At 44.0% G+C, this 72089-nt stretch overlaps 1 protein-coding gene across 1 annotated transcript; it reads right to left on the bottom strand.

The window, feature by feature from the left end:
- Nucleotides 1-29135: 29135 nt before the first annotated feature.
- Nucleotides 29136-56780, bottom strand: ASB4 (ankyrin repeat and SOCS box containing 4). Its single transcript, XM_088442196.1, has 5 exons — nt 56512-56780; nt 36550-36849; nt 34652-35142; nt 32175-32288; nt 29136-30176 (listed from the first exon to the last, which is right to left on the bottom strand). Exons 1-5 carry the CDS (start codon nt 56699-56701, stop codon nt 29988-29990), a joined length of 1284 nt encoding a protein of 427 aa, XP_088298322.1. The 5' UTR covers nt 56702-56780; the 3' UTR covers nt 29136-29987.
- Between the last annotated feature and the right edge of the window lie 15309 nt (nt 56781-72089).

Raw genomic sequence — 72089 nt, 5'->3', positions numbered from 1 at the left:
ATTCATTATGTCTACAAGGGTAGATCCAAAAGCCCTGACCATGGATAACAGAGAAATGTAAGTTCAAATTGCATTTATTTTTCCACATAGTCTCCAATTACTGCATTACACTTCTCCAATCGATGCTCCAACCTCTTCATTACGTTCAGCAAAAAGTCCGGTGATTGATCCTCAAACCAGTCCTGTACAGCAGTCATGTCATCGTCATCAGATGCAAAAGTCTTCCCACTAATCTGTTCTTTGAGCTTGAGTGTGAATGTCAGTGGACAAAATCTTCTTCATTTGCAGATTTTTAATGACGGCTCAAATTTCAGTTTTCTACATTTTTCAACTTTTAGTGATATTGTTCCGTTTATTATTCATAGGGCGCATTTCAATTCAGTGCGATGCTGAAAATCCTCGGGAGGGAGCGGGGCTATTCAATTCAGCGCGCTGTTAAGTTGGAGAATGCCGGTTCCCGTGACAACCTGGGTGTTTAGTTGCGAGAACCGTCAATCTCCTACTAAAGTGCAGGCAGCGAGGTTGTTAGCGCCACACTAAGCCGACAAATAGCCGCGTGGCCCGGCACTTTTGTCGGATTTCTCCTTGGGTGCGTGAAGAAATCCTTTAGTTGGACCAAACATCGCGCTGAATTGAATAGCTACGGTAGCCCAGTCCCAGGGCTATTCATCATGGCGCTGAATTGAAGTGCAGCCAGTATTTGCAGAAATAAAAGAAGAATTGTGTTGTAATTTCCCACAGTATTCTACTGAGACCTCTAGTACATACATACAGGCAATCAAAGCGGGGCGACATCTACTACTACGTCAGGATATGGACTTTTGGATCCACCCATGTACATTCATAATGTTGGCATGGTCCTGGTGTTGCATTGCAGCATGTTGACACTGATGAAATGTTGACATATTTAGAATGTCAACAAAACATCCCTGGTGGTGTAGTGGTGACCTGGTACAGCTGGTGTGGCAGCTCCAGCGGTGTCTTCCAGGTCCGGCGGTGACATCCTCATCACTTCCGGCAGTTAGTATACCTAACCCTTTCCCTCCCCCTAGTGCTTAACCCTAACCTCCCCTCCCACAGCCTATACCTAACCCTCCCCCAAGTGCCTAACCCTAACCTCCCCTCCAGTAGCCTAACCCTAACTCTCCCCCTAGTGCCTAACCCTAACCTTCCCCTAGTGCCTACCCTAACCTCCCCTCCCGTAGCCTATCACTAACCCTCCTCCTAGTGCCTAACCTCAACCTCCCCTCCCATAGCCTAACTAACCCTCCTCCTAGTGCCTAACCCTAACCTCCCCTCCTGTAGCCTATCACTAACCCTCCTCCTAGTGCCTAACCCTAACCTCCCCTCCTGTAGCCTATCACTAACCCTCCTCCTAGTGCCTAATCCTAACCTCCCCTCCCGTAGCCTATTACTAACCCTCCCCCTAGTGCCTAACCCTAACCTCCCCCCCGTAGCCTATCACTAACCCTCCTCCTAGTGCCTAATCCTAACCTCCCCTCCCTTAGCCTATCACTAACCCTCCTCCTAGTGCCTAACCCCTCCTCCCCTCCCATAGCCTATCACTAACCCTCCTCCTAGTGCCTAACCCTAACCTCCTCTCCTGTAGCCTATCACTAACCCTCCTCCTAGTGCCTAATCCTAACCTCCCCTCCCGTAGCCTATCACTAACCCTCCCCCTAGTGCCTAACCCTAACCTCCCCTCCCGTAGCCTATCACTAACCCTCCTCCTAGTGCCTAATCCTAACCTCCCCTCCTGTAGCCTATCACTAACCCTCCCCCTAGTGCCTAACCCTTACCTCCCCTCCCGTAGCCTATCACTAACCCTCCTCCTAGTGCCTAATCCTAACCTCCCCTCCCGTAGCCTATCACTAACCCTCCTCCTAGTGCCTAACCCCTCCTCCCCTCCCATAGCCTATCACTAACCCTCCTCCTAGTGCCTAACTCTAACCTCCTCTCCCGTAGCCTATCACTAACCCTCCTCCTAGTGCTTAACCTCAACCTCCCCTCCCATAGCCTATCACTAACCCTCCTCCTAGTGCCTAACCCTAACCTCCCCTCCCGTAGCCTATCACTAACCCTCCTCCTAGTACCTAACCCTAACCTTACCTCCCGTAGCCTATAACTAACCCTCCTCCTAGTGCCTAATCCTAACCTCCCCTCCCGTAGCCTATCACTAACCCTCCCCCTAGTGCCTAACCCTAACCTCCCCCCGTAGCCTATCACTAACCCTCCTCCTAGTGCCTAATCCTAACCTCCCCTCCCGTAGCCTATCACTAACCCTCCTCCTAATGCCTAACCCCTCCTCCCCTCCCATAGCCTATCACTAACCCTCCTCCTAGTGCCTAACCCTAACCTCCTCTCCCGTAGCCTATCACTAACCCTCCTCCTAGTGCCTAATCCTAACCTCCCCTCCAGTAGCCTATCACTAACCCTCCCCCTAGTGCCTAACCCTAACCTCCCCTCCCGTAGCCTATCACTAACCCTCCTCCTAGTGCCTAATGCTAACCTCCCCTCCCTTAGCCTATCACTAACCCTCCTCCTAGTGCCTAACCCCTCCTCCCCTCCCATAGCCTATCACTAACCCTCCTCCTAGTGCCTAACCCTAACCTCCTCTCCCGTAGCCTATCACTAACCCTCCTCCTAGTGCCTAACCCTAACCTCCCCTCCCATAGCCTATCACTAACCCTCCCCCTAGTGCCTAAACCTAATCTCCCCTCCCGTAGCCTAACCCTAACCTCCCCTCCCTTAGCCTAACCCTCCCCCTATTGCTTAACCCTAACCTCCCCTCTCATAGCCTATCACTAACCCTCCACTGCCGGTTTGTGCAACAAGTCGAAATTACACATATCAACATTGTAAACATTCCAAGATTGTGAACATGTTGACATGTTCAATGTTGACATTTCAACTATAGGCATGTGCAGAAGCCCGCACACGGGCCGCCACTTTGGCACTTCCCCCTCCACCAGGTCATGGACAACCTCACCCTCCCTCCCTCTGGGACATACACTACTCACCTAGACTCACCTGGCCATTCAGGGGAGTAGTCTATGTCCCGTGGGAGGGGGGAAGGGTTAGTCCATGAGCCTGTAGAGGGGGAAGTGCTGAAGCAACACCACCTGTGCCGGCTTCTGCGCACACCTATTGTGTCAACATTGTGGTGTCGACATAAGCGTTATAATTTGTATCCCCCCAGTCCTGACCATCATCCATTTCTCCTGCAGCTCCACTCCTCATGCTGCTACTGGAATGCTCATCTTAATATGTCTGCTGGGCACGGCCATCTTGGTTCTCCCCATGTGACTTCCTAGTCCTATCCCTGCACAGCACTCAAGCTCACATGACAATTGCAGTCTTTGGGCTGTCACAGCGGTCTATTTAAACTTAAGCTCCTGAGTACAGCACAGTGCCAGAGCAACGTCTTCCTTTTGGGATAGTGCCTGGTCCCCAGAATTTAGTAATTCCTGTGCATTTCCTGTTCCCTGTTGCTCTAATCCAGTGTTGGACTTCTATACCTGCCAGCCTTTGTTTTGCTCAGCCTCTGCAAGCATTGGTTCACCTGCCAGCCTTACCTGTGCACAGTTTCAGCAAGAAACAGGTCATCTGCCAGCCTCACCTGTGTCCTATGCAGAGGGCTTCTGCAAACCTCTCAGCTCCAGGAATGTGTCTATGGCATCTAGTGCTTATCTGGACTTTCACTCAGTCAATCTGGCTATTCCCCAAAGGCTTTTACCATGGCAGGTTGGGAATGTTCCGGAGTTACAAGGGTCAATTCCAGTGCTGTGGTGGGTTGTGGTTTCCGATCCACTTGGCTGGTTCAGTCAGGGGTCCAGGTTATTGTACTGTAGCTTTGTTGTCTGCCCTGAGTTCTGGGATCTGATTCCAGTTCCAGGCTTGTCCGCCGTAGTGTAAGTTCCAGGGCGGTCCAGCTTCCGTGGTTGCTCATTGTGAATTTCCCATTCCTAATACTGGTTCTGAGTTCCAGGTATGATACTATGCAGCCCTGAGTCTCTACAGCAGTGATCATCTGAGTTCCCAGTAGTTGGCTCCAGCATTGAGTCCCTGTCACCAGGCACCAGAGCTGAGTTCCGTACAATCGGTTCCAAGCTCCCTCACCTGGGATTCCAGTTCTGCATCCTTGTTCAGATTCCAGGCCTGAGTTTTCCATCTCATACTGCCAAACTAGCCAAGGACACTCTAGTATTCCTATGCTACACATTCCTGCTACATGGTGACACCCAGTGAGCGCTCTGAATATCCCTGCGCACCGGAGGTGCGGCCGTACCCGAAAAAGGGGCATGTCTTAAAATAAAGGGCGTGGCCTTGCAGGGGATCCCGATGACTTCACTCCAGGGGTAGCCCATCATCGCTGTGAAGGTGTTATGTATTAAGCCGTCAGATCCTTGTTGTAGCGGTATGGCTGCGGCTGATGTTCTTAGTTGCTGGCTGTCTTGCAGTGGCAGAGCGTTTGCAGTTGATGTATTGAGCTGGTGGGTAGGGCTGATGTTCTGAGTCTTAGCATCACTTCCCCTCAGTACTTAAGGTTGAGTTGAGTGGGAGATGTGTCCAGCTCATGAAGATGCTGTGGATGCCCTAGGTATCAGGAGCTCATCCCCTGCCTCTGTCCTTATGTGTGTTTGGCACAGGGATTCCTTCCCTTGTACTGAGGACCACAGGGATCAACAGAGCTGTGACACTGCAGCAGCCGGCAGAGCTGGGATGCTGGCTGGGGGTCTGGAGGAGGAAACTCTCTCTGGCTGCTGCTGGCTGGTGTGCACAGACCTGGAGTCAGAGTCAAGCATCACAGATACCCCTCATCTGTGACTCCTGACAGGTAGCAGGATGACCCAACAAAGTCCTTCAGGGAGACCCAGCTAGCTGAGGCAACCCAGGAATGCAGCCAGTGCATAGGTACCCGGCTGTTATCCCAACCTGCAGAGTAGAAGTTGGCTCCTACTTCTATAAAAATCATTCAGTTGGGGGGGAAGTGTCAACCTTTCTCCCTACAAAAGTCACCCAACTAGTTGGCTGGTTGGAACGTTATCATTCTGGTGTATGGGGTGGCTTTACGCAGGGTTCTCTCATGTACTTGTCTTTCCCTCACTTTTGTCTTTATCTCCTCCCCCATGCAGTGGCACTGAACCTGCCTTTGGCACTCATCTGTCAGGGTTTGGGTTTCAGCCTGCACAAACTTTTGTTGTTATGGTGACTTTATACCAGGGACGGACTGGGGCATCCCTCTGGGTGCGATCTGTAAGAAAAGGGGCGTGACCACACCTCACAGGGTGTGGCCTTATGGCACACCCCTGTATTTGCATTTTGGCCGAGCAGAGCGCCAGTTGGCTTAGTTGCTTGGCCAGGCTTTTGCGCCAGACTGGCCCATCAGGCCATTGACCCTTCTGGCATTTTATTTTATTATTAATAGTATTAATAATACTGGGCACTGTAACCTTATGAAATGTCTGAGATACAGATGTGCCCACATACACCTTTGCTCAAATTGCGCCAAATAGCCAGGTTTGGCATGCCACGGACCATGAGATTTTTTTCTTTTATAAATATCTTATTTGTGCAAGGTACTGGAAGCATTCTTTAGAGATTCCGGTCCATGGGGACATGATAGCTTCACACTATTGCTGTAGACTTCTCGGCTGTGAATTTATAGTTCCACCACAACGTACAAGGTGATCCAGTGCACTGAGATCTGCTGACGGTGGAGGCCATTAGACTATGCAGAGCTCAAATTAATGTTATGTTTGTGGAACCAGGATGAGATGATTTATGATGTGTGAAATGGGGGCAGATGTACTAAGCTCTGGAACGTGATAAATTTGAGAGTGATTACGACTTCTGGTGGGTGGGCCTAAGCAATGGCCACTTTTTAGAAGAGCTCCCATCCAACTCCTGGGAAATTCCTAGTATCGGGAGCCTACACCAACCTGGAGAGCTGCCCCAAGACCACTGGGGCACTTCAAGCACCCGCTGGTAAAGAGCCCCCCTGCGGTCCAGCTCCTGAGACCTCTTTGCACCATAACCAGAGGACGCTAGATCCTCGATCCTCGATCCATGCCCGCCCGCCATTTTAACAATCCCGGCAGCAGCCTTTATCACCCTAGAGCGGACCGCTGTGGCTGCGCAACTCTCGGTAAACAAGTGGGGATCTCACCCTGCCCACGCAACTGTCGGGGAACAGAGCACCGGCGAGACCTTGTCACTCCTATGCTAGGATGCTGAGCAGCCATCTTGTAGCTCCTCAGTTACCATCTACCAGCAGTGTATACACAAACCCCTGATCCTTGCCTTCAGGTAGGATATTTCTATTTCTACTGGGGTCACATTTCAGTGCAGAAGCCTGAAGTACAGAGAGGCAGATTTATTTTATTATATTATAAGGTGGTGTAAACCATCTCCCTACTACCACTCAGCACCCATATATTTGATATAAAATCAGCCTGATTTGCCACTATTTGGGGCTGATCTGCTCCTTCTGGTGTCCACCTTCTACAAACTCCTCTTACTAGTAGTATTGTGCTGGTCACTATGACAGTGGAGATTTAGGGAGACCGGGATTAATTCATTTTACGATTAAAAGCACTCCACTCCCTCTTGACATACCGGATTTCGTTGCATCCCTACATTGACGTCTCTCTTTCTAATATAGTACGTACTGCATTTAATCATTATCCTGAGTGTGCAGTTTGGCTTATTTGTTAGCCATGGAGAAATATATGGCGAAAACTCCTAAAGCCTCTAAAGGTTCACAAGCTAGCAAAAATAAAGCTTGTGCCTCCGTTTCAGATGCATCTTTCTCTCCGCCGTCACCTGGGAGGGATGAGTCACTGGATACTTTATTTGACACCAATAATATATAGCTCTCTCTCGGTACAGGGGGCTAAGGAAATTTCCAACATTATTTCACCTTTATTGGACATAAAATTGGCCCCGCTCATAGGCAATTAACGCAGTCACTTCACAACTATCTCAGCACACCAAAAGACTAACCGAAGCAGAAGATCGCATCTCGGCTTTAGAAGACGAACTCCATGAAGCCAAACCTCTGCTTCATTCTCATGATACTGTGCTTAAGGTATTGCACGATAAAGTTGAAGACCTGGAAAACCGTAACAGAAGAAATAACCTGTGTCTAATTGGTCTTCCAGAGTCTGTTAAGCCTAAAGATCTACATACTCTCCTATCTACTTGATTTCCTGAAACCTTAGGAATCTCTTCAACCGCTTAGCTACTATTGGTAGAAAGAGCACACCGTGTTGTCCCCCGATCGATAGCCGACACAGCAACACCCACGTCCGGTTATCTTCAAACTGCTAAATTATCTCAACAAAATTAAAATCCTGGAGGCATATCGCAAATCCAGTAGCCTGTGTTACGAGGGTTCCAGATTGCTTTTGTTCCAGGACTTCTCCTTTCAGGTATCCTCAAAGAGGAGTGAATTCTCACCAATTTGTGAAGAACTGTTCTCCAAAGTTGTACGTTTCTCCCTGCAATATCCTGCTAAATTACGAGTTATCCACAATGGTGCTACTATCTTGATTCTCCAAAAGCTGCTTTCTAAAATCAATGGGTTCTGCCTCTCCTTGAGCTACACTGGAGGATGATGACACCTTTTATGATGGTGCTAAGTATTGTACAGATGTATTATCTGCAATTACTCTTTATACCTGCCTTATAATATTATGTTTTCTGGTGTATTTATCACTATGGTCCACTTTACTTGATTTATATTGCTCTCAGTTGGTAGTGTGAAGCGTCTATGACAGCTCATTCACTTTTCTTTGCATTTTGCATTTCATTTTCTTTATTCTTGCTGGGTTTTCGTTTTTATTGAGGCAGTCTTGGAGATTGCCAGCTTCGGTATAGTTAAAATATTTAACATTTGACAGATTGCTATTTTCATGTATGTTCATTGCTATCACAATTGTAGGGTCTAAGGGCTTGATTCAGAGCCGGACGCTATTTGCGGATGGTCGTTCTGAAAAAGGCCGGATATTTAAATTAAGCGCTCATTCTTTGCGGTCTGTTGACGCCTCTATGTCTGAACGAGCGAACGAAACATGCGCTCGCTATTTTGTAAAGACGCCCCCTGGCCGCTCGCATCATACGTCATCTCCGTTATTCATTAGATTAATCGAGTACATCGAAAAGCGTATGAACTGCTCGCTATTCTTGTGGTAGCATTTTCCTACCGCAATCATGCGAGCAGTTCAGGCTAAAAGACAACCAAATGACGTGGTCGATGACGCTGCTTTGTTAATTATGCACACCCTTAAAATGCCCGTTTTGACCGTTTGGCACGCCTGTGTTCTGATCTCCACTCCCCGTTTTCAAGCACCTTCCCCTGTTACCACCCACAAACGCCTCATCCTGTCACTCAAATTAGCAGGCATTCGCTATTTTGCGAACACACGATTTCCGACCGCACTGACTGGTTGGCGCATGCGCATTACAACCCGTACGCATGCGCAGATGTGCGAACATCGCTCGGAACGAACGAGCGGCCGCTTACGAGCGGCTCTGAATCAGGCCCTAAGTTATTAATTATTCCATATAGCTATGTATTACATGTTCTTTGGGGGCTTTCCTGGCCTGCTCACTAGGACGGGCTTGGAGAGTTTCATAAGTAGTCTCCTTTTACATGTTTTCCTTAATACTGGGATAGCTTAATGTCTAAAGACACATATCCACAAGACGTGTAAAAAGAGCGATTGAACGATGATGATATTGTTATCGTTCAATCGCTCATTAATCATTCACAAATCGGGCATGAAAATGTCGAAAACGACCAGCGATGCGCGCTCCAGCTGGTCGTTTTCGACATCAATCATCGCCTGAACATGCCGGTCAATCTGCCGATAACTACAGATTGGGCATGTTCGGGGATGAGGGAGGGTGCCTGCACTGAACGACATATTGTTCAGTGTAGGCACTGCAGGGGATGAGGAACGACTGTACGATTACAATGTTGTAATCGTACTGTCGTTCTACTGGATACGCACCTTAACACATGGAGGCACATAGCTTAAGACACCTTGATAAAACATAGTCTTACACTGGTGTCTTGGAACGTGAAAGGGTTAAATACCCCAAGTAAGCGCCAAAAAATACTGTGTCGTCTTAAGAAATTTCGTCCTGATATCGTTTTCTTACAAGAGACACATTGGCGGAGTACTGATCCGAGTACTTTGAAGGATAAGTGGTTAAAGAAATATAAATGTGCATCATACACAACAAAAACATGGGGTGTGTTAATACTGTTTCTTAACGCTCTTAATTACACTATTAGGGGCCACATTAAATTAGCGGCGAAAACAGACAATTTCGCCGGCGGCGGCTAAATCATCTGCGAAATCGGCCAATTTTCGCCAAAAAGTTTTCTCCATCTAAGACCAGGAGAAATAAAATGCAAAATCCCTATTTTTGCCTAAAAATGTGGGGATTTCATTCACAAAAATAGGGATTTTTAGACAAAAATAGGGATTTCGCATTTCTTTTATCCTGGTCTGAGATGGAGAAAACTTTGCGACTGAATAAGTCTATCCTATTATGAATCCCGCCATCATGACCTCGCCCCCTGCTTTACAATGCCGATAATCTTACCATTGTGTAGCGGGGGCGGGACCAAAATTATGTGCTTCCATGGCCAAGCCCCCCGCTCCGCCTACATTACCATGTAACATGACAGGCCACGCCCCCCTATGCACAAACACTCCCCCCGGCTTGGCCGACCTGGCGGCTGCAAGAATGTCGGTAAGCATCCCTTAGATATTTCAGGTGGACCCAGACACGAGAGACAGGGTTGTTCTGCTCCCTCCACTCTTGCATTACTGTTAGATTCCCTTGACTTAAATGACCCTTGGGGATACCTCTACCCGGTTTCTAGGGAATGCTCCTTCTATTCCCATCCTCATAAATCCTTTCATCGGTTAGACTATTGGTTAACGTCAAATACTTTACTTTATAGAATTGAGGATACAACAATCGAGGACATTCTTATTTCTGACCATGCCACTAAAAATACAGTTAAATACCCCCAGACTCTCATCATTTAACTGTCGCTTCCCTGATTACTTAGCTTTTTCGGAAGGCTTTTAAAAATATTTGCAACAGACATTTCAAAACTACGTAACTGGTAATTGTGAGCAGTGGGTCTGATTCAGACCCGCTCGCGAGCGCTTCGATGTTTGGCCACTGCGCATGCGCACGCCGGAGCTGGCTCCGACGTGCGCATGCGCGAGACCTGGCTAGCGATGGGCACTCCATCGCTACGGGTCTCGCACCAAAGCGGGGCAGCTGTCGATTTTGATTGACAGCTTGCCCCGGTTTGGAGGCGGGCAGGGGGGGTGGCTGGCCAAACGGAGGTGTTCCCAAAGGAACGCCTGCCATTTGGGGGCGGCCCCACTGACATCACGAGTGATGTCAGTGGATGAGCTTCCGGCTCTAATAGAGCCGAAAGCTCACTGGGGCTTGCGGGAACGAGACCCTACCACAAGGGTCTCGTCGCAAGCCCATCGCGACCATCACCTGGCCGCTCGCAATAGCTGTGGGTGGTCACCCACAGCTAAGCGAGCGGCCAGGGGGCCGCACAAAAAAAAAATGCCCTGATTCAGAGCGAGCGCTCTTTCAGAGCGTCCGGCTCTGAATCAGGCCCACAGTGCAGACATCAACCTTTTTTGACCAGCATCTAAACCAGTCCTGAGAGGTTACTTAATTTCTAAAAAGAAATCATTGGCGCAGAAATTCTCACAGGCCGCAAGTGTGGTCTCCGCTAACTATTCTGCTCTTCTAACAAATCCATCAGAGCCAATAGATTATTATATAAAGATGCTAAAGCTGTCTATGATATCCTTTGTGAGGAACAAGCGCAAATGTATCTTACTTATCGTAACATTACTTTCAATGGTAAGCTGCTAGCAAATTTGGTATGGAACTGCTACTGCTACTGCGAATCCTTTGAGTTAGAATCCCCTGATCACCCAACATGAGGTATGGAATTTCTGGAACGGACTGGTCTCTCTGTGCTCACTGAGGAAGACAGGGATACCCTGAGAACTCCAATAGCAGAGTTAGAAATTGAAGCAATTATCAAAACGCCGCCTACTGGTAAGACGCTAGGTCCAGGTGGCTTTTCGGCAGCCTATTACAAAATTATTTCCTCACTCCTTGTTCCTCACCTCTCTAACCTGTTTAATTCTATTCTCCAGGGCAACCCTGCCCCAAATGATTTTAATATTATCCAAGTCATTCTTTTATCCAACTCAAATAAAGATCTCATGTTGGATTCTTCTTACAGGCTGATCTCCCTCTTAAACCAGAATATGAAAATATTTTCAAAAATACTTGCTATGCGCCTACAAATAATTTTGCCTAAAATCCTCCATGTTGCTCAAACGGGATTTCTTAGATATTGTCACTTTGTACATAAGATAAGAACGCTCATTGCGACCATGGTTAAAACTCACCAGGGGCGGGAAAGGGGCAACATCGTTATTAGCTGTGACGCAGATAAAGCATTCGATAGAGTGTCCTGGGCGCTTTTAAATAGAATATTTTCTTACCAAGAATTTGGCCCTGAATGCACCCATGTTTTTAATGCTTTGTATCAGGTACCGAGGGCTTTTCTGACTGTCAGTGATCTGAGTACACTTTATTTTTGTCTGTTCCGCGGTACGAGACAAGGCTGCCCGCGCTCTCCGCTTTTGTTCAGCTTAGCACTAGACTCTCTTCTCAGGCATTTCCTAAACAAGGCTAGATGGCGTGGCATCACACTGGCTCATGCGGAAATCAAATTTGAGAGTGGTAAGCTACCAACCAATCAGCTCCTAACTGTCATTTTTCAAACATGACAGTTAGGAGCTGAGTGGCTGGTAGTTTATCACTCTCCAATTTATCACTTTCCAGAGCTTAGTACATCTCCCCCATGGTGTGTTATCCTGCTGGAAGTAGCAACTAGATGATTGGGGAGACTGTGGCCATAAAGCTGGCCAGTGTTGGTGGGCCTATACCCATTGTAGCATCAGTTTCCTTTTCTTAGCTGACAATAGCAGAACCCTGTGTGTTCTTCTGCTGCTATGTCCATCCACCATCCACCTCAAGGCTTGATGTATTGTGGATCCAAAGATGCCCTGCTGCATACATTGGTGTAACTATTGGTTATTTGAGTTAGTGTTGCCTTCATCAGGGCCAGCTCAATGGGCCGTTGCAGCATCCACACAGAAGCACCACCCCATAGGGGGCATAGTGCGACCAATGCTGGGGCACAGGAATAATGATGACTGGTGGACTTGGCAGCAACCAGCAGCACTGCTACATCCACCAGCTGGCAACCACAGTGAGTGAACCAACTTCTGGCTGGCCCGGGCAGCACTAGATCATCTTCTGGGCTGCCTGGGCCATGACAGCAATGCGGGGGCCATGTGACGTAACAGGTTACGCAGCCGCACACTGCCCCACTGTGCGTTGCAGTGCCAGTGACTGACTCTGAGTCACTGAGGTAACTGCTTTGTACTGCTGCTGAGGGCGAGGGATGGACTGGGACTCCTCTCCTGCAATCAGGTGAGGTCAGTCTTCTGTTTGTTTTATTTTTTTTCCTATGAGGGCTAATATGTGTTTTATTTTTTTTTCTGTTGGTGCCAATGTGTGTTTTATTTTGTTTTCTGTGGGGGCCAATGTGTGTGTGTGTGTTTTTATTTTCCTGTGGGGGCTAATGTGTGTGTTTTATTTTGGTGGGGGCCTATGTATGTTTTATTTTTTTCCAGTGGGGGCCAATGTGTGCTTTATTATGTGTGCTTTATTTTTTTTTTCCTTTGGGGGGCCAATGTGTGTTTTATTTTTTTCCTGTGGGGGCCTATGTATGTTTTTTTTTTTTTTCCTGTGGGACAATGTATGTGTGTTTTTTTTCCTGTGGGCCCCAATGTGTGTGTATTTTTTTATTTTGGGGGCCAATGTGTGTGTATTTTTCCTTTAGGGGCCAATCATTCTATTTTGCTGTTTTTTTTTTCCTGTGTGGACCACTATGTGTGTGTATATTTACCTATGGGGGACTTCATTTCTGGTCTGTGAAATAATTTATTTAATTAAAAAATAGGATATTTTTTGGGTTAATAAAAATATCAATTATGGATATAGTTAAATGGGGGTGGGGGGGTTACAATATTTCTTGTGCAGGGTGCTAGGAGACCTGGATCCGGGTCTGGCCTTAATGTCAACTTGAACCAGTCTGGGTATTCAATAAGGCATATTCGCTGACAGAGCCGTAACTAGACTTTTTGGTGAGAATGATAATAAATAGAAAATTTACAGGCCCAAACAGCGCCCCCTGCCCTGCGGTGCCCTGTGCCATGGCACAGGTCGCACTACCCTAGTTACGTTCCTGTTCACCGATAGTGCTGTTGCTCACTCAATATTTATGTTTTTGTGCATGACTCTTCAAAAGCTCTAGAGACTATGATGTGTGAAAATACCAGATCAACAGCTTTTACATACAGAGGGGCCTATTTGTCAAGCAATATTTGTGGGATATTCCCCGCAAACACAGATTTTTTGGGAATATCTGCAATTATTAGGTATCCCCCGAATGTACCATAGAGGGACCTCCATTTCCGACAGCAGACCGCAGCCCCCAGCTGCGAAGCTGTTAGATTTGCCAAGCTCCCATAGGTCTTGCTACACCCCTGCGCTATGGTCTGTCCTGTTTCCATCATGTGCAGCGGGATCTGTGGTCTATAACCTAAGATTTACATGGAGGAGACAGTATCTGCACCAATTCATTTCCTTCCACAAAGGACTTTTATCTGGGACATAGGCCCTCATTCAGAGCCGTTCGCTATTTGCGGTCGTTCGTTCAAAAACAAGGGGTGGCTATTCAAATGATCCGTTCGCACATTGCAGTCTGTTCACACCTCTAAGTCTGGACGAGCGAGCAAAACATACGCTCGTTTATTTGATAAAAATGCCCCCTGGCTGCTCGCACCATACGTCATGTCCGCTATTTATTAGATTAATCGAGTACATCGTACAGCGTATGAACTGCTCGCTATTCTTGTGGTTGGTTTTTTCAACCGCTATTTTGCGAGCAGTTCTGAGTTAAAAAAAACCAAGTGACGTGGTCAATGACGCTGCTGGATTAATTATGCACACCCTTAAAACGCCCGTTTTGACCTTTAAGCACGCCTGCGTTCGAATTCCACTCCCCCGTTTTCAAGCACCTTCCCCTGTTACCACCCACATACGCCTCATTCTGTCACTCAAAATAGCAGGCACTCGCTATATAGCGTACAAATGATTTTCGGCCGCACTGACTGGTTCGCGCATGCGTACTAAAAACCGTACGCATGCGCAGATGTGCGAACATCGCTCGGAACGAGCGTACTGCCGCTAACGAGCGGCTCTGAATGAGGGCCATTGCGAGTTATTCTAACACGATTATGGATTTTACCGCTGACATGTCAGTGTTTTCGAAGATTCTGTTTGTATACTTTATCACAATAAGAAGATAATTCAATTGAAATAAATTTAATACCAAGAGAAACTCGCCCTGGCATCAAAGACTGCACTCTTCTCTCAGACTCATTACTCTCTTGTTTGGTGAGTACATATTTGTTTGTGAATGGCCATATTTAAAACACTTAGTACAACACTATAGTATATATATTTTTATATTCTTTTCTCTGTACACCTGCGCCCACAGAGCAATAATATAATATGTAGCGAGGGAGCAGGGCTTGGAAAGATTTTAGAAACTATGTTGTTTATTACTGTAATCTGACAGCAGGGGGCAGCATTGTTACCAATCATTCAGCTATATCATTAAACAACATCATCAGTTTCCCCGTGTTCTTTATATTATTACTAATTCACAAAATATATTTCCACCATGCCATGAGTGTGATTTATTGTTTTACCTTTATTTCTCTTTATTTGTTTGTTTTATGGGAGCTTTAGGGCCTGATTCAGAGGTGTCAACGTAGTGGATCGATTTTATGCAACTGCGTATGTGTCTAGAGGAGAGGGTGTATTTACTAAGCTTTGGATGGAGATAAAGGGCCTGATTCAGACCAGGACGCTATTTGCGGCTGCTCGCTGGCTAAAAGGGGCCGGCTATTTAAATCATGTGCTCGCACTGCGTTGCGTAAAGCCGCCCACTAAGTAATAGCGAGCAGCCACACTATGCGCTCGCACCTGTATAAAGACGCCCATTTGCCACTCGCAACACACGTCATCTCCAGCAGTTGTAGGATTAATCGGGAACATCGAGAGCCATCAGAGCTGCGCGCAGCGCTTGTGGTAGCCTTTTCCCACCACAACATTGCGAGCAGTTCAGGCTAAAATACAACCCTGTAATGACGCTACTTTGCTAATTAAGCACACCCATTAAACGCCGTTCTGACGGTCGGGCACGCCTGCGTTCGCACATCCACACCCATGTTTACAAGCACCTTCGCCTGTCACCATCCGCAATCTGTCACTCAAAATAGTGGCCCGACTGCAGGCTACGGGCAAGCACTTTGCCATCGCAATGACTGGTTCGCGCACGTGCATTGCGACTCATACGCATGTGCAGATTGCGAAAAATCGCTCAATGCGAGCAAGCGCAGCATAGCGTCCGGGTCTGAATCAGGCCCAAAGTCCCAACCAATCGGTGCTTTGCTGCCATGTCACAGGCTGTGTTTGAAGAACAGGAAAGATTCCTGGACTGCACACCCTGAATATATATATAATGGGAGGTGCTACCTGTTGAGACTTTATTGCAGGCACAGAAACAGACAAATCAAAGGTGCACAACTCCAAATGACTAATTATATATAAATACATTATGCAATGAAACTTTGCAATCAATAGAGGTTTTTAGCATAATCATGGCCAAGGTTATGGGCCTATAACCTTTGCCATGATTATGCTAAATACCTCTATTGATTGCTAAATTTTATTGCATAATGTATTTATATATAATCAGTCATTTGGAGTTGTGCACTTGTGATTTGTCTGTTTCTGTGTGTTTGAAAAATGACAGTTAGGAGCTGATCAGGTCAGTGTCGTCCATCCCTGTGGTGACACCCGGTGCGGGCTGTAGTGTGTGCCGCAAAGCCGTGCTTCAGCATAAAGGGGGCATGGTCTCGTGGGTAGGGGGCGTGGTCTTGTGGCCCGAACCACTGTTGGAATCACTCCGTGGGGGTCCCGGAAGTGCGTTTGCCCCCGGGGACCACTCTTTGTGCAGTGTTAGCTCCCTCACTGTGTCAGGAGCCGAGTGATGCATGTGCAGCACCCGGCTCCTGTCACTGAGGAGACGTCATAACTTTGGTGTCACCCCTCAGCCCGCACCCCCTTTTTGATGTAACTGGAATGGTTGGGACTTTATCTCCGTCCACTTTATCTCCTTCCAAGCTTAGTAAATAGACCCCCTAGGTCGCACTGAATGTCTCTCTGCAGAGTTGCAGTTATTATATCAGGCGCACACAGGGAAAAGAGTATTGTAAACGTAGCAGGCGTTCCTGGGCGGTGACTAGAAATGCAAAAGTGGTCCGTTTAATGGGTGTGTAAATGGAGTGTCGCAGGTGTGCCAGTGAAAGCGCCTGAGTACACAGACGCACAGCTGCACACATAGGAGGCCATACACCGACGTACAAACTGAACCTGCCATAGGGCTGGTGCAATCTTCGTTGGTGCGAAACGCGTGTATGGACGCTGAAAATGGGCTTCTTAGTCACCTTGCACATTCAGTAACAATATAAAGAATATTCCCACTGTGCTGTCATTGGACTTTAGTCACCTTGTTTGCTGGAGTCACCTATCTTGGACCGTACTGAGATCAATCTCTTATGGACTGAATGTAAAAAAGGTGTCTGCGCTAATTTCAATACAAAATGACCCAAGACTGTATAATAATAATTATAAAAATGTATTAAACATAAATTAGTTAAACATGTATAAGAGAACTGCAGTTCAAACTAAAAACAAATACATACATTAAACATTAATAATACACAGTGTGAATGTGCCTCCAACCATTACGACTTGTGGCAAATAACTAACACAATATTGCTGTTATACAACTAAAATGATGGCGCATTTAAAGATGGGGTGATTTCCAGGAGGGAATTGGACTTTTTATTTCATGTTCATCCTATTATTTCCACTTATTAATATTATCATCTCCCCAAAGTGCACAAAAATGTATGTTTTCCACAGGGTCGTCCCATTATTTCTGGTGTTGGGTCACTCACTGCTAACTTATCTTTTTATGTTGATCATTTTTTACAACCTCACGCTGCCTCTCTGAGATCGCATCTCAGAGACACAACCAATTTTTTGAACTGCTTGTCAGGTATACAGTGGTAACACAATTATAGATTCCTCACTTGTGACGTGAGTGCACTGTATACTAATATTCCCCACGAGGGGGGTATAGAAGGATTCCATCTCAGGTATTAATAGGATGGATCTGTTGGATCCTTTCGGGGAAAAAAGAAAGAAAAAGGAAGATAAGGAGGATATCGATAGGTCAAACATTTTTGTATCTAAATATAACAGCTGTGCTCGAAGGATAAAAAGTATTTTTAATGAGAATTACAAGATACTTCAAATGGATCCCCTCTTAAAATCAGAGTTAAAATCTGGTCCAATGGTCATTTCTAAAAAAAGGCTAATAATTTAAAAAATATACTGACTCCGAGTTTTAAAAAAAAAATAGAAATAAAAATAAAAATATAAATATTAATGATAAGAAACAGAGTGAACATACTGGTGGGAATTTTTTGGATCTACCGTTAAAAATAACTGGGTGCTACAAATGTGGGCATACTCGTTGCATTACATGCAACTTTATTAGACCTAGAACTTTCGTTTTGGACTGGTCAGAAAATTCTCAATCCAATCATTCATTAATTGTAATAGCACATATGTTGTACACTTGCTAGACTGTTCTTGCAAGTTACAATATATTGGACGTCCTACAAGATCTCTTAAGATCAGGTTTTGCGAAGTCAGAAGGAATATTTTAAATGGATATGAGAAATAGTGTCTCAAGACATTATAGTCAGGTTCATGCCAAAAATCCTGAGGGTCTGAAAATTGTTGGTATTGAATCCATTGCCCCTACACCGAGAGGGGGGGGGGGATAGGTTCCGCAAACTATGCATGCGGGAGGCTTTCTGGATACACACACTGCACACTATGGGCCTGATTCAGAGTTGGGAAAAGAGAGAGAGATAGCATTTAACTGTGAACCTTTACAAACCATGTTGCAATGCAAGGGGTGTAAATACATAAAAAAAATTGCATGTGGGGTAAATACTGGCTGCTTTTGCATGTAGCCCACAAATACTGCACAGCTTTATTATTGCTCTATAATTTAGATGTCAGTTTGGAAACACTCCTCCCAAATCTAAATCTCTCTGCACAGTTTAAATCTGCCCCATCTGCAGTGCAGCATGGAGTCACCAAGATGATTAGTTGAGAGAGAGATCTCTCTCTATTCCCAACTCTGATTCAGGCCCTGTGTGTCCAGGTGGCTTAAATGATACTATAGAAATGGATTTTGATTAATTTTGGATGTTTGGGTTGTTGTTTTATGTCTTCTCTCTTTTTAAACCTACTTTATATGGTTAATCACTATGTGTGGTACTATATAAGATTCAAGTCCCTATAAAACATCTGCGAATTATCAGGGGCCAATTTTATTAATTTGGGTCGCTCTACATCTCTTTTAGGTTGAATACATGGGGTTAATCAGCTCAAGTCTCTATAGAGGAGTTGAAGTTGTAAAGGATCACTGGTTATAATGTGGTTATTGCAACGTAGTATGTGATAGATACATTTTTGGTTATATTTGGACCCATGCTCTGAGTGTATATTTATTTTATATTTATTATTGATTTGTTTATTAATTTATTGAATCTGTTTTGAGATTTATTAGTATTTATTATCATATGCTCCCAAGGCTGTTTTATCTTTGCATCTGTTGTAGCATATTAATTAAGGTGGATACACAGTTGTATGCTTTTATAATTGATTGGATGCAGGATAAATAGGTTAATCTCTTTAAGGAGTGTTGCTTCATTTCCTTTTGAAAAAACCCATGAGAGAGGGGAGAAACTAGCCAAGGCTATACAGTGGACTGCTCTCATACTTCCTGCATACCTCCTATCAATGGGACATTACTTCTATGGCTATCAGCGGCATCCAGAATTTGGAGAACTGTCTATCACCATCAGGGTCAGAGCCGTCTTTTTATCAGTGGAGAAGCGACACACCACATGGAGGCGCACTATACAGGTATCCATTTTCTCCACCCATAACCAAATATACTGCTTTCAGTCACTACACATGGTAGACTGGACATTGCTATATTCACCTCTATTACCTGATTGCGAGTCGCTGGAGCAACGTTAAACTAAGGACATTGTCACATTTACTCCCCTGGCCTGGTCGGGAGCCACCGGAGCAGTGCCACCACAAGGAGACGCCAGAATGTGGATCTATTGTGAGCAACTTAACACAGAAGCTGGAGCTCTGTGATCCAGAACGTGACACAGGATTCTGCAATAGTCAGGTTGATTCCTGGCTTTTTTATGACACGGAGTTAACGCATTGTGGTCATACAATATACGCATGAGCTTTTGCATTGGACAGACGGCTCAACCCTCAAACGATCTTGTATGGTGACTATACATCAATATATTGTTTCACACCTAAAGCCTTTCTTTTTCTTTTGTATATGTGATCAATTCCATATAAGGTATATAGAGGGGATTGAATTTTCCACTGGTCTCAATGTTCCATTGAGGCGTTTCATAGACACACTGTGTTTTAGTTCTATAACAGCAATATTGTGTTAGTTATTTGCCACAAGTCGTAATGGTTGGAGGCACATTCACACTGTGTATTAATGTTTAATGTATGTATTGTTTTTAGTTTGAACTGCAGTTTTCTTATACATTAATTAATTTATGTTTAATACATTTTTATAATTATCATACAGTCTTGGGTCACTTTGTATTGGAATTAGCGCAGACACCTTTTTTACATTTTGTGTTTTTTTGTGAGGGTTTGTGCAAGATCCCTCAGGTGTCAGCAGCTGGTTCCCATACTGGACAACATTTGAATTACAGTACACCATATTTCCATTCTCTTATGGACTGAACTTGTTTCTCCATTGCATCCGGACAGCTGCAGTTTTTGGATACACAGTGAATAACCCTAAAGCCTACCACCTGGTATGCCAAAATTAAAGGGACTGTTAAGGACTGCTTTAACATATATGGTAATATCCCACTGCTAAATACAGAACTTTATGGAGTAAGGGTCCATATAATAGGTATACTATAATATTCGATGTAGTGACAAATCCAAATGAGCCATTGTGTGTGTTTTATTTGATTTTATCATAATAATTTTATTTTTTGATGTTTAAATAAATTTGTACAATTATTATACTTTTCCGTCCTTTATATTGATCTTTAGCACATCATACCTTAACTTGACAAGTTTTCTTGTAATTGGATTCCACAATCTGTATCCTTTACTTTCATGACAATAACCAAGCATTATGCACTTTACTGATTTTGGATCCAGCTTGCATCTTCTTTCTTTTAGTATATGGACATAAGCAGTGCTTCCAAATGTTCTCAAATGCTTCACACTTTGCTTTCTCTTTGAACGTGGGGAAGGGCGAGGTCTGCGTAATATCATTTAGTAATCTAATTCCACCGTTCTTCCAATGCACCAAGGCGGAGGAAAGACAGCCCGGACGGAAAAGTGGATTGTCAAACAGCGGAATCAGAGGACTAGGATGTGGGGCAATATTGTGTTGGTGGTTAGCCGTATCCCAAATATCTAAAGAATGAGAAATCACAGGATGATGCAGGGCAGCCCGAGGGCGGGCCGTTTTGGGAAGCCACAACAATGAAGAAATGAAATGCAGTTTAAGTTCATTAGTTTCTATCATGACCCACACCCTCTCAGACTTGGGTCCATTCCACAATACACATTGTGCAAATCTGGTGGCAAAATAGTATAATTTAAAATTGGGGACCCCAAGGCCGCCACCAGAAGCGTGCCTCTGAATCACCCCGCGTCCCACCCGAGGTCGTTTATTGGACCAAATAAATTGTGCAGTTATGTGTTGTAGATGTTTAAAAACATAAGGAGGTATCCGGATGGGCAGAGTCTGAAATAGATATAACAACCTTGGCAATAGGTTCATTTTGATGGCATTAACACGGCTGATCCAGGAGATGTGACAACCTCCCCAGTCCTTAAGATCTTTTTGAAACTGTGCTAGCAATTGTGGAAAGTTTGCTTGGAAAAGTTGTCTATAGTGTTTGGCAATGTAGACCCCCAAGTACTTCAATTGGTGTCGATTCCAACGAAAGTGGAAGGATTGTTCTAGGATATCTTTAACAGCTTGTGGGATATAGAAGTCAAGAACTTCAGTTTTTTGTGCATTAATTTTAAAGCCAGAGAGAACACCAAAATCCTCTATCTCCCGAAAAAGATGGGGTAACGAATGAGCTGGATCGGATATAGTGAGCAAAATGTAATCTGCGTAAAGTGATATCTTATGTTCGACAGACCCAATCTTAATACCCTTTATATACGGATTGGCTCTATCATCAGGGCGAAAACGAGGGGGGACAATGGACAGCCCTGTCGAGTCCCGTTAGAAATCGGGAAAGGGGAAGATGAAATCCCGTTGGCCAGCACAGTTGCCCGGGGGGATCTACATAGAGCGGTTACACCATGGAAAAACAATCAGAAAGACCCACAGATCGGAGGGCGTGAAACATAAAGGGCCAATGGATCCGATCAAAGGCCTTCTCAGCGTCCAACCCCAGCACCAAGGCTGGCGATTTTTGTTTGTGAATAGCATGGATCAGATCAATTGTTCGGCGTGTATTGTCAAGGGCCTGTCTCCCAGGTATGAAACCAACTTGGTCGGGATGAACCAAATTGGGGAGAAGAGGACCCAATTTATTTGCCAAGAGTCTGGCATAGATTTTGATATCGACGTTCAGTAAAGAAATGTGTCTGTAATTAATGAATGATTCTAAATCACGATCCGGTTTTGGAATCACAACTATGCTGGCCAAGGAGGTCAATGGGTCAAAAGAAGCACCATCTAATAAATCATTAAAAAAGATTTTGAGGAAGTGAAGGACAGAAGCAAATTTCTTATAGTATTGGGGCGTAAATCCATCTGGACCCAGAGCCGCAGACGTTTTGAGTCCTTTGATGGCCACAAGTACCTCCTCCTCCGTAATAGCCGCGTTCATCTCCAACAATTGCTGCTCATTAAAAGAAGGGAGCAAATTATCGGAAAAGAAGGCAGACAAGGAAGGGCTGTCTCGGGGTTCTCGATGTGGTGAAGAAGAGGATATATTATACAGATTTCTATAATAAGCATAAAACTCAGACATTATCTTTTCGGGGTCGTAAGTGGTCGTCCCTGACTGTCGCAGTTTTCCACCTCTCTGTTAAGATACTCTCAACCATTATCATATCTCAGAACCATTAATCTTGCAGGCTGTTTGGTTTTCTACAATTCTTTTGTAATGCAGTATTTTATGCTACTTCAGATTTCTCTTTTATGAAGTACAGTACATGTATGTAATTCTCATGAGGTCATCTATAAATATCACAAAGTATCTGTATCCACTAACAGACTTTACTTCCATTGGTCCACACATGTCTGAATGTACTATATCAAGTGGTTTTCTAGCTCTACTCATTGACTTTGCAAATGGCTGATGACTCTATTTTCCAAATATGCAGCTTTCACAAATGGGTCTTTCTGTATTAGTCACTGACATTCCTGTGACCATCCCATTCTGAAGATTTTAAACACTTTCATATCCATGGTAACCAAATCTATGCTAGTGTTAAAATGTGTGTGACTCACTTGTCTTCATTGCGTAGCAGTGCTGTGTGTCAAGGACATACAATTGCTGACATCTTATATACGTGTAGCTATAATTGTCCAACTTCTGTTCCTCACAATGCACTTTCCTGTGGCAAATTGAATTCTGTGGCCTCTCTGTTCTAGGACACTGATGGTGATAATATTTGTTCCCAGCTCTAGTACACAAAATACATTTTGTATTTCTGTGACTTTTGTTCTTGATCCAATTCTCAAGCAAGCTTTAATTGTCCCAACTTACAGTCAATTGCTTTGTGACCTATCTTGTGACAATTACTTGAACTTAAATTTCCTGAACTTTTCCCTTTTTGCCCACAATGCTGTTGCTCTTCCTGTGTCTGTCAGCTTTGCAGTCAAACTCTCATGTTAGATTCTGAAGCATGGCCATTGCTAATTCATTATCATCTATTTGTTCACCAACAGACGTTAACTGTGAGAGACAGATGTCATCCTGTCTATATAATCATTCATACTTCTGCATTAATATAGCTTTGTATTATACAATGCATGTCTTAAATGTATTCTCCTTATGAGACCTCCATGCTGATATGCCTCTTGCAATGTAATCCACATGTCTCTAGCTGACATTTTCCCATGAATTATGAACTATACATGTTGCTCCACGCTCAGGCCCATGGTACCCATGGTTCTTTCTACGTCATCTGGGTTTGTACAATCACCAGGATCTACTGTTACTTGTTACAGTCTTTCAAGCTTAAGTTGCATTTCCATAGCAAATTTCTATGTAGTGTAATTTTCTGCACCTTTAAGTTTAATGAACCCCATCATAGATTTAATTCCTGTATGTGTGCTCCTTACAGCCATTGCTTTGCAGTTTCTGTTCTTTAATTTGTGTTTAATGTGACACTTTTTTGTTTAAAACACACTGTGTTTGCCTCACACTGTACAGCCATGGCCAAAAGTTTTGAGAATGACACAAGTATTGGTTTTCACAAAGTTTTTTGCTTCAGTGTAAAGAAGTAGAATTACAAGCATTTCATAAGCATCAAAGGCTTTTATTGACAATTACATTAGGTTTATGCAAAGTGTCAGTATTTGCAGTGTTGAGCCTTCTTTTTCAAGACCTCTGCAATTCACCCTGGCATGCTGTCAATCAACTTCTGGGCCACATACTAACTGATGGCTGCCCATTCTTCCCTAATCAATGCTTGGAGTTTGTCAGAATTTGTGGGGTTTTTTTTGTCTACCCGCCTCTTGAAGATTGACAGTAAGTTCTCAATGGGATTAAGGGCTGGGGAGTTTCCTGGCCATGGACACAAAATTTCAATGTTTTATTCCCCAAGCCACTTAGATATCACTTTTGCCTTATGGCAAAGGTGCTCCATCATGCTGGAAAAGGCATTGTTCCTCACCAAACTGTTCTTGGATGGTTGGGAGAAGGTACTCTTGGAGGATGTTTTGGTACCATTCTTTATTCATGGCTGTGTTCTTAAGCAAAATTGTGAGTGATCCCACTCCCTTGGCTGAGAAGCAACCCCACACATGAATGGTCTCAGGATGCTTTACTGTTGGCATGACACAGGACGAAGAGTTTTGTAGGATGGCCTGGTGTCAAGAAGGGAAGAAGCCACTTCTCTCCAGGAAAAACATCAGGGACAGACTGATTTTCTTCAAAAGGTACAGGGATTGAACTGCTGAGGACTGGGGTAAAGTTATTTTCTCTGATGAATCCCCTTTCAGATTGTTTGGGGCATCTGGAAAAACTCTTGTCCTGAGAAGGAAAGGTGAGTGCTACCATCAGTCCTGTACTTCTCCTGGGGAGAGCAGAAGAACCCATATTCCCCAGAGGGAAGGATTGACCGGCTGCCCTCTAACCAAGTCATCTGAGGTACTTCTCCTGGCTACAGCTGAAATACTCATTCCCCAGAAGGAATGATTGACCAACCTTTGGATGAGAAGGATGACTGTGACTTTTGTGGTGGAGTGCAAAAATGGTATCAATCATAATTAATTACATATAAGAAAATATGCAAATTAATATTCCCACAATGCATCATGATCAAAATTGATGCAATGTTTGCAATGGAGCAGCCATATTGGAGGATGCGTAGTAGCTAACTTCTAATAGTTACTGTTGGCCAGACTGTGCATGCACGAGCAGTGGCAATGGGACAGTAGCACATTTATAGCGGCACATCTGGGACCTTTGCTGCTTTGCAGACCCTGTTAAGAGGTTGTACTTCTTGATAAAGGTCACCTGCTGACCGAAACGTCAATATCGTTCTGAATACGTAAGGAATACATTTCTACTGGTGAGTTCCCCTTTATTTGATGTCTGTCTGTCTTGTTATAGATATATAATGGGGAATAGAAAGCAAATAATGTAACCGGATTGAATGGTCTGGTCAGACTTACTAATACTGTCATACAAACTAGAATTCATTCCTGAATATTCATATTACACAAGTACAAAATAAATTAGAATGATAGGTTGTGTGTCTCTTAATGAAAGTAAAATAATTTTAAGTAACTTTTGTATGTATCACGGAAATGATTCCTATGTTGTGTTCTCACTATGACAATTGAACACTTCTCAAATTAAATTTGTACAGTTCCATAACTATCTGCTCGTTTACAATAGGAGCAGATTTCAGACTGCATACAGGAGCTGATTCAGACCCGCTCGCTATGATGCGAATGCTCGTAGCTGGCCGATAGTCGATTTATGCGCATGCGTAGGCATCACAATGCACGTGCGCGAACCTGTGCGAGAGATTGGGATGGGTTTGCTCGCTGCGCATAGACTGCCCAGCAGAGAGTGACAGGAGAAGCCATTTGTGGGTGATAACAGGGGCTGGTCACTCGAAATAGGGGAGTGTTTCAACGCCATTGCAGAGGCGTGCATAATTAAAAGGCAACGTCACAGTACACGTCACTGGGATTTCACTCCGAAGTGATCGCAGTGCTTGCGGCAGGGTATAGTAAACCTCAAGTGCTGCGATCGCATCCGATGGTGCTCGATGTACCAATGTTTTCATGCACTTCCAGGAGATGACGTGCGCAAGTGGGCATCTTAAGAATGGCTGGTGGGCGTCTGCATACACTAGGTGATCGCACTCCAAGACATAGTGGGCTTGCTAATGCCTTGCCGTGCGATCGCCTGCTTTGCTGGGCGTACGCTGGATTTGCATACGCAGGGAGCGAGCGAACGCATCTAGGGAGCGGGTCTGAATGAGCTCCACAGTCCTCTTGCATCACATCCACTGAGTACATTTCTTACAGTACACTGTTAGTGTTGATTTTCTCACTGATGTCAGATTCAAGGTTACCGGCTATTGTGCAATAATCACATAATAACATGATGTAATGTTTGCTAAAGGTTGGTTAAGTAATGAAATGCTTTGTCTGAGCGTTGCAGGGTAAATAAATACAGAAGCTATAAAATAGATTCACCCTTTTGACATTTTCCCCATTTTATTGTCTTAAGGTGGGTACGCCCCTGACAGATATATCTGCAGATGATGGTCGTTCATACACACTGAACTGCCGTCATCTGCTTGTGCCTTTGGGTCCCGGCGGCCGGGGGGCGGGACCCAGTGGCCAGTGGGCGGGTCGGGGGGGTGTCCAGCCCCCCTCCTCGCGGCTGCCGCTGTGTGTGTACTGGCGGTCTGCACACATATCTGTCCATCAGCTGTGCAGCACAGCAAATGTGACATGTTGGTGAACGCCAACGTTCACCAACCTATTGCGGGTACACACTGTCCGACAGGCAGCATATACATTGACCGATCAATTGATCGGCCAATGTATCTGTCAGTGTGTACCTAGCTTTACATCATGGAAGCAAAATGGATTGATTTGGAAATTCTTACCACTAGGGATGGACTGCCAGCAAGAATCGTGCCACTCTATAGATGCATACACACAGGGAAAAAAGATGGTGACCACGCATTATGGGGCACGGCCCCTTGTCATGGGGAAATGGCCCATGTCATGGGTGCGTGCCGTAAATCACGAGGGCGTGGTCTCACTGCATGGCCCATCTCAGCATGCCTGCTGAGCAGACCGCCGGAGGTGGAGATGCTTGGCCAGCAGTGACGTATCTAGGGGGGGTTCGAGCAGGGTACTTGCCCTGGGCGCCATCGGACCGGCGGTGCCACCAGCCGTGGTCCAGTGGGTGCAGAGCGCAGGTGCAGAGCGGGCCGGGAGGACGGAGGAGCGGACAGCGGGGATTCAGGTAAGTGTTGGTTTTTTTTGTGTGTATATTTGGCATATATGTGTAAGGGGCACTGACTGCATAGGGGGGCCACTACTGGGGGCACTGCATGGGGGGACTACTACTGGGGGCACTATATAAGGGGCACTTCTAAGGGCACTGCATAGGGGAGAATACTACTAGGGGCACTATATAAGGGACATTACTAAGGGCACTGCATAGGGGGGAATACTACTAAGGGCACTGCATAGGGGGTCTTCTACCTTGGGCACTGCATAGGGGGGACTATTACTGGGGGCACTATATAAGGGGCACTACTAAGGGCACTGCATAGGGGGGAATACTACTAGGGGCACCAGAGCCGTAACTAGACTTTATGGTGCCCTGTGCCAGAAAGATCATTGTCGCTCCCCTCATTTTTCAAAGGGACATAATGCACCCAAAAAAGGGCCACGGCTTCATGGGGAAGGGCCAGGGTAGAGATAGGAGAGGCCAGGAGATGTGGGGATGAAATTAGAGGAAGCTACAAGCAAGAATGATAATAAACAGAAATTTGACAGGCCCAAACAGCGCTCCTGACCTGTGGTGCCCTGTGCGATGGCACCGGCCGCACTACCCTAGCTACGGCCCTGAGGGGCACTATATAAGGGGCACTACTAAGGGCACTGCATAGGGGGGACTACTGCTGGGAGCACTGCATAGGGGGGACTACTGCTGGGAGCACTGCATAGGGGGGACCACTACTGGTGGCACTGCATAGGGGGGCTAGTACAGGGGGCACTATATAAGGGGCATTACTGACTACTGGGGGCACCGAATAGGGGGGAACTACTACTGGGGGAACTATATAAGAGGCACTAATGGGGGCACAGCATAGGGGGGACTGCTACTGGGGGCACTATATAAAGGGCACTACTGGGGGCACTGCATAGGGGGGACTACTACTGGGGGCACTATATAAGGGGTACTACTAGGGGCACTGCATAGGGAGGACCACTACTGGGACCACTACTGGGGGCACTGTATATGGAGGACCACTACTGGCGGCACTGTATAAGGAGGAAGACTACTGGGGGCACTGTATAAAGAGGACCACTACTGGGGGCACTGTACAAGGGGCACTACATAGGGGGACCACTACTGGGGGCACTGTATAAGAGGCACTACAGGGAGCACTGCATAGGGGGGACCACTACTTTGGGCACTGCATGGGGGGGACCACTACTAGCATCACTGTATAAGGGGCACTACTGGGGGCACTGTATATGTGGCACTACTGGGGGCACTGTATGAGGGGCACTGTATAAGGGTGCATTACTGGGGGCACTGTATAAGGGTGCATTACTGGGGGCACTGTATAAGGGGCACTGGGGGCACTGAATAAGGGGCACTACTACAGGGGGCACTGCATAAGGGGTACTGCTACTGGGGACATTGCTTAATGCTGGGTGCATTAAGGTGCATATGGAGTGGTAAGAAATGTTCCCAGAGTGATGAGAAACGGTGTTGTGTCATGTTGCCAAACCCCCATTTTCCAGTGGCCACGCCCCTTGTGGCATGTGACCATGCCCACTTTTTCAGCGCTCACACATACTTGGTGGGGTGTGCTCAATTTTTTAACTTGCCCTGGGCTCCAAATACCCTAGTTACGCCACTGTTGGCCAGGCCTTCCAGCAGCCAGAGTGGCCTGTCAGAAAAGTCCATCTGTGCTTGCCACTGATCAGCATAAAATACTCTCCAAAGTTTTTCAGAATTACAAAGAAAATCATACACTCTTTAATTGAATTAATAATCGCCCCCTGTGCAAAGATACACCTAAATAAATCTTGGTGTAATCAAAAGTCTTCTGAAGTCACATCATTAATGATTGGAACCCCCTTATGTTGCATTAAAGTTTTGAAATTGATTTAAAAATAAATGCTACTGTCTGTGAGAAGTTTCACCAATGATTAGGGCATTTCCTAAATAGAGCTTCATCATGAAGAACAAAAAATATTCAAAGAAACAATCAGGAGAAGGTTGTAAGACATTTTAAAAGAGCACTTACAAATCCATCCTAAATATATGAAAAGATTGGGATTTATTAAGATATAGGTAAACGTTGGAGGAAAATCTACTGCAGTCTACTGAGTACCTAGTATTAAGCAGATTGTTTATATGTTAGCAGTATAAAGCATACAGCAAAAGTCACATTAGGCTTAAATAAAGTTCCAGTAAAAGCCAAGACTTCAATTTCATCCAGAATCTGTGGAATTATAGGAAAATTACTGTGCACAGCGATCCCCATTCAACCTGATGAAACATGGGAAACCATGCAGTAAAGAATGGGCCTAGATTGCAGTATCCCTAGGTACATAGTTACCAAGCTGGTAGAGACTTACCCAAATAGACTCACAGTCGTTACAGTAGCTGAAGTCTCTTCTACTACCAAGTATCAAAACAAGGAGCATTAATATTTCTGTAATCAATTATTATCTATTTAAGTAGTTAATTAAAAACAGCTTTTATTTTATTTTCATCAGTGTCAGGAATCCTCAAATAAATCCATTTTAATCCATGTCATTTACTGTATTACTAATACCAATGAATATCAATCATATGGTATGTCTTTTTTATCATTTACATCATATTAATAAGAAACATTGAACATGTATCACAGTATGTACAAATAATATATATAAATATAGTACTGTATATAGTACAAGTGGCCAGCCTTTCACTTGTTGTCCGCCATAGTTTTGTAAGCGCTATTGGTTAGAGCAAGCACTGATAATCTGCATCTCCTTAGCTGTTGCCAAACTACAAGTCTCAGCATGCTTAGCCTGCCAGCAGTGAGGCTCATGCTGTTTCCTCAGAGATTCTGCATGGAGAGAAAAGTCAATACAGTCGTCCTTGTGGTTCCAGCAGGAGATATCTCTTTAGCACGGTTGGCAATGGAAGCTGCGGGACAACTCTGTGACACCGCCGGTGTAACACTGAGCGGATCGTACACCTGGCCAGGTGCATGAGTGACCTTGGAGAGTTACTGCAAACCTCAAACAGAGATTCGTAGAATGACTGGTGTCTCTGTAACACACAAGCATTAGTATCAGAGCATCAATGAGCTAAACATACATTATATGTGTTTAATGTGTTTAACAAAAATAAATCAGATAAAAAAATTATTGTTTGGTTCAATTTTATGCCCTTCAGTATTTGGGACAATTTCTGATTATAATGATGACAATTATACCTCCCTACCATTCTGCTTCTGGCAAGACAGTCCTGATATTGGAAAGCTGATGTTGGGAGGTATAGTAATATTTAAAAATAAAATAAACGTATTTTAAAACGTACATTTTAAACGCATATAGAAATCTTATGAACTTTACATGGAAAATAAATGTACATTTAACATACAGATATTAGAGATAATAAAAATATATATTGTATTTGCTCACACAATTTTACGCGTTTCGCCAAAGATAAAAAATAAAATTAATTCCCGACCTATAGTGCTCACTCCCACTCCAATCCATATAACAACACACAAATTTTGCAGAGACTACATCACAAACTTGTATAGGGCCCTAATCTCTTTTTTTGGGGCCACAAATCAGGACTGCTTGATTTGTGTCCCATTTCCCATATTTGTGATGTACTTAAATTTACTAAAATCTATTTGTGAAAAAATAAAGAGGGAAGCCTTGCAATAATAATGCCTCCTGGAGATGGCATTATTAGGGCTTTCCCCCGTTTCAGCTACTCCAGTTCTTGAACTGGTACCTGTGATCAGCCTTGTGTGTCTAAATAGACCACAGGCTGATTACAGTAGAAAAAAAAGTTAAAGAAAGAAAAAACTTACCTGCACCCAGGGACTGGTGATCTGGTGAGCTCCTCTGTGACTCCAGTAAGCTGATCAGAGGGCTCCTGCTCTATGACCCTGGCATCTCAGTTTATAGCACACATCAGATGACTGGGGTCACAGAGCAGGACACCGGCAATCAGATGACCGGAGTCTCAGAGGAGCTCACTGATCACCAAGGGAAGTGCAAGCAGAGGGGTGGTATAATGGTAGCCATTGGCGGTACATGCGCAGTCACACTCTACAGGTATTTTTTTGCGAAAAATACTCTGAGAACTGTGCAGAGAGGATTCGTAGGGACAGTGCTTTTTTGCAAGCTCTGTCCCTGTGTCCCTCTGTCCTACATTCCCAATGCGAATTTAGGTGAAAATCACAACACAACAGGCAGGCTGTGTTCTATACCGCAATTAGAGTACTGCGCAAGTTCTTAGCAACTGTGTTTGGACAGTGTACGATTATTTAAGAGGGACAATTTCACATGAAAACTTGGTACCTGCCCACTATGGGACCTGTCATCAACACCTCAGCTGGCTGTACAGGTCCCTCCTGAGAGCTGGCTATGAGGAAAAGAGGAAACCCCAAGAACCCATGATTTATTTTTCCCCAAAATCATGTTTGTCAGCTCAGATTGGCAGCGCAGGGTCTGGTTAAAGCAGCTGTGGAGATTACACTCTATGTGGTAAAATTACACACCTGGTTTTGTATCTAATATTATTGCTGACCTCAACTCCTCGGCTTTGTAAAAGCGGCGTTTAGTAAATTTAGACCTATATGTGCCTATTTTGTTTCAAAAGATGCTATAGGGAACACAACATCAACTCTTTGCAATCATTTAATTCCAAACTAAATAATGGACGGCCACTGGTGTAAAACTTCATCTCTCTCATGTGTCAGGCTCACCTAACAAAAACAAAAAAATTATGATTTAAGTTATAGCTTTAAAAATATAAATGAAGAGAACATAAGCGATTCCCATGATCCACAGAAACCACGCCCTAACTGCCCAAACCACGCCCCTAACTGTCCAAACCACGCCCCTAACTGCCCAAACCATACCCTGACCCACTCAAACATACCCTATTCATGTGTACCACTTCTGTTCGCTGAGTTAGATGTTGGCAAGTATCTTATATACCATATGCTAGTATTTGTACATTTAATGTAGAAAATTGTGTTATTTTGCATGCAATATCTTTTTTGGTTATGCAGATTTCATTTACCTCCAGGACATCATCAGGAATTGCTCTCCTCCATCTGTATGTCGCGTTTATGTGCTCATATGCGTTGGCCATCACTTCAACTGCGCTCGGGTGCGAATAACATTCCTGTAAGACCTGTGCATGTGCCAGAAAGTAAATATTATTCACAATTAAGTCAGCTGGCTTTACACTATACAGTAGCACACATTCAGGGTAAATATTTAGGCAAACACTTAAAAAGAGATTCTACACAGATGTTATAAGTTCAGATCCCCCAGGTGATAATAAGATTCACAAACAACCATAACTTTTTTTTTAAATATCTTCTTGTCTGCAGGAGAATCCAGCTGTAGTGTATCAAGTGATGTGAAATAACCTGTCCAAGTTTCAAATCACTTGAGAGATTTATGACAATAGAGAGCAAGTTACAAACACTGTTATTCCTCCCTCTCCTACATTCACCCATATGAGTGAGACCAGGGCCGGCTCTAGGGGTGTTCGACCAGTGCGGTCGCACAGGGGCGCCACCCGTAGAGGGGCGCCACCCCTCCTCAGCATCCCGATTTCAGCAGGACAGTACTGACCCGCTGTTCCACCCGCGGGCCGAAGTGCCCCGCGGGTGGTCAAATCGGGAGGCTGGGGCCCCCCACCGCCGCAGCTGTGCGGCGGTGCCGGTCTCCCGGAGAGTGAATGGATGCACCATTCACTGACGGGAGAGGGCTGGGGGAAGCCCATCCAGTGACAGAGTGCTGGGCTTTACCCCCAGCCTGATGTTATTTGGAGGCGTGCCATGCGGGCACGCCTCCAAATAACGTCACATAGGGGGCGTGGACTACGGTAATTAGGCTGCGCCCCCAAACTTGGTCACGCGATGTTAGGGCGCCATCTCGAGGGCCGGCAAAGGGTGCTCCAAACCCTGGAGCTGGCCCTGAGTGATACATACAGTGCCTTGCAAAAGTATTCACCCCCTTTGCATTTTTCATGTTTTGTTGCCTCACAACCTGAAATTAAAATGGATTGTTTGAAGGTGTGCATCATTTCATTCACATAACATGTGTTTAACTGTGAAGTTGTGTTTTTTTTCATATTGTGAATCAAACAACATTTAGGACAACATAACAGAAAACTTCAGCGTGCAAAACTATTCACCCCCCTAAAGTCAGTACTTTGTCGAGCCACCTTTTGCGGCAATTACAGCTGCAAGTCGCTTTAGATAAGTCTGTATGAGATTGCCACATCTTGCCCCTGGGATTTTTGCCCATTCCTCAAGGCAAAACTGCTCCAGCTCCTTCATATTGGATGGTTTCCGCTTGTGAACAGCAATCTTCAAGTCTGACCACAGATTCTCAATTGGATTGAGATCTGGGCTTTGACTAGGCCATTCCAACACATAAATGTTTCCTCTTAAACCACTGGAGTGTTGCTTTAGCAGTATGCTTCGTGTCATTGTTCTGCTTGAAGGTGAACCTCCGTCCCAGTCTCAAATCACAGGCAGCCTGAAACAGGTTTTGCTCAAGAATATCCCTGTATTTAGCACCATCCATCTTTCCCTCAACTCAAATCAGTTTCCCAGTCCCTGCTGCTGAAAAACATCCCCACAGCATGATGCTGCCACCACCATGTTCCACTGTGGAGATGGTGTTCTTGGGGTGATGGGATGTGTTGGGTTTGCGCCAGACATAGCGTTTTCCTTGGTGGCCGAAAAGTTAAATTTTAGTCTCATCTGATTAGAGCACCTTCCTCCATACATTTGGGGAGTCGCCCACATGCCTTTTGGCAAACTCAAATCGTGTCTTCTTATTTTTATCACTAAGTAATGGATTTTTTCTGGCCACTCTTTCATTAAGCCCAGCTCTATGGAGTGTACGGCTTATTGTGGTCACATGCACAGATACACCAGTCTCTGCTGTGGAACTCTGCAGCTCCTTCAGGGTTACCTTTGGTCTCTGTGCTGCCTCTCTGATTAATGCCCTCCTTGCCCGGTCTGTGAGTTTTGGTGGGTGGCCCTCTCTTGGCAGGTTTGTTGTGGTACCATGTTCTTTCCATTTGATGATGATGGATTTGATGGTGCTCCGGGGGATCATCAAAGATTTGGATATTTTTTTGGTGTGTTTATACTGACAGATCATGTGACACTTAGATTTCACACAGATGGATTTCATTTCACTAATTATGTGACTTCTGAAGGTAATTGGTTGCACCAGAACTTTTGAGGGGCTTCATATTTTTTATATATATTTTACTCATTTCACTTCACCAAATTAGACTATTTTGTGCAGATCCATCACATAAAATTCAGATTAAAAAAATAAATAAAGTACAGGTTGTAATGTAACAAAAAAGGTAAAAGCCAAGGGGGTGAATACTTTTGTAAGGCACTGTACTTATTCTTTGAAAGTGAAAGGAAACCCCTTCCCAAATATCATAGTAACCATCATTGTTTCAGCGCATCTGAAGAAAAGTAAAGAATACGGATGATATCATGGAATACACTTCACCTTATGAAACTGTGGGGGATATATTCTCGCTGCTCCATGGTTTAGAAGTAGTTGGTAGCAGATTTCCGGTTGGGCAGCTGCACGTACAGTAGTCACTTTTAAGACATACTGCTGGGCGGCGCATCCATTGACATCCATAGCACTGGCCTTCGCTCCGGCCTCAAGAAACATATTCATTAACACGTGATCACAGTTCCATGCGGCCTTGTGGAGAGGGGACTTGAAATCTATATCTCGAGAGTTGACATCGGCATTGTAATCCAGGAGCATTCTACAGATGAGGTGGTGCTTTGTGCTGTATTCCTGCTCCTTAATGTTTAATGCCCAGTACGCTGCAGTGGCGAGAGGAGTCTCGAAGGTTGAATTGGCGCTGTCTACTATCGCTCCGTGGTTGATGTAGAAGGCGACAAGTTGAGGGATTCCGACTCGGGCAACTGTGTGCAGAGGAGTTTCTTCAGAATGATCGATGTTCTGCAAGTTCACGTCGGCTCCTGAAAGCAACAACATTTACAGCAATTACGTATTCTGACACTGTGGGACATATTTATCAATAATGTGAATTTTGCCCCGTTGAAATGATAATTTCTTATTGCCACATATCGTAGCAATAAAAAAATGATTAAACTATAAAATTTCTCATCTTAAAAGGGTAACTTCACTCAAAAATGTTTTTGTCTAATTCAATCAATTAGAAACTACAAGCAACTGGAATACATCCGAAATAGTACTTTTACCTGAAATCCCCTGTTGAAACATTAGAAATACCTGTTTGCTGCAATTTCACGGATATGGCGAGAATAACTAACCTTCATTAGTAATAGGTAGCAATAAGTGCATCAGATAGTTTGTTTAGAATCATCTAAGGGTGTTTCAATGCTATGGTTTAAGAATGAATCCCTTCGATAGCCAAGGAAATATGTGATAAATTAGAAACTATTACAGTGGTGTGCAAACAGGGTTGGACTGGCCCACAGGGGTACAGGGGAAACCCCCGGTGGGCCCCACTGCCTGTGGGCCCACCCCCTTCTCTAGGAATCAGGTTCCAGACTGTGCACTTGAATTATACATTATACATATGTTACATTATAATGCACAGAACTATGGTATATTTTCTACAATGCATTGTTGTTATTAATCTGGTACATTATTATGCATGCACTAGCAGTATTTACTATATATATTTTTAAGGGGGCCCAAACCATGCACTCTCTTATGGTTAGCCAAGCCTCTGCAGAGGCTGGCCACACCCCTAAATGGGCCCCTATCACTACATTCCCCTGGTGGGCCCTTCATGCACCAGTCCAACACTGTGTGCAAATGAATTGTAACAAAATAAGTCCTTGTGTTTTGTGGATTTAAATGCAGGGGCTAGATATAAAGAACATATCAATAACGTCCTGATAATGTGGTCTCTCTTGGGAGTCAGTAAATCTAGTGTTTCGAGGCTGCTTAAAATTCACACCAAAAATGGATCGGTGTGACCTAAACAAAAGGGAAATGTGGACGGAAACGTAAATCAACAAACAAGGACTTACAAACAGAGATAGCAGTAGGCGGTGTACTGACGGATTCTTTTACAGAGTGGAACAGACTTCTAGAACTGGGAAGAACCTGCCAGTAGGCTGATAAAAAAAAGCAACTGCTTACAACTAAAATGAAGAGAACTTGTGTAAAGCTCGTTATTGCAGCTAAGAGAGGTCATATTATAGTAACAATATGTGAATAATATTCTCCATTTTTTTTATAAACAAAAGCAAAACACAGTCAAAACCAAACTTTGGCCTAATTAATTTGCACACCACTGTATAAGTCCACATAGTAAACAGAGGAAGATACTATGTTCTTTTCTAAATTAGATTAATTAGCTTTAGGTGACTGTACAACACTGGACCTCTTACCACTCCATACCAGTTCTTTGGCACACCTCACAGATTCCTTGGTTTTGCAGTAATGCAGAGGTGCATGTCCACTCACTGAAAAGGAATTGAGTTTAGCGCCATGACTTATGAGAATCTTCACACAGTCCAGGTTGGCTACTTCGCATGCTACGTGTAATGGCGTCTTTCCATTCGGCTTCATGTTGATAGAAGCTTTATGATTCAGAAGTACCAGTAGACATTCCAGGTGTCCCAGCATAACTGTAATGTGCAGTCCTGTCGCCCACGATGATGCTAATTTAAAACTAGGCAACCAGTGACCTACAGGATAAAAAATGAAGATATTAAAAGGAAAAATATTTAAACTTTCGCAAACACGTATTGTCTTGAATTTACTGCTCCCTATATGCCCTTGAAATTATACTGAGTAGTATAAATCGTTGCTGGATTCTTCATGAACAGGGGTGCTGAGAGACCAGTACAATTCAAAAAAGTCACATCTGATATTATTTTAAGGAACGCAAATTGCCTTATTGCATGTCATTTTTCTCAGCTGAGAAAAAATTACGCAATTTTTCCTTGCCCTTTTAATAGTCTCTCCAGCCTCATGTCTTGTCTCTGTGTCTCCCCAGCCTCATGCCCCTGTGTGTCTCCCCAGCCTCATGCCCCTGTGTGTCTCCCCAGCCTTATGCCCCGTGTGTCTCCCCAGCCTAATGATCCTCCTGTGTCTCTCCAGCCTCAAACCCCCCCACTATGTCTCTCCAGCCTCATGACCCCTCTGTGTCTCCCTAGCCTCATAACTTTCTGTGTCTCTCCAGCCTCAAGCCTCCACGTCTCTCCAGCATCATGCCTCCATATCACTCCTGCCTCATTACCCCTGTGTCTCTCCAGCTACATGCCCTTCCTGCTTCTCTCTAGCCCAATGTCCCCCCTATGTATCACTTCACAGCATCATGACCCATGTGTCTCTCCAGCATCATGCCCCCCTCTGTGTCTCTCCAGCTTCTTGCCACCCCTGAGTCTCCCAAGCCTCAAATCCCCCCTCACCTGTGTGTCTCCATGGGGACCTTTAATAAGAGTGATTCTGATAAATCAGACAGAACCAAATATGGGGTTTCCTAGAAGAGATTCTCACATTCTCATCACTTGACCCCACTAATGAAGATGAAGTAGCTACACTCTTCTCATCCTCCTACTCTACTACCTCTCCTCTTGATCCTATACTCTCACAAATCAGTGAAGCTCTGTCTCCTGTGCTCATTCCACACTTAACTAAAATCTGTAATCTCTCCTTCTCTACTGGTATCTTTCCATCACTGTTCAAGCATGCAGTGATCACTCCCATTTTGAAAAAACAAAATTCTGACCCTAACTTTCTCTCAAATTACCGTCCTATCTCCCAGCTACCTTGCCCCTCCAAGCTACTGGAGAGACTTGCCTACACTCACCTCACACACTTTCTTAACACCCACAACTTATGGGATCCACTTCAGTCAGGCTTTCGTTCCCAACACTCCACTGAGACAGCACTGACTAAGGTAGTAAATGATCTGGTCACTGCCAAGGCTAAAGGCCATTATTCAATTCTAATTTTTCTAGATCTCTCTGCTGCCTTTGACACTGTTGACCACTCTCTTCTCATACAAACACTACAATTCATAGGTCTTCAAGACACAGCCCTTTCTTGGTTCTCATCCTACCTATCTAATCGCTCTTTCACTGTTCGCTTTTCTGATTCTACCTCCACTTCGCTACCTCTATCAGTTGGAGTACCACAAGGTTCAGTATTAGGTCCTCTGGTTTTCTCAATATATACCACCTCTCTTGGCAAACTAATCAGCTCTTTTGGATTTCAGTACCATCTGTACGCGGACGATACTCAAATTTACCTATCCTCCCCAGGTTTGTCGCCATCTGTGCTGGTCCGTGTCACTGAATGTATCTCTGCCATTTCATCTTGGATGTCATCTCGCTACCTCAAACTTAATATATCCAAAACAGAATTAATTATATTTCCACCGGCCAATGGCAGTTACCAACCTGATATCTCTATTACTGTTGACAACTCGACAACCAACCCCACTCCACAAGCTCACTGCCTAGGTGTCATCCTTGACTCTGAACTGTCTTTTGTTCCCCACATTCAATCTGTCTCTAAATCCTGTTGCATACATCAAAAAAATCAAAAAAATATCTTACACAAGACACTGCAAAAACTCTAATACACGCACTCATAATTTCCCGCATTGACTATTGCAATAGTCTCCTTACTGGTCTTCCCAAAAACAGGCTCTCCCCACTACAATCCATTATGAATGCAGCTGCAAGGTTGATCTTTCTCACCAAACGTTCAGTGTCTGCTGATCCACTCTGTCAGTTCCTCCATTGGTTACCGATTTTCTACCGTATTCAATTCAATATACTTACACTCACACTTACAGCTATTAACCAATCCACACCAACATACATCTTTTCACTTATCTCAAAATATCTTCCAACCCGACATCTCCGCTCTGAACAAGATCTGCGTCTCTCATCGCCGCGCATTACTTGTTCCCATGCACGGTTACAGGACTTTTTTCGGGCTGCACCCACCCTGTGGAATGCTTTCCCATGCACAATAAGACTTTCCACTAGTTTCCAAACATTCAAGCGTTCTCTGAAAACTCACCTCTTCAGACAAGCTTATTAGATTCCAGGACCGTCCACCTAACCTTTTATAGCTCCCTATCTAACTCTCTTCTTATAGTAAACACCTATCACATCTTCTCTTTCTTCAATTTAACATACTCCTAACCCTAGGCCAACTTTCCAGTGTGATTGGATTATACAGCCCACCAAGAATATCTGCAATCGGGCTAGACCAATTTGCAATATGTAGCACCTATCCTTGTGTATCAAAACCTATTTCTCTGTAGATTGTAAGCTTGCGAGCAGGGCCCTCTTACCCTTATGTATGTCATGTATGTATGTATGTATGTATGTATGTATGTATGTATGTATGTATGTCTTTTACAACCCAATATAATGTTAATGTTGATTGAAATTGTAAAGCGCAACGGAATTTGCTGCGCTATATAAGAAACTGTTAATAAATAATAAATAAATAAGAGATGAGTACCAGCCAAATTTGATTCTGAAAATAAGGCAAAATGTAAATTTTCCCTGAAATCTCGGATCTCGCATGTTTTGGTTTGCAGATAAGTCCCTCGCTTGTCATTTCAGATGCCATTTCACACAGGACAGTACATGGAGATGGTTGTGTGCTGTAGCTGTGCTGCAATAGTTGCTATTAGAGAGAGTTATAGGTGGGTGGGATGGGTGGAAAAGAAAGGAGGCATCTTTAATCTCTGTGTCTGTGAGGGCCAGACACTAGCAAGCAATCTGCAATACTGGCTTTTCCTGTGTATGTTTGTCAGACACAAGCAACTGCAATCTGTAATACAGGCTTTTCCTGTTTGTTTGAGCATGAAGTAAGCTGCACTCTCGTACAATTGTTTTTCACAAGGGTATCTACAATACTGCACTATACGTTATATTGTGTATGAGGGCAGAAACAGAGATGGATTTCCCACTAGGCATATGAGCCATGTGCAGGGCCGTAACTAGGGTGGTGCGACCTGTGTCATGGCACAGGGCACTGCAGGGCAGGGGGCGCTGTTTAGGCCTGTCAATTTTCCTGTTTATTATCATTCTCACTTGTAACTTCCTCTCCTTTTATCCCCAGCATCTCCTGGCCTCCCCTATCTCTTCCCTGGCCCTTCCCCATGAAGGCATGGCCCTTTTTCAGGAGCACGATCTTATGTCCCTATTTAAAAAATGGGGAGGAGGGGGGCACCAATGCTCTCTCTAGCACAGAGCACCAAAAAGTCTAGTTACGGCTCTGGCCATGTGCCTAGGGGCACCACTAGCTGGGGGCGGCACAGCAGTCCCACTGCATCAGAGCTTTCTAGTGCCCCAATTCAGCTGCGGCTATTTGGACACAGAACAAAAACTACATCCCTCATAATGCATCAAGGGGAGAATCAGGAGTGGGCGCATGTGCAGTCAAGGAGCACGAAAGATTAGGTTTGTATCAGGTAGAGTTTCCATAGCATTTGCAGGTGAAATCCGGGAGCCCTGAAGAGGAAGTTTTTAGCCCATGATAGATGGCCACAAAAGGGCAAAATAACAGGTAGCCGGAGAGGGCGGAGACTTGCCGGAATCCCAGGTAATATTGTGCCTAGGTGTATCCCAAAAGAAAACATCTTTTCTTTTTTCTTTTTTTTAAATCTCATGTCTTTTATAATTCAGTTTAGATGTTAGAAGGAAAGATTATGTTTCTTTTTTTTCATAGGCAGCATAAATTACTGTATTTTCTGGGTATTGTGTACCCGTTAGCTGCACCCCAGAATAATAATAAAATAATCTCAAGTCTTTTATAATTCAATTTAGAAATTTCAAATGAAGATTGTGTGTTTTTGAGATGCAGCCTATATGACTGTACTTGTTGGGTGTTGTGGACTGCCAGCTGCACTCCAAAATAATAAAAGTTAAAAATATTATTTTTTTCTGTTTTAAAAAAAATCTCATCTTTTTATTTCAAATTAGATATTTCAAGAGAGGAATGTGTGTTTTTGAGAGGCAGAATATATTACTGCACTTGCTGGGTGTTGTGGTCTAATCAACTGCACTCCAAAACAATAAAATTGTAAAAAAAAATGTTAATCCAAAGTCGTTTTAAATTCAATTTAGATATTTCATGGAAAAGATTGTGTGTTTTTGAGAGGCAGCATACTGTATATAACTGTACTTGCTGGGTGTTGTGTTTCCATCAGCTGCACCCCAAAATAATAAAAGTATAAGAAATATTTTTTTCTGTTTTAAAAATATCCCAAGTCTTTTATCATTTAATTTAGATATTTCAAACAAAGACTGTGTGTTTGAGAGGCAGCATATATTACTGTTCTTGCTGGGTAATGTGGCACCATCCACTGCTCCCCAAAATAATAAATGTTGAAAAAATATTTTTTTTCTGTTTTTAAAAGAATCTCAAGTCTTTTTAATTTAAATTACATATTTCATGGGAAGATTTTATGTTTTTGAGAGACAGCAAATACTACTATACTTGTTGGATGTTGTGCCCCTGTCAGCTGGAACCCAAAATAATTAAAGGTGAAAAAATATATTTGTTTCTGTTTTAAATACATCTCACGTCTTTAGATATTTCAAGGGAAGACTGTGTGTGTTTGAGAGGCAGCATATATTACTATTCTTGCTGGGTAATGTGGCACCATCAGCTTCTCCCCAAAATAATAAAAGTTGAAATAATATTTTTTTTCAGTTTTTAAAACAATCTCAAGTCTTTTTAATTAAATTTACATATTTCATGGGAACATTGTATGTTTTTGAGAAGCAGCATATATTACTATACTTGTTGGGTGCTGTGCCCCCATCAGCAGGAACCCAAAATAATAAAAGGTGAAAAAATATATTTTTTTCTGTTTTAAATACATCTCAAATCTTTAATACTTCAGTTTAGATATTTCAAGGGAAGACTGTGTGTGTTTGAGAGACAGCATATATTACTGTACTTGCTGGATAGTGTGGCCTCGTTTCATGCCCAAATAATAAAAGTTGAAAAATACTATTTTTTTATGTTTGAAAAAAATATCAAGTCTTTTATAATTCAATTTAATTGCACCCCAAAATAAAAAAGTTTAAAAAAAAATCATTTTTTTCTTGGTTTAAAAACAGTTACAAGTCATTGCATAGGTAACCGATACAAAACCAAAACACTTTAAGGTGTTTTTTTTCTAAAACTAAAACCAGAACACAACGAAAACCAAAACACAACTATGATTTAGACCAAAACATGGGGTCAGTGCACAGGTCTAATATATTTAAAGACCGTTGTTGTCAGGGCTTGTCTTTACATCTCATTATATATCTGCCTGAGACTTTGATCACAAGTTTGCAGCATGTGATCCAGAGGCTTCTTTAGAGAGGAAGGGGCCTGTGTGCATCCCCCGTCACTGGCCCCCTCCTCTTACCCCAGCAGCCATCTGACCCGGCTGGCCGGTCACCACAGAATCAGTAGACTCTGGGCACTAGAGTGTGCCCAGAGTCTACAGCGCATGTGCAGATCGCTCGGCCACCATTTTCCCGGAAATTTCCTCAGACCGCATGCGCAAAACTCCGGAAAGATGGCCGGGGCGGCCATTTTCCGGTGTTTTGAGCAGCACTGAGAGACCCGACGCGGGACCTTGTAGAGGTAAGTTCTAGATTATATGGGTGCAGGGTGTGGACCTAGGGGCCCGTGTGCACCGCACACCTTGCACCCATTATAGAAACGCCCCTGATGTGGTCACAGGTCATCAAACTCTTGTCTAAATGTTGTGATCAAAATATAAAGGAAGTGGGCTTGCCTGTTGCCCATCCCTGATCTGAGATGATCTTAGCATACTGTAGAGGCATGCACTGAAATTAATTGGTTGGATTACATGAATATAAGAAAAATTATGTAGCCAGATTTACATAAGTAAGATTCACCAGAAGCAAATGATTCTATGGCATACGTTGTATCAATGCCCATTGGAAATGGAACACGTCATGATAATTGTAAAATGTCAATCTAAATTATTGCATCTGAGAAATACTGCAGCGTATTTGGACACCTTGAAATGCATATATTTACCTACCCAGCAGCAAATGTTATAGAACTGATAAAGAGTTTAATACCAGGGAAGTTAGGAAGTTTGACAATGACTCCTTAATCAATGTACATTAACATACAGACCACAGAGCAGGGATTAGGTGGTAAACAAAGATACTAGGTAGGGGGTGCAGCATTGTAAAGAACTTTGTAAATGCAAACTTGAATTATGCTCTGGAAGACATAGGCATCCAGTACTTGCTTGGGAGAGGAACGTTTTAGTGAAATTATTATTAGCTGGGCATTGAAGAAGGAAAGAAAGTGTCCTGTTTGGTTACTAAATACATACAGCAAGGTGTTACAATAATCAAAACAGGAAGTGATAGGAGCATTGTTTTGTGTCATTAGTGAGCTAAGGGTGAATACGGGAGTTACTTTTTAGGTGGGAATTGTGAGGTTCTGGTTTTGTTGTGGACCCAGGGAGGTGATAGGAGCAGACACAGAAGCAGATTTAAATGAAAATGTGGAACTTTTAATGAGTGGTTTAGTAGACATGAATATGGCAAAATGAAAAGTCCAGGCAAAGCACTAAAGTGCACTTGGGAACTGTAGTGAAGCAAATGGGAGAATGTCCAGATAGTGACAGGCAGGGAACAGTCCAGTATGCAGGTATGGTGAGCTGAAATGATATGGAGGCAGAGGAGATATAATCCAGCAGAGTGTAGGTGGAGGCAAGGTGCAGGGTGACAGCAGACTCAGGTACTCAGGCAGGGGGAAGGTAAATGGAGGGTGCAGGGAAGTCCAGCAGTTGGAGCAGGTAAGGTAAACAGGCTAGGTAGCGTTTCCAAGGAGGCAGGTAACAAGCACAGGAACTCTCTCTCAGTTGCCACTGAGAAACACGTTGCACTGGCAATGAAGGAAGGCTCTTGCCCTCCCTAAATACCAAGTGCCACACCGTGACTGGCTGGAGAGAGCACGTGACCCACCAGGATTGGACAACTGAGGAAGAGGAGGTTCCTATGGTCAGTGAAGACAGGGAAGGGAAATTTAGCACCTTCCAGCAGGTATCTCCACTCTTTTAATGCCAACTTCACTGCCAAGAGTTCTTGTTCACTTACAGCATAATTTCTTTCGGCAGGAGACATTTTTTTGGAGAAAAACTCATAGGGATGAACTCGATTGTCTTCATAACGCTGGGATAGGACTGCTCCCACAGCTTCTGATGTCGCATCCACTTCCAATAAAAAAGGCCTATCCAGATCTGGTTGTCGTAGAACTGGAGCAGAAATAAAGGCTTGTTTTAAAAGCTGGTGACCATAGGATTAGCGCCTTTATGGGTCAGGGCTGTAATGTGAGCCATCAATGATGAAAATCCCTTGATAAAGCATCTATAGTAGTTGGCAAACCCAAGCAGTCTCTGGATGGCTTTCAAGGTTTGAGGTCGGGACCAATCCAAAATTGCCTGCACCTTCTTGGGATCCATTTCTAGACTGGAGCCAGAGATGACGTAACCAAGGAATGGCACACTGGGTACACTAAAGACACATTTCTCCAATTTGCAATAGAGGTAATTCTTCCTCAGACGAGATAATACTTCCTTCACATGTTTATGATGTTCCACTAAAGAAGATGAATAAATCAGTATGTCATCCAGGTAGACAACAACTGAGACATGTAACAAGTCCCGGAAAATGTCATTAACAAAGCCCTGAAAGACAGCTGGGGCATTGCACAACCCAAAGGGCATCACAAGGTATTCAAAATGTCCATCTCTGGTATTAAAGGCGGTCTTCCATTCATCACCTGCACGAATACGGATGAGATTATAGGCCCCTCTCAGATCTAATTTTGAGAATATGATGGGCACCTTAACTCTGTCGAACAACACTGTGATCAATGGAAGCGGATATCGATTCTTGACTGTTATATTGTTAAGGCCCCGGTAGTCTATACAAGGTTTTAAGCCACCGTCCTTCATGCCGATGAAAGAGAACCCAGCTCCGGCAGGAGAGGTGGAGGGACGAATAAATCCTTTCGCTAGGTTCTCCTGGATATATTCGGACATAGCTTTGGTCTCAGGCAAGGATAGAGGATAGGTGCGACCACGAGGTGGCATCTTGTCAGGCAACAGATCAATTGGACAATCCCATTCTCTGTGAGGAGGTAAGACATTCACCTGTTGTTCGGAAAAAACGTCAGTGAACATCTGGTACTCCTTAGGAATTGCTGGAGATATTAATGAAACTGTTTTCCTTACAGGTCGTATCTTGGGAAGACAGGATTTCTGACAGTCAGCCCTCCATGAAAGAATTTGCATTGAACACCAGTCTATCCTGGGATTATGCTGGCGTAACCAGGGAAGTCCTAAAATGATTTCTTGGGAAGCCTCAGGTATCACAAAGAACTTTAAAGACTCAGAATGGAGTGCTTCAGTACGGACTAGTACTGGTTGAGTTTCTTTGGTGACCACTCCATTAGCTAGGGGCCGTCCATCTACAGCAGTCAGGGAAATCGCGTGATTGAGAGGTGTACAAGGAATCTGTAGTTTGTCAACTAAACTGGAAGTCATGAAATTTCCGGCTGCTCCAGAGTCTAGTAGAGCGGTAATGAAGACAGGTTTAGGCTTGAGATCTATAGCTAAGATAATTATGAAATCTTTAGTATTTTGGGACGTGCTCATAACTCCTAATTTGATGTCCCCAGGATCAGTTAGGAACGGGTGTTTCCCGATTTACGGGAGCAGGAGGCCACCAGGTGACTCGAATCTCCACAGTATAGGCAGAGGTTTTTTAGTATCCTTCTCTGAAGTTAATCTTTGGAGAGATGGGTATGGTTCACCTGCATAGGCTCTTCATTCATAGGGGAAGGGGATGGATGGGTAGGCAAGGTGAAGTGTATATCACACTGATTCAGGAACCCACGACAGAGCTTAGGGTTGCAGTCAAATTTGCTTGGCATAAAAAGGTGTAAACGAGGGGATACCCTGTTCCCTGTATTTCCAGGCACAGAAACAGGTGTAGTTGCTGATACCCCAGGGGTGGATAATGATGTTTGAAGATTATCTTGTCTTTTAGACATCTCCTGTAGAAACTGAGCCATTTGGTGCAGCATAGCTTCCAGGTTTTCCAAACGTCCTGCAATACACCGTAATAAATCCACCCCATACTCCTGTTCCGTGGCCGGATCCATGGGGCCTGTGCAAACTGTGAGGTTGTGGTTTTGTTGTGGACCCGGGGTGATGATAGGAGCAGACACAGAAGCAGATTTAAATGAAAATGTGGAACTTTTAATGAGTGGTTTAGTTGACATGAATATGGCAAAAGTAAACGTCCAGGCAAAGTACTGAAGTGCACTTGGGAACTGTAGTGAAGCAAATGGGAGAATGTCCAGATAGTGACAAGCAGGAAACAGTCCAGTATGTAGGTATGGTGAGCTGAAATGATATGCAGGCAGAAGAGGTATAATCCAGCAGAGTGTAAGTGGAGGCAAGGTGCAGGGTGACAGCAGACTTAGGTACTCAGACAGGAGGAAGGTAAATGGAGGGTGCAGGGAAGTCCAGCGGTTGGAGCAGGTAAGGTAACAGGCTAGGTAGCATTTCCAAGGAGGCAGGTAATGAGCTCAGGAACTGTCGCTGAGAAACACGATGCACTGGCAATGAAAGGAGGCTCTGGACCTTCCTAAATACCAAGTGCCGCACCGTGACTGGCCGGAGAGAGCACGTGACCCACCAGGATTGGACAACTGAATCACCTGGCTGGAGGCAAGATGGCGGCGCCCATGCCAGGCGGAACGGAAACACCACCAGGCCTCACCAGCCCAGAGTGACAATGTGGCCGCAGAGAACCACGCACAGCCAATGCCCCTCACCAAACACCAGCGCTACTGCCACAGCGACCTCACAGGTATTACCCGTCGACTACCATGCCGAGAAACCCTGGTCGTGACAGGAATAACATGATCTTGTAAGAGATTGAGGGCCTCATTCAGAGGCGGTCGTAGGATGCAAGCGGTCGCTCAGAAACAGGGCGGCCGCTTGCATCCTGAATGGCCGCCTCCATGTCGGTCGTTAGGCTGTGGGTTAACACCCACAGCTCTAACGACCGCTAAGGGAGATGGTCGCGATGGTCAAGACCATCGTGACCATCGGGGCTTACGACGAGACCCTAGGGTAAGGTCTCGTCAACCTAAAGCCCCAGGGAGCTTCCTGCTCTGTTCACTTATTCTGTGAACATAGTGAACAGAGCAGGAAGCTCCTATCTTGACTACTCCTCTGGTTGTGTCATTGATAACCACTACTTGTGTACCGATCTTGGCTCCTATCTTGACTACTCCTCTGATTGTGTCATTAATGACCACTACTTGTGTACCGATCTTGGCTCCATTCCTGACTACTCTGGCTGTGTTCCTGCTGACCACTACTTGTGTAGATCTTAGCTCTTATACTGACTACTCCTATGGTTATATTCCTGCTGAAGACTACTTGTGTACCATCTTTTTTCCTATCCTGACTACTCCTCTGATTGTGTCCCTGCTGATCACTTGGTACTTGTGTACCAATCTTGGATCCTATCCTGACTATACCTCTGGTTATATCTTTATTAACTGCTAAACTATGAATCAGATCCCAGAATTTTAAAGGAGGAACTTTCTCCCTGTTGTTACTTGTAGCTATAGTCTATCAGACCCTTGAAATTAACTTAAATATACCTGGGACAACATCTTGTGCAAAATTATGTGTGTGCAGGTGGTGATATTGCAGAGGTTTGTAGATGCACACCAGCGGATGACTCATACTATGAGCAGCTCGGTTACTTAACCAGTGATGTTGGTTTACTTATATATATATAGCAGGTACAGCCTTTCTCACTGTTACATGCACACTGAGTAGAGCGGAGTTCCATACAGCTCACCAGCTGATGAGTGTATGCTGCTTGCAGGTAGTGGTACAGGGATGCTGGAACAGCTTTATAGTAGGTAATAACCAGGTCTTTCATATGATCAAAGCAGGAGACTTCTGTCTCCCACCATGTCACTCTACACAGTTATAGATAAGTTGGCCCCTACACATGCTCAGCAGTGATCACAGTGACCATCTTGGACCTGGGTATGAAGCCTTCCTGGAGGGACAGGAAGTTGGAGTCTGCACAGTAGCGCACACCTCTTCAAAACATCTAGGGAGAGATGTATCAAGCATGCGCGCAGCATCCATTCAGTGCAGGAAGAGGGCTGGGGGCAGCCCAGCTACTGACATAGTGTTGGGCTTGCCCCCAGCCTGACGTTAAAGGGAGACATGCCCATTATTTAGGGGGTGTGGCCTTTGGTGATTAGCCCACACACCCAATTTCTGGGCATACAGCTCCTCACATACCAACAGACATATAACCCACACACACAGACTTCCAGTCACATGCCCCCCATGCAGAGACAGGGTCCACAAGCAGTCCAGACACATATCACACACCGTAGAAACCGGAGTGGGCACCCCAAATTGCACACACCCATGATTTGCCTTTAATTGTATTTAATGCCTCACTGACAGTTCGCTGAATTCTTATGTTGGGTACACACTGACATATATATTGGCTGATCAATTGATCGGCCAATATATCTGCTGCCCGTCGGCCATTGTGTACAGACGATATGTCTGTGAACGACGTCGTTCACAGACATATTGCATTGACTGTGCTGCACAGCCGATGGACAGATATGTCTGCAGTGGCACCGCAGGGAGGGGGGCGGAATCACCCCCAACCCGCCCCCGGCCAGCAGGACCCGTGACTGCCGGTTAGATGATGGTCGTTCAGTGTGTATGAACGACCATCATCTACAGATATATCTGCAGATCACTCCATCTGCAGATATATCTGTCAGGTGTTTACGGCAGAGATAGAGATGGGGTGCGGAGACACGGGTTGAAGAGGGGGAAGAAAGAGAGGTGGGGGATGAAGACAGAGGGAGAGAAACAGAAGGGTAAAAGAGGGAGAGATAATAGACAGAAGGGAAAAAGGGGGCAGGCAGATGGGAAGGGGGAGACGGAGATTTAAAAAAGACTGGCAATACCGGTACAAATCATGCAACCCGGCGGATCCGTAACACTTGTAAATGTATAATATAGGAAATTTGTGAGCACAATCTCCTCTAGTGGCCTTCAGCAGACCTGGAGCATGTTTCGCGGTAGGGTGTCAGTTTGGGGCACACTAGAGTTGGAACAGCTGAGAGTGGAAGGGCTGTGGTTAGGACACAGTATTAAAGATGTAGGGGGATGCATTTGTTTGAAGTATCAATGAGGGGTTTCACATTAAGGGAATTTATATTTTGGTACATGCAAGCAGTTAGAAGGGAGATGGGAAGGGGAAAAAGAGAACAGGTAATGTTAACAATAATGATGTATCTAGAGTTCTAAAGTCTCAGAACATGTGCCAGAAAAACACACTAAACTATAGACGGGGCTCTGGGCTGTGAGATAGCTGCTAAATAAATTGGAAATAAATAATGTAATTCCTCCCCAATCTCAAACTTAACTAGCACTAGCGCTTCTATCTAGTCTGGTATTGGATAAGTATGGGGAACAAAGAGTGTGAGCTTTACTAACTCTAGGCATTACCAGGGTGGACACATGGCATGGGGTTACCCTGCTATAGTGCCATCCAGGCCTAGGCCAGTCAACACAGAGCAGAAGTCCACAGGGAAATTTGTCCCACTAAATAAATACAGGCCACTTCCCCCCAGGGACAACCATTGGGCGATGGGTGGTTGTTAATCATTTGTAAAATAATAGATTTAATATTCTTCATTACTAGAGCACTACAGGTCCCGGCTATTTAAGGTTATTAAATTCACATTCTATTACATCCCCCTCTTATCTCCAAAAATATTTGGATGAAAAAAAGTAGTTCCTAAAGCTAGTGCATGGGCTCAATAACAAAACTCAGGACAGACTTCAGGTGCTGACCATGTACAGCTTACATGAGAGAAGGGACAGAGGAGATGTGATAGAACATTTAAATATATATAAAAAAGTTGTAAAATAATTTTGGAGGCGATATACTTTGGTACTGGGAGGAGGAAAGTAGCATATGGAGGACATGATTTACACAAAGGGTAACGTCCATGGAATGGTCTCACCACATGTTCCTATTGTTCCTATTGTTAAGGTTCACACTATTAGGAAAACCCCCAAATTCCCAAATTGATATTAAAATTATTTGTGTTTTGTTATGTATTTCTATGCTAGATTTACTACCTCATGGTAATGCGTGGTACCATATAGCTAATGCATGGATCCATGCACCTGAAACCGCCGCAACTGTCACCATCGGTATCTGCGCTTTCACCAGCCCCATGCTGGGTGCTAGGGATCAATCAGGAACCGTCTTCTATTTTCAGTACGCACGACTCAGAATAGAACGGAGCTTTAGCTACACGCCCACGACATCCATGACACTCACACAAGACAGAACAGTTCTGTGCGATCCCATTGCCGCCGCCCAGTTCCCACCCGAAAAGTCCATTTTACAGAATAAAAACGGTCCAGCCATGATCCGTCAGACCTAGAACAGGATGGACATAAGGAAAAATTTGCATCTGCGCTTGTGTTTGTGCTAGAACTCTAGATTTGCGTCTGTGCACAGAGATCCTCCCCACTAAGAATCAGCCCCTCAATGTGTAGCAACCGGCAGTGGTGAGAGCTTAAGGTCAGGTTTTCTACGGCATTTAAGGTGGATTACATAAGAGATAGATGTGTGAGTGGAATGCCAGATAAGAGGAGGTTGCAATAGTGAAAGCGGGATCATGATGCGAGAGTGGGTATGAGTTTTGATAACATCTTCGGTAGAAAAAGGCCGCATTTTGGATATATTTCTAAGGTGCAGGTGACAGGACCAGGGAATAGACTGGAAGTGAGAAGTAATGCAGAGGGAAAAGCCAAGTTTGACGTCGCAGGGGGTTGGCGGGGTGGGACAGAACAGCAGAGAGGAGGTCGGGAGTTGGAGCAGGACACCAGCAGTCAGAGCACAGAGTGTGGCAGAGCAGTGGGTAGAGAGGGGGGTGGGGCTGGACAGAGCGGTGTAAGTGTCTAGTGTGAGTGACACGGTGTGAGTGTCGTGGGTGTATAGCTAAAGCTCCGCTCTATTCTGAGTCGTAAAGTACGGAAAATGGTAGCCCATTTCTGATGGATCGCTTGCTCTGAAATCGGGCTGGTAAAAGTGCCGATACAAATTATGATGATTGCAGTGGTTGGCGTTTGGTATAGGGCAGAGTGGGTGGCAAGACTAAGGTGACCCGGATCCTTTTACGTATTTTTTTTTTTTGTAATGTTTAGTTGGGCCGATGATGAGGGGGTTAAGAGTGGGAACAAAAAAATAATCTCATTTGTTTCTCTGCAGCAGTAAGGGTTAACTTTGCAGAGATTTACACGATTAGGTATAACAACATCTGCGACTGCGCCCAGTTGGGAGGAGGATGTGACAGCCCCAGCACCTACTGTATCTTCACAAACAGAAGTGATTAGTGGCAGCTGGACTATTTAGCTCAGTGTACAGGTTAAAAACAAATATTTGCTTTTTTTTATAACATAACAGAGAATGGGGTCAATCCAAGTAGGTGCAAGTGGGCTTGTGCGAGCTGTTTTTAGTGCAAACTCCCACTGCGAAGTGCAGCTGCAATCCAGTTCCAAACTCGCATGTTTTTTTTTATAGGAAACTTGCATTATTTTTTGTATGTACCTCCCTGAGGGTGTGAGATGTTAGGGGAAATATTTATTTTAAGGTAAAAATGTCAGGACACCAGAGTTGGAAAAAAAAAACAGTTAAAAAAACCAAATTGTTTTTTTTTGTTTAAACTGTTTTTTTATTTATTTATTTTTTTAAACCAGTTTTTTTTGCATTAATGTTTTAATGAAAAAAAAAACCCTGAATCCTGTTTATATTAATACTGTGAAACATTGCTGTGTATTACAAACCTTGATCAACTAGTTTAATGCTTTCTAACCGTAACTATCCAAAGTTAAGATTTTTATCTCATCAAAGAGGGCCAGACTAATTGCAATTACATACGCATAACATCCGATTGTTTAGCACTGTGCATGCACCTCACCGTGCTGCGATAGCACTGCGACCACGGACGCACTGAGGAATCCATCGCAGAGTGAGTTACAGGTTGTGAGCGTTTGGGGGTGGTGACGGGGGAGTGCTCGGAGAAACGCATGAGTGTCTGTCCATTGGAATGCCATTGCATGGGTGTTCATAACAGTGGCAAACGCAGGATTTCTAGAGGGGGGTTTCCAAATGCTTGATTTTAGAGTGAGTGTGGCCAGTCCATGAAGAGGGTATAATTAGAACTTATCCAGCTTTAATATGTTACATACAAAATGTATTGTGTGTCATAATCCCAGCATATACAGGACCAGCGATCACAGTAAGCCATTAGGTGTGGCAGTAGGGCCATCCTGCCTGAGCTGAATGTTTTTATGTCAGATGTGGGCACCATTCCAGAGCATTGGAGCAAGTCTGAGAGTCTGGGGGAGAGGCCGAATGAACCTAGCACTGCCCTGGACATATATGTATATATCGGTCTCCTTATGTACTGGATAGTGTATTATTATACAGTATTAATTATTAGCCCTATAGATGGTCTGTAACACTGCTCCCCTAACAGTGCATGTTTTCCACATCTTCTAGTTGGTGCACAGGTGTATTTATTACTGGCTGACACATTTTAAAAGATCCACAGTTGGTGCTAATCATTTAATTTGTGATACTGAGAACAACATGCAGCACTAGTAACATTCTATTATATTAATATATCTATTGTGGTCATGGTGTTGGCTGTGGAGGGAGGTTTCCAGGTAGACGGAAACCCCCCCTGCGTTTGCCTATGCATAAATTAGCTGCTGCGATTGCATAAGCAGCTTGAGTACTCACTGCAAGCGACAAGAATTGCAGTTTCTGCGGCTGGCCAGATCTGGTGTCAATTGTGCGTGATGGCCCGATGTCCATCGATGGTACCGATGTATACGCAGGAGTGTGAGGTAGTATGGATGGAAGAAAGCAGCAGTGGGCGTCTCTGTACCGGCTGAGACAGTTACAGACTGGGGCAGTATATTAGCCCTGGCAGTCTGCCCTGCACTTCCATGTAGAGGGGGGCGTGGTAAATGCAAGGGGTCATGCCGCGAGTTACGGGGGCTGGCCTCGTGGCACGCCCCTGTCTCTTTTCAGCCCAGAACACCCGCCGCCGGCCCATACACGTCTCCACCCCTTCCGGCTCCGTGAAATCTTAATGATTTCGGAGCCGTTGGGTGGAGGGCGGGGGTCTTTTGCTTCACCCCTCCTCAAGCCGGTCCATAGGCCATCGGCCCTTCTGGCATATGCCAGCAAAGCCCGATGGCCAGTCCGGTCCTGGGCTGAGATGTGGCAGGCATTAGCATACATTCACAGCTGCGTTCCATGCAAATTCGCAGCTGCGATTGCAATAGCGATCCTTACTGAATCAGGCCCTAAGTCTTTCTTTCTTTCACTCATCTCAGTAGCACTGAAGGTTTTGAATTGAAGTAAACATGAAGGAGATTAGACCATGAGTTGTTTCTCTGTGTATTGCCTCTTTAAAATGTTGGAGTTGTGTACCCTTTAAGATTGAGAATGTAGTTTTCTCCTGTCCTATAGGATTGTTAGGGGAGGAGTTTGTGGAGTATTAGATGATGCGAGGCAGATTTGCACCTCTCTGATCTGGTTCACCCTCCCTATTTCTATGTTGTGTGTGAATTTACTGTATTTGTTGAGCTCACTCAAATGAAGACCACAAACAAAAAGAATGTACAATAATACCAGGGGGACTGCCTTATAATAGGCTTTTTTTTAAATGGTCACGGCCCTGTGCCTGTAGTCACAACATAATTTAAAAAAAAAAAACAGCGTGTTTTTTTTTTTTTTTAAAACATTCGGTTTAAACCAGCCAATCCTGTGGGATACAGTGCAGAACCCCTTAGACAGCCACCCTAATGACTAATTAGGCATTTAGAAGTTTTCAATTAGGGATGTAGTCAGAATCCCGGCGTGCAAGATGCCGACGATTTAAATAGCGGCGCCAGAATCCCAACACGTCGGTATCCCAGTACCAGTATCCTGCCTGGCGGCATCCAGAAGGTAAGTATCGGGGGTTAGCAGGGGGAGGTTATGGTTAGGCACTAAGGGGGGGGGGTTAGGTTTAGGCACTAAGGGGGGGAGGATTAGGGTTAGGCACGGGGGAGGGGGAGGTTAGGTTTAGACACTAGGGTGGAGTTTAGGGTTAGGCACCAAGGAGGAAGGGTTAGGGGTAAGGGTTAGCGGTAGGACACTTACCTTTAGTGTTGGGATTCCTGCAGACGGGATGCCGCTGTCAGCTGGCCAACTGCCAGCAAATCAAACCCAACCCTTCAATTAGCTTATTTGGGCCAATAATTACATTTAATTTTTGGGTGTTAAAAAATGGCCTCAAATTACCCCCAAATTTAATCAAAGTATTTTTTAAAATGTAAAATAATTGCTATTTATCATTTAAAAAAAAAAATTAAAGTGGCCTCAAATTACCATAACATCACATTTGTTTCTATATTTTTTTTTTGCATTTTTTATTTAATTAATTTGAGATTAAACAGAAAAAGTTAGCTTTTTTTATAATTTTTTTTTTTAAAAGCACAAATCAGCCGTTTGACCTCCAGTACTTTCCTTATGCCCACAAACAGACTTGTATTATTCTGCTAATGAAATTGTCACTTTTTTGGGGACCAGGATGGTTTCCCCACTTATTCATGCCCTTCTCTTAAATCGCATTGTATAGAAAATTCGCACACCCTCCCCGCGAGTAGCATGAGTTGGTATTTCTAATTGGATTGAGTGTATCTCGCGAGTGAGCATTTGTGCGAAACAAACTCACAACTAATTGGATTGACCCCTAATGCTGCCCATCCACTAGGCGATTATACCTAGCGATGGAGCGATAACGATGGTCGTTATCGCTCCATCGCTTGGTAATCAACCGCAAATCGGGCAGCAAAAGGTTAAAAACGACCAGCGATGCGGGCGCCCGCTGGCCGTTTTTAACATCAGTCATTGCCCGAACATGACAGTCAACTTGACGACCGCCGTCAGGTTGCCATGTACGGGGAGGATTGATCTGCATACACTGAACGTCTGAACGTTCAGTGTATGCAGTTCACCCCGCGGGAGACGACGGCGTCGTAATCGTGCCATCGTCCCCAGCATCGTTAAATGGATGGGCAGCATTAGAGTAAGTATTATTATTGTTATGATTATTATTATTATTATTAATAATAATAATAATAATAATAATAAAATAATCATCATCATCATCTTTACAAATTCAGTTTGTATATGTTACACATATGGAGATTTGTATTGATCGCCAGTAACAGATGTGCGGTTATTATTATTTCTATTATTCGCCTGTAATTTATATTGGTGTCACAACAAACTCTAATCAATGTCTAATTCTCCATAGACAACACCATAAAACTGCAAAGCTCAATGTGGACTGCAGACCAGACATTTAGCTACAGAAATGGTTTACGAGAGGCGGTTTGCAGGAATAGAGGACCATAAAAATGGTGGGGACGTAGAAAAGATCATATAGGGGCGATTACATAGAGGCACGCAATTCCATCATGTGGAATGATCTTGCCGGTCGAATCTGTGGGAAAATCCGAGCCGTACCCATCTCTGTCCTATATCTCCACTTGCAGCTGACTGGATAGTATTGTGGAATTTGAGCGTAGGCTAGGTTGAGCGAGGGCGTGTTGAGAGCATGGAGACGCAATTGTGGGCTATGTTGAATTGTGTGTACGCAGAGATCTTACTGCATTCAGATGCATCTCTTGCACCAAGGATAGGGCTGGTGCAAGTGCCCACTGATATAGATGACGGCTAACTTTGGGTTACTCAGACATTGGCTTCAGCATGCCTCGCAAATGGTCTACCTCCCTGCCCCCAAACGGCTGCAGACTGTCACTCAGATATTGCCCAAGCGTCCACGTGCAATTGTAGCCAACCTGCATGAAACTCTAAATCATCTTCATACTTCCCACCAGAAGAGCCACCTTTATTTTACTTACATGTGTGTTTGCATGTGAGTTTTTGCACTCTGAACAAGCAGCGATGAAGTGTTGCAATGCATGGAAAGGTTTCAGTGGGATGGATTACATCTGAATGTCACGTGCATTATGTAATCCAGTGTAATATTGCCTAGTCATCCAGCCATGCCATATGTCGTAGTTAGTAAACAAAGCAGGCATGTGTAAACAGCATTGCCATCATATACGATGTTCCCACTGCAGGAGTGGTCTTATTCTAGAATCATACCTGCTTTGTACGATGCCAGAACCAGGTTCTCATCCTCCACCTCAAACACAGTGTCCACATCTATTTTCCCCTCATTTAGTATAGCTTCCACCTCTACGTACTGGTTCGATTGCAGAGCCTTGAGAAAAGTTTCTTTAAGCAATTTGTTTGACACGGAGCGACTACATCGATTGTCAGTGTCTCTGTCCATGTTTGCGGCCTGTTAGTGTCCAGCAGGTTCTTACAGCCTGTAATCCCACTACTCTACCTATGCAGAACTAAAGCCACTGACAGCCTGAGTAATACTATCACCCGGCAATGGTCAGTTTGTCTATTTATACCCAGCCGCTTGCAAAGTCAAAGCACCTAATTTTAGATGACACTGAACTAAGGTCTTTAAATCTACAATATCAATAAGGGATTTATTTGAGCATTAATGTATTAATACTAATAATACTTATAATTGTAAGTATATATGGAATGTTTTATTTTAATTAAAACTTTAGAAAAATGTTTCTGTATGTTTTTTCTTTTTATTAGATACTATTGTGGAACTAACATGTTCCAGCAAACCCTGGCTACTGGACTTCTTAGGCCTTGTCCTCCTGCAATACTAATCAGGACATGCTGGAGGGGATGAGGGAAGGCCATGCATGTTTTTTTGAGGCTCTGCTTCCACTCGGGGCCTCAAACTCCTGCTTGACCAGTCTGTGGCTGGTCGCTCAGCCTGGAAAACAATTCTACTGCTTATCTTTTGCAGGGGGCTCTCAAGTTCATTGTCCCAATGTTGTAGCAGTAAAGAGACACCAGGCTATAGCACTGTTTTATTTTTCAGATTTACAGTAACGGCATGTACACACATAGGGCCTGATTCAGAGCCGCTCGTAAGCGGCCGCTCGTTTGCTCCGAGCAATGTTCGCACAACTGCGCATGCGTATGGGTTGTAATACGCATGCGCAAACCAGTCATTGCTGTCGGAAATTGTGTGCTCGCAAAATAGCGAATGCCTGCTAATTTGAGTGACAGAATGAGGCGTTTGTGGGTGGTAACAGGGGAAGGTGCTTGAAAACGGGGAGTGGAGATCCGAACGCAGGCGTGCCAAACGGTCAAAACGGGCGTTTTAAGGGTGTGCATAATTAACAAAGCAGCGTCATCGACCACGTCACTTGGTTGTCTTTTAGCCTGAACTGCTCGCATGATTGCGGTAGGAAAATCCAACCACAAGCACTGCGAGCAGTTCATGCGCCTTTCGATGTACTCGATTAATCTAATAAATAGCGGAGATGACGTAGGATGCGAGCGGCCAGGGGGCGTTTTTAAAAAATAGCGAGCGCATGTTTTGTTCGCTCGTTCAGACATAGAGGCGTCAACAGACCGCAAAGAGCGAGTGCTCTATTTAAATATCCGGACCCTTTTTCTGAACGAGCAAGCGCAAATAGCGTCCGGCTCTGAATCAGGCCCATAGCACACTCCCTGGAGATGTAACCCATTCTGAGCAGGCTGCATCTACAGGATATGTAACGTAAAGAAGAGAGCTAGAGGTTGTACTTAAAAATCGTACTCATGATATAACATAACTTTTATTCCTATTGGTCTAAAATTGTCCCATTCTTAGGGAAGCATACAGTGAAATACAGAGGTTAAAATGATAAATTGACTAACAGACAAACATAGTTTGCGCAAGTAGATCAGAAAACGTGAACAAGTAGTATTGAAAAACCAGGTCCACTAATCAGTCTCTTATAATAATTGATGTTGCAATGAAACTAGATAATGTGAATACATATATTCACTCCACAGTCAAAAGGGTGGTTGTATATTTGAGAAGAACAATATTGTCCAGCAAACAATAATATGTAGGTTGCAACATATATTATAATGCTTGCTCTGTCATTTCTAATCAGAGCTGTTAAAGGGGTTCCTCTCATGACACTAAGGGCCTGATTCAGACCAGCTCGCGAGCGCTGAGCGCTCGCAAGCGGGTCGATGGTGGCCCAGTGCGCATGCGTATGACGGAGCCGGCTCAAAGGGGGCGTGCTGTCGATGTTGAGTGACAGCACGCCCCCTTTGGTGGGCGGGCCGGGGGCGTGGCTTCCCAGATAGAGGCGTTCCCATGGGAACGCCTACCGTCTGGGGCCGGCCCCACTGACATCACAAGTGATGTCAGTGGGAGTGCTTTCTGTTAGAGCTGAAAGCACTCTTGGGCTTGCGACAACGAGACCCTACCACAAGGGTCTCGTCGCAAGCCCGATGGTCGCGATGGTCAAGACTTCCTGGCCGCTCGCTATAGCTGTGGGTGGTCACAGCTATGCGAGCGGCCAGGAGGCCGCTCTAAAAAAACAGAGGGCTGGCCCTGATTCAGAGCGAGCGCTCTGTCAGAGCGTCCGGCTCTGAATCAGGCCCTGACTCCCTTTAGATATGATGTCTCCTTGTTACTCCATTATATTTGTAGCCATTCAAAAGATATGACACTATTATATTAGATATTATTAGCAGATGGCAATAATGTTTCTTTTATTATTGTTGCTGGCAGTTCACTATATGAAGTTATGTCAGACAGACTCTCATTGGCTGCTGCGTTCACGGAGGGAGCCGGCTGGAGCTCACTCATGAGCTCCACCTTCCAGCTCCATCGGCAACGGGTGATGGGAGAGACATCATGACGTCATGCAGAGTGGGCCGGGAGGAGCGGACAGCGGCGGTCGTGGCAGGAGCGGGGATTCAGGTAAGTTGTTTTCTTTTTGTGTGTGTGTAAGGGGCACGGGCACTGGCACTGCATAGGGTGGGCGCTACTGGGGGTACTGTATGGGAGGACCACTTCTGGGGGCACTGTAAAAGGGGCACTACTGGGGGCACTGCATAGGGGGACCACTACTGGGGGCACTGCATACGGGGCCCAAAGCATATTCTTGCACCTGGGCCCACCACTCTCTAGTTCCGCCACAATATAGCCTGAGACTATAGTAACAATCTGCGGGAAAGACTCCCAGTCTGCTATCCTGCTTGCGGCTCAAACCTCCCCTATATATAAATTGCACAGTTACAAGACTGAACTAGTCCAGGCAATAATACATTTTGATTCATAAGCACATGTAGTGGACCAGCTGAAACTCCAATACGCGCATTTCACTCTATAGACAGCTTTATTTTTCAAATAACATTGAGTAATCAATAATATGGAGTTGATTGCGTGACTTCAACACCCTCAGTGTGCAGATATATATTCCTCTATGTCTATGAATGCATCTACAGATATGACTGGGGATGATGACGATGGTCATTAGGTTACACCTGAGTAGTTCCCCTCTTCATTGAACCTGTTAATCCACAAAAATATATTTTTTCTTTGCTGTAGTAATGCAAGCAGGGGCGTATCTATAATAGGTGCAGGGTGTGCGGTATGCGCGGGCCCCTCGGTCCATAGGGGCCTACACCGCACACCCTGCACCCTTATTCACTCATACTTACCCGCGTCAGCTGTTGCAGCCCTGTACTAGATGTCTGGAAAATGTCCGCTGCTGCCATTTTCCAGGCATTTTGCGCAGTGGGGAAATCGCCAGGAAAATGGCGGCTGCACCATTTTCCAGATGACCTGCACATGCGCAGTAGAGTTTACTGTTGCAGTCGGCCGCCGGGAGAGAGGAGGGGGCCCCAGACTGGGAATACACATGGGCCCCCTCCTCTCTTGATACGCCCCTGAATGCAAGGGTTAATAAAAAACTAACAGGAGAAGATAGAACATGCACCTAAGCACGATTGTGGCAAACTGAATGAGAAGGGGCCAGGCTTCCTCTCACTGGCAGGAGTGTGAGATAACCACTCTGATTGGCTATTTATGCATAGATGCCCCAAGTGGGTTGTGACTGACTTATACTTTATGAATGAAAGTCATTGATACATTGCTACAATGAACGTTATTGATACAATGAAGTTCATTCGTAACCCACACTGGATTTATAAGTGAGTAGCCAATCAGATTTGCGCAACTCAAAATACTTTATTCTTAAACTTGCAAACTACTCTCCAGGAAGATTTTACTTTTCAATGACATGTTGATCCATGTTACCGACATGTAATGTATGGCGTCATTTTAATCTCTGAACTAATATTCACGTAACAGAGCCATAGCAGGCAGATAAAGCACCCTAGGTCAGATCCGCCCACTCCCATATCACATGTGACATCATGACATCATCAGTAGAGGGCCCGGCCACTGCCAGAGCCAAGAATTTGACTAAGGGTTCACAGGGTGGTTCTGCGGCAGATCTACAGGCTACAGGATGTCATTCCAGGCTCCCTGCAGCCCAAATGTGCAAGTATCACAGAGTAGCGATGGTGCCACCCCCAGAGTCTTGTGCCCTGGACAGCGGCCCCAGCTTGTGCACCCCTAGTTATGGCAATGCATGTATGTGCCTTATGCCTCAGTGATATCACCTCCTAGTGAAAGGCTGCATTTCATTCCCCAAAACTCATACTAAATATGTCTTTATTATGTTTGTTATTATAATGTGGTTTCCTTTACACACAGGATTTTTGAGTTTTATAGGTATTTCTTGTGACTTTTCTCAAGTAAATTGTTTTCTAAGAGAACTGAATCTCCTTCATGTAATGAAGCTTCCCTTTTAGTAACAAGTGTCAACAAGAAAGATAGGTGGAACAACCTGAGAATTGCTTGACAAAGGACATTCCTTCCTTACTTAAACACTGATTGTACTTCAGATAAATTCACCTAATGTGTATACTACCTGGAAATAATAAATAAAACCATGATATTCATTATATACATGGGATAAACATGTTGTTTCCAACAAGTGTGACAGAGGGCCTGATTCAGAGCCGGACGCTATCAGCCGTTCGCCCGCAGGAGCTACGTCCGCCCAAATGTCAAACCAAGTGCTCGCACGTGTGGCCGCTCGTAGCGAGTCTTCCGCCCCATATTTCCACAACCCCTCCTCTAGCTAACGAGCGTCCGAAATAGCGAGCGCACTACTCTTTTTTGGCTAAAGTGTTCGCTCGCACAATTACGACCGGAAGTAGGCCTGTCATTTGTAGATTGCCTTGTTTCTCCTTTGTCAAACATCCGTGAATCGATTGTTACCAATTATTACCTTAATTTACTTAATTGTTGGTCGAAAGATTTCAATCTTTTTTTTTTTTGGAATGTCAATAAACTTTATTGTTTGTTTTGTGTCCATTTTGGTCTGTAGAATCCGTCCACTTTTAACGGCAAACTTGTTTTTTTTTCATTCCAAAGGCTGTTTGTTTGATTTTTTATTAGCTTTTATTTAGATTTATAATTTAGAAATTGTTTTATTTCCGGCTTGTTGCTAACGCATCCAAATGCAGCAAGCCAATCATATGTTACAATATATTTTTAGGGGTTGTTCACATGACTCACACATTAACCAATAGAATTCTTCATGTTATTTATGAAAGTACATTAGCCAATCAAAATTTAGGGGTCCCTGTAATAAAACTGATTTGTCTTAAAAAAAACCCATTGCCATCATGAGAGCCAGTGCTTTTACACGTGTTGAGCTGCTGGTGCTCACTGAAGTAATTGATAGGAGAATTACTGACATGCCGCCCCCCGTCACCAACCAACGCAATCGCTGGGCCTTGGGATATCGGAGGACCATCGGCCCGTGGTCTGATTTACGCCGCCGGGCCCCACACCTGCTTTGCGCATCTTCGGATGAGGATCCGTCGGCGTAAGTGTATATTTGAATGTTTATATATCTATGACAATCTCTTGTTACTTTTTGTCTTTGCTAGTGTAAATTTGCATTAATGCGTGTGCATGTGTGCAGTTTGCGTTTTTTTCGGGCTAAATGAGACCTTCTTATTTTTTTTTTAACATTAATATTTTCTTTGTGGTTAATGTTTTACATTAAAAATGTTTTTGGGTATACATATTTGCTAATATTACAAACTATACATCATTTAGGTAAGGAGTGGATCCAGAGACATAGACGGAGGCCCGCCCGACCCCTCTCCCCAACTCCCACCATCTCCTCCCCTGCCCACTCCTCCCAAATTTTGCCACCCTCCCCTGACCTGGTCATCCCTATTTCCCCTCCCTCTCCTGCTCCCCAAATCCAAATCACCCCTCCCTCCCCTGTCCTACCCATCCACATTCCCACACCCTCCCCTGATGCACCCACTCCGGAATCCAACCCCTCCCCTTTATCCTCCCCAGACATTTCGCCCCCGTCTTCACAGATCCACTGGCCCACTTCGGAGGGAGAGGATCTGGGCCAATCTGGCCCTGAACCTGCAGGTATTTTTTTTGGGTTGTTTGCAATTATTGTGTAAAAATGTGCCCTATATGCAAACACTGTTGTATCCCTGCTTACAATCTAAGGGCAGTCCATTTTTTTTTTTTAAACGCTTTTTTATTTCTTTGTAATTTTATTGTGGCTTTTTTCCCAAAATGTTTGACCAATTTATTCATGTTTCTAAACAAAATAAACTTTACAATAACCACATATGCCAGAGCCAAATACAAGTTTCATTGTTTTTGATTAAATTTCTACACTAAAACAAATATACAAATGGTGTAAGGATTAATTAAGATCCCAAAGTGATTGTTCAAACCACTATTCTCATGTTCTTTTTTTTTTGTTTTGGTGCCAATTGGTAATTTAGGCAAAATTATGTTACCACTATAGTTTTGCAACAAAATTAGCATGTTATGTAAACTTTATTTAACTGTAAATAATCCTGTTTTTCTTGTATGTATTTTTTAAAAAATTCACAATTATTTGAAACTCAGATTTGTCTTTCTACAGACCCAAGGATGCGGGATCAAGTCATTTTGGGCAAGATAATGGCAATGAGGGGACATTTGGTCCAGCTGCTGGTCGCAATGGACCATTTGATTGTCTTTTTGCGGCATTAATTTATTATGTTTTATGATTTTGTTAATAAAAGCTGTTTGTTTAAACCAATCTAATTTTTTGACTCCAAAATTAGCTCACAAGGTCATTTTTTAATAAAATTTTTGGTGTAAACATTTTGGTTTATGGATTTTGCCTATGAAAATGCAAACAATATGGCATACAAATTTTTGGGAGTAAGTATTCTTTAAAAGTTAAACTTTTTTTTTTTAAAAAAGGGGTTTCCCAGACTTTAAATACATATTTGGACATTCCAATAATTGGTCCAATTGACATTAACCCCATAATGTTTTGCAAAAAATCCCTTATGTAATTATTTAAGTTAGTGAAAAATATCCATGCAACTCCCATAATAATTTAAAAAATATTAAAAAAGGTAGGCCCAACTATGCAAACATGTTGTTAATTGTTATGTTGTTTTTACAATTGTTTTCCCAAAAAAAGTTACATTTAAAAAAAAAACACTTGTAAATTAAGTTAAAAGGTACTGTCCATTTGCTGGTTTTTCATGTCAAAAAATAAATAATTTTAAAAGTAGTTTATTATACAATTTTTCACAATAAAAAGCAAATACACACAAAGAATGGAAACAAAAAATCAAGAACTGCTTGAAGATGGTGCATGCCAACATGTTGTCCCAAAATCAGGTAAGAAACACATTTGTCCAGGTGTAAAGGTCATTTTGGAGTCATTAATGTCACAGGCGAGCATTTTCAGGAAGTAAGAAGGTTGTTGTTTGGATTTTGCACAAAAAAAAGGTTAAAATTCGAAACATAGGATAGTAAACACATAATTTTCAGTCTTCACAATGTCAACAAATGTAAAACCAAGGAAAAAGCGGGAAACGACATCATCACGTATGGCCCCCCATGACACTCTCCTCCGACCAACCTCGGGGGGCCATCCTCAGGCAAGGCATCCTCTGGCTGCATTGGGACACCACTCCTTATGGCAATGTTGTGAAATATCCCACACATAACCACAATTTTGGAAACCATAGCCGGCAAATACATGAGGTCGCCACTAGAGCGGTGGAGGCATCGAAATCGGCCTTTTAAAAGGCCGATACAATGCTCCACCACCTGCCTGGTGGCAGTAAGTGCGGAATTATATTGAGTTTGTGGCCCTGGTGTGGGAACCAAATAAGGAGTGAGCAACCAGGGCGTGCAAGGGTAACCACTGTCTCCTGTGAAAAAAAAAAACATTCAGTACCATTTCTAAGTCAACAGTGTTTGGTTTCAAAATTAGGGGTACCACTTACCCAGAAGCCATGCGTCACCAGCTTGTAGGTTGTTTAATTTGTGCCAAAGCCCTGATTGCCGGATGACAAATGAATCATGTGCACTTCCTGGAAATTTGGCATTCAGGGACAGGATCTCGAGGGAAGCATCACATACCACCATTACATTCATTGAATGGAAATGCTTGCAGTTCCTAAATATGGCCTCCAGCGCTGCTGGAGGCTGAAGTGGTATGTGAGTGCCGTCCACAACCCCTATGATGTGTGGGAAGCCTGCAATTTGGAAAAATTTCTGCTTCACCACATTAAGGGAACCCATATCCAATGGCATATTAATAAAATGATGTAGGTGCTTAAACAGTGCATCCATGAACGCCCTCAGGATCCTTGAAAAAGAGGATTGGGAAATGCCTGCAACAATCCCAACTGTGGTCTGGAAGGATCCTGAGGTGCAAAAATGTAACACCGACATTAACTGCGTAAGTGGTGGTATTGCTGTTGGATTGTTAATTTGCCTTTCAAGATCACTCTCTATTAATGAAAGAGTGTCTAGGATGATTTGGGGTGGTAGGCGATACCGCCGTAAAACCACATCATCAGGCATTCCAAAAAGGGTGACACATGTTCTAAATATCTGGGGCCTTGCACGCCTACGATGCCTACACCTAGGAGGATGTTCAGGTTGGTCGGGGTCGTGGACCATTACCACTATAATTCGCCCAACATCAATCTGAAATGTTAGACAATGTAGTTATTTTTAAAATATTTAACAATAAAAAAATATACTTATCTTTTTGACACATTAAGAAGAATCTTACAGGGTTAGGCAGTGACATCTTGAAGAAAACCTACGAATTAGATTTAACATAAATAAAAACTCAAAAAAACAACAAAATAAAGACAGCCTAAGGCAAAAATATAAAGAATGCATGCACTACACAGATGTTGTTAGTGTCTGATTTTATTCTATTAATCCAATGTACACTAACGCCACAGACAGGAGCTGTGCAAAATATACGCAATAGAGGACAAAAAATACCGCTAAATGGTACGCTAACGCCACAGACAGGAGCTGTGCAAAATATACGCAATAGTGGACAAAAAATACCGCTAAATGGTACGCTAACGCCACAGACAGGAGCTGTGCAAAATATACGCAATAGAGGACAAAAAATACCGCTAAATGGTACTCTAACGCCACAGACAGGAGCTGTGCAAAATATACGCAATAGTGGACAAAAAATACCGCTAAATGGTACGCTAACACCACAGACAGGAGCTGTGCAAAATATACGCCAGACATTTCGCATTTTTGATGGCAAAATAATCATTTGGGCCAAAAAAAAATAAAAAAATGCATAATGAGATCCCTTAAAAAAACATGATAAATGTTAACAATAAACAGGGTCTAATGTATCTCAATAAACACTTACCATACAAAGACGATCCCAAAACTCGAAATGCAGTCCACAAGACGAAAGGAGATAAAATTTCTAAATAAAAAAACTAAAAAAAAAAACATTTTATAAAAAAAAAATATATAAAACCAAAAAAGCAAACCACCAAACTTACCTCAAAACCAAAAAAAAATGCTTATTACAATAACGCAAGAATGCGAAAAAAAACAAAACCACTCGAAAACTCTCAGCAAATCCAAACACCTTCACAATCAACAACTCCGCACCTAGAACATCCACCAACAACTTCTATCAACCCGAAACAAGGCCACAAAAAAGCCTTAAATAGACCTAACTTTCCCACTCAAATCAATGACGCTCAATAGATGCGCCCGTATAATGCACACACATCTATAAAAACGTCACGAGAGGCCACAATGGGTCTGCTGAATTCAAGGGTTTAATCATGTCCACTGAACAGCAGCAAAGCCAAATTCCAGGACCAAACAGTAAGTAGCTCCAAATGTAAAGTTAACACACCAAAAAAAAAAAAAAAATTAATGTTTGTTATTTTTTTTGTAAGGTGTTGAGACTGACAATGAGGAGGCTGCGGGGCCTAGTACCCAGGCCAGGGCCAAATGAAAAAGGCAGCCACAATTCACAAGAAAGGAGATGGAGGCTTTGGTGCAGCAGTGCGTGGATAACCTGGCACAGGCACCCCGAAATATGCGTGCAAGCCAGAAATGGAAACTGTGGAAGGAAATAGCCAGTGCTGTCAATGGTGTTGATGATTTTGTCCGTTCAACCAAAGAAGTCAAACGCCGGTAAGTGATAGAACCTATTTCCACAATTCTAAAAACTTAGTTAAAAAACTAAACATACATTTTTAAACAACAGATGGAGCGACTTCAAATATCGGCTCAAACAAAAACTGTCTGATAGGGCTAGGCATGCAGGGGGGGACAGGTGGTGGGCCAACCCCTGTGTCATTGGAGTTAACCGATTTGGAGGAACTGGCACAGGGGTGTGTAGGAAGAGGAGGTGTTTGGCGTGTCCAACATGGACACAGACATGCCAGACTTTGCGGCTCCACATGTTGCTGCAAGTAATTTTTAAAAAAATGTTTGAACAACTTGTTTAAATACAAAGACAAATGTACTAATATTTTTATGATCTCTCTTTTTCACACAGGCACAGAAGAGGACGAGTCTGCTCCAGAACTGAGGTTTGGCCGCAGTAGATCTGCTGGCTCCGCAGGGGAGGAAGCAGTATTTCTGGCTGGGGACCCTGTGGCGGACAGTCCAGGGCCTTCCCCCTCGCAGGCAGTGGCCCTTCTCACAGATCTCAATGATAAAACGGATAAAAACTCTGAGATTCTGCTGAGGATGGACGCCAATCTGCTATGGGTGGTGGATGCCCTGGAGGAAAGCGCTGCGGCCAATGTCAGAAAAGTTAATGCCCTGGAGCAGCTCGTCCACCTGTGCATGTTGGAGCCGGCCTCCCTTCCTGCCGGTACATCAGGGCCCTCCACCTCTGGCGCAACATCGGCCATCCCTCCAAATGTGCCTAGCCCTATGCCTAGCCCAGAGGAAACACCAGCTACCTCTGCCCAGGCACGCCGTACAACCAGACAGACAAAATCATGCTCCCTCCAACATCAAGCCAAGCGGGGGAGAAGGCGTTGACAGCACTGGCTAATTTCCACCAATTCCATCTCTGTGTTTGCCCCATATTTTGGCTACACCAAACCTCCCTCTCCTTTCTTGTGAATTATTTTTTTTGTTCACATTATTTTTTTTTTTTAATGTAAAATAAAATAAAAAATTGGCTGTAAAAAAAGACACATTTGGGAAAAAATTACAACATTTAATTTTTGCAAAAATAAAAATCCATTCTTCAAAAAACGTGTGTCCAATTCATTAGCAAATGGCTGAAAGGGACTGGAACAAACATACTTAAATACATAACAAAGGTCATATACTTTAAAAAATATTTAAAACCCAAAACACATAAGGTAACAGGTAGGTAAACAATAACACAAGCAAAGCAATTAGTAGATGATTGTTTTTCTGTATTGTAACCAAATTGTCCCAAAAAATTAGACATAAAAAAAGGTGTTGGCCTTTTTAAAAACAAAAAAAAACTGACAACAACATGCGTACGGAATTTAGCAAAAAAAACAAGCATTTTAACCTTTATTTAAACTTAATTTTTGTGATTGCTGTGATTACAAAACCCAAAACAAATAGGAACACAACATGCGTTCCAAATTTAGCTAATAAATCTTGGCCATTGAAAATCACCTTCTCGCAAGTGATCCAATTATTAGGTGATTGGTCTTGTGCCTTGTAAAAGAGAATAGCAAAACATCGATTCGCTAAGGGAGCTACGAAGAGACCATCGTCTTTGCGAGATCCTATACCCTACCACAAGCTGAACGAGCAGTCATAATGGAAACTGGATCACACAGTGACATGTACAAAATATCGACCACATTGGATAAGATAATACATGTACGCCCAAAAAACGGCTTGCCACGCCTGCGTTTTCTCATCTCCACCCCCGTTACCACCCATAAACGTAACATTCTGTCAATCAAATGACATAGGTCACTTCCTGTTCGCTGTGTATACGAGCGAATGAAAAATGACCGCAATGATCCGGCCGCACATGCGCAATGAGAACCGGACGCATGCGTGGTTTAAAACAATCGAATGCGTACGAGCGAACGGCTGATAGCGTCCGGCTCTGAATCAGGCCCAGAATCCTCACATTTATGGGCAATTATCATATCTTTGTTGGCAGGATTCCCTCCTAACTATTTGTGTTATATATTATGAATTATTTTAATATATATAGAGTTGCGTCACAAGGGGGGTGCAAGGGGTTGGGGTCCGCACCCATGTGACACCTGCCGAGGGGTGACACCAAGGTGCAGACTACCCCCTCACTGACAGGAGCCGGGTGCTGCACTGTAGCATTATCCGGCTTTTACCAATAGCCGACATTCAAAGCTTGGTAAAACAGACTTTTCCTGGGGGTTTAAAATACATATGATAGGAATCTGGGACACACATAAATGCCATCCCCCACTTCTCCAGCACCTCTATCGCATACCCCCCCTCTGTTTCGACCTATGGGTGGAACAATCGCAGCCCCCAAACAAATGGACATGTGACAAAGCATCTGTATTGGCCAGCTAGCTTCCCGGCCTGTGTTCTCCTGTGAACTTGAAACTTTGTAACGCCAAGAACCACATTGTTATTAAGCTGTGGCTTTATTAAACCTCTGTCAACGGTGTAACCAAGATACTTTACTACTTCCATCCCTAGGCAACATTTATTTTGGTTGGCTGTCAATCCTGCCCTATAGATGGAGTCCAACACTGCTTGTACTCTGAGCAAATGAGACTGCCAATCAGGACTATGGATGACTACATCACCTAGACAAGCAGCAGCATACCGTTTATGGGGTCTTAGAATTCTGTCCATCATCCTTTGGAAGGTAGCTGGTGCCCCATGTAACCCAAAGGGCAAAATCTTGTATTGGAACAATCCTTCTGGTACAGAAAAAGCTGTCTTTTCTTTGGCATTCTCAGTTAACAGTACTTGCCAATACTCTTTGGTTAAGTCTAGAGTGGTTAAATATCTGGCTGTCCCTTAGCCTTTCAATTAGTTCATCCACCCTTGGCATTGGGTAGGCATCGAACTTTGACACACTGTTCAATTTTCGGAAATCGTTGCCGAAGCGTACACTCTCGTCAGGCTTTGGAATAAGCACAATGGGACTTGACCACTCACTTTGCGATTTTTCAATTACACCCAGTTCCAACATTTTTTACATTTCTTTAGACACTGATTCTCTTTGGGCTTCTGGTAACCTATTGGGCTTTAGGTTAATCTTAACCCCTGGGTCAGTGATTATGTCCTATTTAATGACTGTGGTTTTGCCTGGTACATCTGAGAACAAAACCCTAAATCTGATAAGAAATTCCTTAACTTCCTGCTGTTGAATGGTCGTCAGGGTTTTAGCTATTGTCACTTCAGGAACCAAAGGCCCTAGGTTTACTGGAGCGGCCGGGACAGCTGACAGAGCTGCTCTATCCTTCCAAGGTTTGATAAGATTTACATGGTATAACTGTTCTGTCTTTCTTTTCCTAGGCTCGATGACAGTTTTATAGGGACTGGACTTCCCCTCCCATTTTTCTTTGGCAATGTCAGGTAATCCCCTTGGATGTCTCCCGTACAAAAAATCCTGGTGTACTGCCCTGTGAGGATATGACAACGGACTATCAGGGTCTATGGATTTACCAACAATCATTTTTACATTTTCCCTGGCTTTTACCAGAGAAGGGTCATTGAACTGTTCCACTGCAAAGATCTCTTTTCTGTCCTCAAGATCAGACAGATGATCAACTGGCTTAACAATACTTCCCATCTCAGTATCTCTGGTTCACCAATCACGCTAGAAAAAGGGAACTTCTCAGACCCGGAAGAAACTTCCCCTGCTACCGCATCAGCAACCTTCTCAAATGGGTCGGGACTATTTACTTCGGTAACAAATCAGCTTTCCCACAACTTCCAGAAGTGAGCAAAGTCTCTCCCCAACATTATATCATAACTCAAGTCATGCACCAAACCCACAGAGACTATAGCAGAACCACACCGTGTTTCTATGTTCACTTCCACAGTCACATAATACCAAGTATCCCCATGTATGCAGGTCACACCAACAGCTTTTCCCTTGCGCTTTAAGGGGTTCACCAGTTAAGCTCTCATAAGTGTAACCAGGCTGCCAGAATCTAACAGAGCTGCTACTTGTTTGCCTTCTATAGTAACCTTACACATTTGCTTATTTGTCTCAGCCTATCGGTCAGCAGTACAGACAGGCTGTGCAAAGAAAGACATTCTGTGATGGACATAAGCAGTATCACATTGCATAGGTTCAGAGGTGAGTGGACAATTAGGAGCAATATGGCCCAATTCACTACATTGAAAATGTTGTATCATATTATTATGAAGTCTCTTATGGGTTAAGAACCTTCCTGGCCTGGCTGGCCTATCCCCAGGTTCCAAACCCACAGTCTTAAGTTAATTCCACCGTACAGCACCCTTCTCCCCTGGAACATTCTTACCAGTAGTCACGGAAGATCGCCGCTGCGGAATCGGGGCCCGGTGGGGCACACTCAACAGTTCCTCAGCCGCCACATACCTCTCCACCAGTTCGACTAACTGGTCTGCGGACTTAGGGTCTGCATGGCTCACCCACTTGCGCAGAGATGCAGGTAGCGATCACAGATACCGGCCCATCATGACTCTTTCGACGACCTGTGGTCCTGTCAGCGTCTCAGGCTGTAGCCATTTTGTGGTTAGATGGACGAGGTCATGCATCTGTGAGCGTGGAGGCTTTTCCATTTGGAATTCCCAGCAGTGGACTCGTTGGGCACGAACAAATGAGGTGACTCCCAAGCGAGTTAGGATCTCCCGTTTTAGCTTTGCATAGTCCTTGGCATCAGCCAGGCACAAGTCATAGTAGGCCTTTTGTGGTTCTCCAGACAGGAAGGGTGCCACAAGACTTGCCCACTGTTCCTTGGGCCAACTCTCCCTTTCTGCGGTTCTCTCAAAGGCCATAAGATACGCATCCACATCATCACTCTCAGTCATCTTTTGCAGAAAGTGACTGGCCCGTATGGAGCGAGTGTCGTTTGGAAGTCCTGTGGAAGCATCTCCAGACCGGACTACTAGCTGTTGTACCGCGTCTTAAGGCCTGGTGGGTTTCCTCTATGGCGACTTGCTGAGTCCTGTTTGTTTCCTGCTGAGCTTTGATAGCTTCTTGCAGAGTTTTGTTAGACTGGAGCAAGGCCTTAATAATGTCCTCCATGCTGTCTTTAGGTGTAGGTTTCTAACAAAACCTAGCTTCTCTAAGCATCTGTCGACGCCACCTTCATGGACTTCACAGAACACGAGTTGATATCCAACACAACAAATTGGTAGATCACTGGAAGCAAGGGAACCTGGAACGAGAGACCACTAGTAACACTAGCAGCGACAATGGTTGTTCAGG

Source organism: Taudactylus pleione, unplaced genomic scaffold, assembly GCF_031769625.1.
Source record: "Taudactylus pleione unplaced genomic scaffold, aTauple2 ptg000306l, whole genome shotgun sequence".
NCBI lineage: Eukaryota > Metazoa > Chordata > Amphibia > Anura > Myobatrachidae > Taudactylus > Taudactylus pleione.
This window is presented reverse-complemented; position numbering and strand designations above follow the sequence as displayed.

Excerpts from the sequence above, each read along its gene's own strand:
- ASB4 (XM_088442196.1), bottom strand. The coding sequence starts at position 56,701 with ATGGACAGAGACACTGACAATCGATGTAGTCGCTCCGTGTCAAACAAA. Across the intron at positions 35,143-36,549 it reads CAAAGAACTGGTATGGAGTG|GAGCCGACGTGAACTTGCAG; the intron begins GTAAGAGGTCCA and ends TGTTGCTTTCAG. Across the intron at positions 32,289-34,651 it reads ATCCCCCACAGTTTCATAAG|GTCTTACAGGAATGTTATTC; the intron begins GTGAAGTGTATT and ends GCACATGCACAG.